The 72,089-nt window shown below is 39.1% G+C and overlaps 2 protein-coding genes across 4 annotated transcripts; one reads left to right on the plus strand and one right to left on the minus strand.

The window, feature by feature from the left end:
• Positions 1–35,789: 35,789 nt before the first annotated feature.
• LOC104233408 (mitochondrial outer membrane import complex protein METAXIN) lies at positions 35,790–48,204 on the plus strand. Of its 3 annotated transcripts, none has more exons than XR_011403715.1 (7): positions 35,796–36,101; positions 38,033–38,367; positions 38,884–38,960; positions 39,049–39,109; positions 39,929–40,088; positions 44,411–44,659; positions 47,638–47,763. XR_011403715.1 is itself a non-coding variant. In XM_009786796.2 (6 exons), exons 1-6 carry the CDS (start codon positions 35,942–35,944, stop codon positions 47,808–47,810), a joined length of 966 nt encoding a protein of 321 aa, XP_009785098.1. In that variant the 5' UTR covers positions 35,790–35,941; the 3' UTR covers positions 47,811–48,204. The 3 variants fall into 3 exon arrangements, 1 of the variants encoding a protein (XP_009785098.1); XR_011403714.1 differs by lacking the exon at positions 44,411–44,659 and adding an exon at positions 42,198–42,411 and having other exon boundaries at positions 47,638–47,726; XM_009786796.2 differs by lacking the exon at positions 44,411–44,659 and having other exon boundaries at positions 35,790–36,101; positions 47,638–48,204.
• A 13,583-nt stretch (positions 48,205–61,787) lies between these two features.
• Positions 61,788–62,510, minus strand: LOC138880941 (uncharacterized). The gene has a single exon (XM_070161127.1). It carries the CDS (start codon positions 62,508–62,510, stop codon positions 61,788–61,790), a length of 723 nt encoding a protein of 240 aa, XP_070017228.1.
• Positions 62,511–72,089: the final 9,579 nt, after the last annotated feature.

Here is a 72,089-nt window from a genome sequence, read left to right on the forward strand (position 1 = left end):
CTCTGGTGAAACAACAAACTTGTTAGCGTTAGAGTTTAACACATATTGAATCAGACCGCGCGTAGTTCTGCCACAAGTGTGGAAAATAAAGACACCATTTTTGGATTTTTCAACCTTTATTAGCAAAATGTTTTATTACAAGGCAAAACATTTTTGAAAGGAAATAGACAGACTTGATACAGACTACAGACTTTATGCCAAAAAGGGAAATACCAACTCCGACGGACAACAGACTCTGAAGACAAGGAAAATACAGACTCAAACTATGAATGTTTCAGAGTTTTGAATTTTGGCGCCCGCGGGGCATCGTTCGGCCTCGCCGCGGGCTTTGGTGCAAGGCCCCTTTGCAGATCTTTCAAATCTTCCATGATCTGGTGGACATAAATCATTATTGAAGCAAAGAAGGTGGTACGGGACATATCCTCACAAGCTAGGCACTTTATGGTGATGTAGTGCCCGATATCGTCGATTCTTCCCTTGATTCTGTCCCTTTCCATAAGCAATCGCTCTATTTGTTGATTCCGCGTCCCCAGCATTTGAGCATTGTAAAGGAGTTGATCCTAAAACTCATTCATCTGTTTCTCCATTCGAGCCATTAGACCATAGTAGCGCTTCCTATCTGCTCTGACATCTCGGGCTTGTCTGAAGATCCGCTCTTTGAGAGTGGATATTGTTTCTCTCAATATAGCGATGTTCCTTTCGTAGTCCCTCTTCATTTGTTGCATATACCGTGCTCGCTCTTCTGCCTTCTTTATTCATTTCACCTGGATTCTCGCTAGACCAGCTTTAGATTTTTCCAGGTCTTCTTGATACTCGAGGACTTCCTTCTTTAGACCGTTTATGAGCCTTTCATCAGCCCGGCTTCTCTTCGGGTTTCTGGTAGCTATTTTCATTTCTTGGATTTGAGCTTTGAGGACCTCGTTTTCCTGAGCTAATTTTCTCTTTTCTCCCTCATCTGCAGCGATATGCAAATCTTTCTCAAATTTCAAATTTATAACTTGCTTCTCCAACTTGCCTATTATAACCCTGTACTCGTGCTCTTTAGCCAACCAATCCCACTGTTCTTGCGACGCCTTGACGAATTCCTGGAGATGGGGTCTTTTAGCCGGCCTTTCATGCTCAAGTTCTCTCATGTACCAAGCAAGGTATCCTGGCGCCACTTCACCTTTGGCCTGATCCTGCACGCAAGTATCTACTTTTAAATATTGGCATTCACTCCAGATCTGACGGACTCTTGCTTCAGGGAACTGTCCGTCAGGGCTAATCTCAATTACTTGAGCACTAAGATCTTCCTCCTGTGGCACTGTTTGGCATCTCCTGAGTTGTCTCAAAACCCGATATGGCGCGTAAGGCTGAATGCTCTTGAGCCCCATCAATAGAAAGTGGGTCCTAGCTGTCGGCATATGGATGACCTCGTCAACGGGCAACCATTCTAGTGTCCACTGTATTTGGCTGGCGGTGAGGGTCCGAAAGAATGATGTCCATGTCGTAACTCCCTCGGGTAGACTGACCCCCTTGATTCTTGTGCAGAACTCTTCTATGCAAGTTTTCTTCGAGGAACCATAACTCAAGAGCTGGGAACGGTGGTAGAGATGCTCAGTCATCCATATTTGTAGCAGCAAGTTACACCCCTCGAAAAAGTTCCTTCTAGCTTTGCAGGTTGTGAGGGCTCGTAAGATATCAGATACTATCATAGGCGTAAGAGTGCTTTCATCTTGAGTGAGCAAGGTACTGACGATCACGGCTATTTTCAGATCAATGTTTCCGTCTTTCCTTGGAAATACCAAAAGGCACAAAAAGGTTATCATAAAAGCCACTCGTCTATGCTCGTCCCATTTCTAATGGTTACTTTTGCTGCATAACTTGTTACCCGGGTTGTTGAATCCTCCGACATGACCGTATCTGTCGTATATGAAGCGCGGATTACAAAAACCTGTGGCCAAATCTGGGTTATAGACCGTCCTGGGTATTTTTAACGAATCTAAAAACTGATGCACAGTGACAGATCTTGGAGCAACCAGGTATTTTTGCCTCAACGGAACTTCAGCATTTCCGATGTACCCAGCTATTTCCTCCAAAGTTGGGGTGAGTTCAAAATCGGAGAAGTGGAAGACATTGTGTGCCGGGTCCCAGCAGGTGACCAAAGCTCTTATGATATCCCCCCGAAGCTGGATTTCCAATAAACCCGTAAGACCTTTTAGATATTTCTTGACCTCATCTTGCCCTTCACCTCCTAAATCATCCCACCATAGCCGCAATTTGAAAGAGATTTTAGTCATTATTGAAAAAGGTTCATTTTTCATCATGCTCATCCTGCACATTTATTAAGGTGATTAAGCAAAAAAATAAAATTTATCTGACTCAACCAATTGGCTATTTTTAATTTTTTACAGATTAAAAGAAAGATCTGGTTCCGAACACGGCCTTTCAGCACTTCGGGAACGAAGATTTTGAGGCTGGGTGAGTCAACCTGTCAAAAATCCATAATAATGACTACAAGTGGCCGTTTATGCAAAGTCAGCCTTCCGCGTCCCTTTTGGGAACATTCGGCTATTTTGACAAAAACGGCGTCACCCGACTTATTTATGACGAAAATTAAAATTTTGACATTTTTTTAAAGGGGAGGTTGGACCCGATGAAGGTTGTCTACGTACCTTGCACCCTGTGAGAATCAAACCGGCGTAGTTTGGGTAGATAAAACAAACTTCTTTTGAAAACAAGACTCTTTTCAATGGCAAATAAAACTATTTTTCATAAACAAAACCTTTTTTTTTTCATTTTCTAAAAAATTCAACAGAGTTTCGACGCTATTTGGACATTGATTTTTTTTCAAAACAGGCGATTAACTACCTCTATCTCTCTTTCCTTAAAGTATTCAAAAGCCGGTCAGCATGCAAGTCCGAAGCAAACAAATGCATAGGTAGCAAGTTGGATGCATCAGGATGGTCTTTTGTCGTTTTGGTACACTTGTCCTAGACAGACCCAACCCCTGTGTTGAGCCTCCAAAGTCAAATGCACATGATGCAAAAAAACGTTCCTACTAGGGATCTGGCATAAAGCTGAGTTATTCTAGGTTCGTAACCTGGGTATTTGTTCTAGACTGTTTACCCGAGCGGACAACTCGAGTCGAGTAGGGGGCTACATACTGGGGACCCGCGAGATCGTCCGGCTTTGTAACTTGTCTGGCCTCTTTCTTATTTTAGGGTATGACACTAATAGAATAGGGAGTCTCAACCAGTAACCACATCCCCGGAGGTGAGAAGAGAAGGGTTTCGTAGCAGTTTATATACAGTTCAGATAATATCAAAGCGATAAAAGCAACATTTTGCACATTTAGGCCAAAACATGTAATAAGATCAAATAATAAATGAAGCCAAATAATAACAATTATTCCAGGCTCGAATTCTTGAACCCTGAACCAGAGATTCTGGGTCTACTCCCCAGCAAAGTCGCCAGAGCTGTCACACATCCTTTTAACCTACACCTCGCAAAGGGGCGTAAAGGGAGTTTCTCCAATTAAAGGACAATCGAAACGAGATTTATTTATTTATTTCAGAGTTGCCACTTGAGAGATTTAGGGTGTCCCAAGTCACCAGTTTAATTCCGAATCGAGGAAAAGAATGGCTCTGTATTACAGTCTGCAAACCAGAAATCCGGATAAGGAATTTTATTAACCCGGGAGAAGGTGTTAGGCATTCCCGAGTTCCGTGGTTCTAGCACGGTCGCTCAACTGTCACATTCGGCTTATTTATCTGATTTTATTATTTTGTTTGTCGGGGCTCGTCTCATTCATTATTATTTTTTTTTAAAAAAAGGAATTTGCAACGTCGTGGAAATGCATCTCGAACCACGTCACATCAATGTACCCGTGGTTATCGACACATTTCGACTCCGTTGAGATTTGGACTTGGGTCACATAAATGTGCACCCGAGTTTAAGAAAGTAAATTATTAAAGGCGCGCCTAAAGCGACTAGCGTATCATTATTTTGGGTAAGGCCGTGAAATTTTGCTAAACGGCCCATCCCGAAGTCTAAGTAATTTTACCAACACGTATAGAGGGCCCCGCAGCTTGTGTATTTTTGTTTGTCGAGGCTCGTCTCATTCATTATTATTTTTTTTTAAAAGGAATTTGCAACGTCGTGGAAATGCATCTCGAACCACGTCACAATCAATGTACCCGTGATTAGCGACACATTTCGACTTCGTTGAGATTTGGATTTGGGTCACATAAATGTGCACCCGGGTTTAAGAAGGTAATGTTATTTAAAGTACGTGCCTAAAGAGACTAACGCGTGGTTATTTTGGGAAATGGCCGTGAAGTTCGCTAAGCAGCCGATCCCGAGTTCTAAGTAATTAATACATGCATTTGTGATGGCCCTGCAATCTGTGCGTTTTATTTGGCGAGGCTCACCTCGTTTATTTTAAAAGGACGATCCTAAAGTGACTACATTTTTTCTATTAAGTTCGTCTCTAAACACAAAGTGAAGGTCCCAACCAATTGTTACTTAACTCTATTGTATGATTTTAAAGGATGGTCTTGTGATCGAGCCCGTTTCCTACGACCAGATTTCATGCATTATTCGGGCCAAGTTCAGCGTTTGACTCACAGAAGTGGATTCGAGTCTTATTTAACATACACAGGCTATTGCCAATTGCTTTACATGATGAAGCCAAACCCAATATTTCAACTTTTGATCAAATGGGCTGCCAACAATCATTATCTACCTACTGTTGACAATATTAAAACCTTCATTGCTAGTGAAACTAACAAGTTCAAACAGGCAGGTTCAATAGAACAAACTCATGTTATCTTCATCTTATTCCACTTATTTAACTAAACAGTTTGACAATAATGGGCATGCTTAACTATTCGGGAAAAGCACAGTTAACTTGGAAGTTTGATTTTTAATTATATGCTACTAAAGTTTGTCCAATACAGTCCTTATCAGATACAAACTCCATAGTCCACATTCTTCATTGAGTTATAAAGATAGACTATACAAATTATCATTTATCTACTAAATTACATATGCACTAAGTACTCCACTACTCGAGCATTTTCTTTTCACTTTTACATCTCACACCTACATCACAGTGTGATTCGAAAGTGTACCTGGTAATAGACAATAGAAGAAGAGGAGAAGGAATAGTCAGCAGCAGCAGATAACACAGCAACAACAAACAACAATCCACAAACAGCCCAGTAACATGTGCAGCAAACCCAGGTGAGCTTGAAACCAGTCAAAATTAGGACACTCAAACTTAAACAGCTCAAAAGACCTCCAAAATGAAATCAGAAAAAAACAAACACTACTGCAACACTACACCCAAACTCATCTCAAACTGTCTCAAAACCTTTGAAATCTCGACAACAACAAAACTCAATCGAAGGTCTACTCAACTTTGACCGAAATTACAAAGCATGAAAACAAGGTAACAGTGTTTCTTTTATGGAACAGTAGAACCCAAGTGTGTATGCCTATATTCTCAGCCTGTTTGCAGCCTCAAAGACACTCTTAACAATGCTCTTACCCTGCCCTCCGAAAAAATCCCCTTTTAACTCTGTCCATACCCCTATTTATACCAAAACCACAGCCCTTATCTGCCGTGAAACACTAAAACTAATCAGAAACATCCTTCCCACACTCCCTGAACCCCCACTACCATATATGTCTTGTTCTTTTGTTTTAATCAAACGTTATGGGTGAAATAACTTGTTTAATCAACTTCCCATGCCATTAAGCCTTGTTCCCCACTATTACTAAACAATTCATTAGTTTAAATGGTACTTTAGTACCCTACTGTCAGACCATTCAACTTAAACCATTTTCAAACCTTTTAAATCCCAAAATACCCTCCTAAAGTCCCTGAAATTACTGTCCTACCCAATCTCTTTTACCTCATCAGCTATAACCAATCCTTAATCAGATAACTAAACTGATTCTTAATTAAACAGCAAACTACATCAGCTATAACCAATTTAATTCAATTCACCTAACAGTTCGAACTTAGAACTCATATTAGAGACTGATGCAAAGCTGCTAAGATGCACATGTATATGGGAATAATTGACTGCATTCACAATTCTAAATCAAACTTAGGGAAAATGAACGATCACTGTAAACGTACTGAATCGATAAACAAACTGAACTCATATGCAAAATGATGGACAACAAAGAAGAGGGAACCAAACATCACATAAAATGAAGCAATTCGAACCAATAATAACAGCATACTCACAGTTCTAAATTAGCCTTAAACACAAAATGTAGGGGCCCTGAGGATATACTGAATGGAACCCTGAGGCTGAGAACAAAACAAACGACACCAAACAACTTGATGAGAACTACTAAACTATATACATGAATGGGTCAATCGACGAGACCATTCAATTGATTCAACATATGTCAATGGACCAAGATAAGAAAAACTGGACCAGAAAAAAGGTCCGGAAGAGGAGGAGGATTAGTTGACCTAAATGACGAACTAATCAGTCAAAAATAAGACAACAACAAAAGAAAAAGGCAAACAAAAAGAAATACCTCGAAACTTCAGACCAAACCCAATCCGTTTCAGTCTGAACTTCGTCTTGAATCTTTTGAAGTCAAAACAGACCTTAATCGAGTGTTCTCGACTGAGATTTGGTCCAATTTTTCACTCCTTTCTTTTTTTTTTCCTTTCATTTTCTTTTAATTCCTAAAAAACAAAATTCCTAAATTAAATTGTAAAACCAAGATTATTTTAAAAAGATATTAATTAACCCTTAACAATAATTAACACACAAGATCAAATATTGATTAAAATAAAATCACACAATTAAACAATAAAAATGACAAAGCTACCAAAATTCATATTTTTGTGATTTTCATTCTTTTAAAATAGGACATGGTTTAATTAATTTAAAAATGCACAATTAAATCCTAAATATGCATGCAACATGTATTTTGGTATTTTTCAATTAATTAAAACAAGATAAACATTCACAGACAAAAATAATTATCCAAAATGTCACGCAAAATTCTCAAAATTGTACCCAAAGGCAATTTGTTTTCGATTTTATTTTGGAGTAATTTTCGTAAAGCAAAAATCACATGCTCACAGCTGCCCCTTTTTGTCCGAAAACACAGAGAGTTTTCGTGCAAAGATAAAGTGAGCGGATACGAGCGATTTTTGCCCGTTGGAATACTCCGTGTGAAGCATTTTTGAAAAGATTTAACCGAACCTTTGCTTCAAAGGTTTCCTACATATCCCTGGCTAAAAGGGAATCAGGTTAATGTAGTTCGGGAAGTTTTTGTAGCTGGGACTACCATGTGACTGCATTTTTGCTGTTACTGCTGCTGCATGCTGTTGCTACTGCTTTTCGATCTCCTTATTACACCGTGCCAAAAGAAAACAAGAAGCTATACTTAAACTAGGATTACAAAATCTTATCTATCTCCGACTTGTTCTTATAGTCTTCTTTCTGATTTCTGCGATGGGATTCATGCTGGGGGTATTTTGTTGTAACCCTCCGCATTACTGACCTCTGATTTGATCTTGAAATATATTCCTTTGTTCTGCAGGCGGGCTCCCGACTTTAACAACTTAAAAAGTAACGCCTCCATTCTACGGGTGGCCTCAAAAGTAACGCCTCCGTTCTACGGGTGGGCTCCCGACTTCATCAACTTAAAATTTAACAACCTCCATTCTACAGGCGGGCTCCTGACTTCTTCGACTTAAAATTATAACAACCTCCATTCTACAGGCGGGCTCCTGACTTAATCAACTTAAAATTTAACAACCTCCATTCTACAGGCGGGCTCCTGACTTCATCAACTTAACATTTAACAACCTCCATTCTACAGGCGGGCTCCTGACTTCTTCGACTTAAAATTATGACAACCTCCGTTCTACAGGCGGGCTCCTAACTTCATCAACTTAAAATTTAACAACCTCCATTCTACAGGCGGGCTCCTGACTTCTTCAGCAATTACTTCCATCAAACTGGTGTTTTCACTTCTCTGAAACCTGTCGGGGATAACACTGGTAGGGAATTATCTTCCTTCTTTAAGACTAGTTACTTTCCTCCTTTTAACAATGGTGGGGATGATACTGATTCAAATACCACTACCCTTAAAACTTGGGTTATCTTGCTTCTTCCAATATTGCTTTCTTCAAAACTTGTATTGCCTTCTCCCGTAAACTATTGGGGATTCCACTTCCTTCAAAACTTGTGTTATCTTCCATCTTCCCCAAGTGGGTATCTGATTTTAAGAAACTTTTCGCAATGAGAGAAAATTTTCTGCCCCAGTTTGATAATCTTCTTTGTGGCCATGTCTTCCCGCTTTCAATAACATTTCATTTCCCCTGCTTCAAATCAAAGAAAAATTTGTTAGTTTAAAACGTGGTGAGTGGTCGTGTCACTCCTGCTGGGGATGGTTTTTCACTTTTTCCTTTCCCTGCTTTGCGTTTTATTACAAAACTTGTTGGGGATGATATTATTTGTTGGGGATGATATTCCTGCTAGCGATCATATTACTGCTGGAGATGGTTTTCCCCCTCTTCTTTCCCTGCTCCGTGTTGTCCGACCCTCTTGTAACTTGGTCGATAATCTGCCAGGGATGCTCTTGTTTCTTGACGATTCTTTATTCACCAATTGTTGCTCCCCACTTTTCTCCATACTCTCCCCGAAATCCTAGACCAATCCATCATTTGGTCTTGCAACGAACGTCTTTCTCATTCCATTGCATTATCTTTGGCCTGTCCTATCCACATTGTGTTTTTGCACCATCTTGGCAACTGGTAATAAGCTCTAAAAATTCTTTTCAAAAACAAACTGCTGGGGAGATAAAGTCTTTAAAAATAAAAAAAATAACAAATGAAGAATTCAAGAAAATAAGAGAAGAATAGTTTTCTGAAAATGTTGGGGAGAAGAAAAATAGTTTTCTGAATGGTACAACCGATACCAATTATCACGTCGTGCATTTCGGATTAACCAACCCAGTCTATTTATATCAATCAATCTTTCTGATGGCCTTACTTTGTTGGGGATATGTAAGCGCCCAATTCTTTTGTCGACTCAACATCTTTGCACTGCTTGATGCCTCGACGGATCCTTTCCGTCAATCTTATCTTGTTTGCCTCTTTTGACCCCTTGTCGCCTCATAGTGCCCTTCGAGAGGTTTTCACTAATAAGACTCTCTCATTTCCCTCAACTCTCGTCGCCTTATGGTGCCTGTGAAGGTTTTCACCGATAAACTCTCTCGTTTTATATCTCTCAACTACCGTCGCCTTATGGTGCCTGAGGAGGTTTTCACCGATAAGACTCTCTCATTTTATTTTATTTTTTCAGCTGGGGATTGGAGTGTTACCGATATGACTCTCTCTGTTGGGGATTCTTTCGGCTATCAATTCATTTCCAGCTTATGATCCTCTTCTCTGCTAGGGATCAGAGTGTTATTCCCGACTTCCATTTGCATGACTTGGCACTTCTCGGATACTGATCGGGAGGTCTTTTTGGACATCAATATGGGTTTTTGTGTATGGCTAAAAGAAAAAGGGTATCAAAAGGTTCAAAATAATTTTGATGGGTAAAACATTACAACTCTTGGAATCAAACTTCCTTCCCAAAATTACAAACACAACTTCTGCCCCAGTTTCTTGCTTGGGGATTTTTATTTTTGTTACACTATGACCGAGCCGTAAGGCGCCTATGTATCCTTTTTGAGGAATCAGGTCAAATGTAGTTCCCAATTCCTTTGTTTTTCTTGTGACTTTTCTTTTGTCTTTATTATCATTATTTTTCTCTTCTCTTTTTCTTTCATTTTCATCATCTTAATCCAAAAGAGGGATATGAAAGAATAAATAAGACTCAAAAGGGGAAGCAAATGTTGAAGTGTTTGGATGGAAGAATAAATTGCCTCCGTCATTTCATTCTCCGATACCATGCCAAATGAAAACAAACATCAATTACAATTAAAGGAAATCATACATAATATCTCTTAACTGCGTCAGAATTGATAGCCATGTCGACGCATTTCCCTTCGATATCTGTTAAACATAAAGCGTCATTGGACAACACTCTGGTTACAATGAATGGCCCTTGCCAATTTGGGGCGAACTTGCCTTTTGCCTTAACCTGATGTGGGAGGATGCGTTTCAACACTTGAAGGCCCACGTCAAACTTTCAGGGACGCACCTTTTTGTTGTATGCTCTTGCTATTCTCTTTTGATATAACTGGCCATGACACACAGCTGCCAATCTCTTTTCATCAATCAAGTTCAACTACTCCAAACGGGTTTTGACCCACTCGTCATCATCAATCTCAGCCTCAGCGACAATCCGAAGGGATGGAATTTCAACTTCTGCCGGTATCACTGCTTCAGTTCTGTATACCAACAAATAAGGAGTTGCACCTACTGAAGTACGAAGAGTAGTGCGATAACCCAACAATGTCAATGGTAACTTCTCATGCCATTGTCTAGACCCTTTTACCATCTTCCTCAGTATCTTCTTTATGTTCTTGTTGGCCGCCTCGACCGCTCCATTCGCCTTGGGACGATATAGTGTTGAATTATGGTGTGTAATCTTGAACTGTTGACATACTTCTTTCATCAAACCACTGTTAAGATTAGCCCCATTGTCCGTGATGATCACTTTTGGGATCCCAAATCTACAGATGATATGGGAATGAACAAAATCTACCACTGCCTTCTTGGTTACCGACTTGAAAGTTTTAGCTTCAACCCACTTAGTGAAATAATCGATGGTCACCAGAATGAACCTATGACCGTTGGTAGCTTCCGGCTCAATAGGTCCAATGACATCCATGCCCCAGGCAATAAATGGCCATGGTACTGACATTGTATGCAATTCTGTCGGCGGAGAATGAATCAGATCTCCGTGTATCTGACACTGATGGCATTTCCGCACGAAACTGATACAATCACTCTCAATAGTGAACCAATAGTACCCTACTCGAAGAATCTTCTTCGCCAATACATATCCGCTCATATGTGGCCCACAAACTCCAGCATGTACCTCTGCCATAACTGTCGTGGCTTGACTAGCATCTATACATCTCAACAATCCCAAATCTGGTGGTCTTTTGTACAACACTCCTCCACTGAGGAAAAATCCATTTGCCAGTCGCCGAATGGCTCTCTTTGGTCTTCGGTGGCCTGCTCCGGGTATATCCCCATCCTGAGGTATTCCTTGACATCATAGAACCATGGTTCGCCATCCAGTTCTTCCTCTAACATGTTGCAATAAGCATGCTGATCATGAACCTGAATATGCAACGGGTCAACATGAATTTTGTTTGGGTGGTGCAACATTGATGCTAAGGTGGCCAAAGCATCGGCAATCTCATTATGAACTCTTGGGATGTGTCTAAACTCCACTGATCGAAATCGCTTGCTCAGATCGTGCAAACATTGTCGATATGGTATGAGCTTCAAATCCCTTGTTTCCCATTCACCCTGAATCTGGTGCACCAGGAGGTCCGAGTCTCCCAAGACCAAGACGTCCTGGACATCCATGTCTGCGGCTAGCCGTAGACCCAAAATGCATGCCTCATACTCAGCCATGTTGTAGGTACAATAGAAATGCAGCTGAGCCGTAACAGGATATTGATGTCATGTTTCAGAAAAAAGTATCGCTCCTATTCCAACTCCCTTCGCATTTGCGGCTCCATCGAAAAAAGCTTCCATCCTGGTTCCTTGGTCATTTCCAACTCATCTATATGCATCACTTCTTCATCAGGAAAATACGTCCTCAAGGGCTCGTATTCTTCATCAACAGGATTCTCAGCCAAGTGATCAGCCAATGCTTGGGCCTTCATGGTCGTCCTCGTCACATAGACGATGTCAAATTCTGTGAGTAATAACTACCATTTCGCCAATCTCCCTGTGGGCATAGGCTTCTGGAAAATATACTTCAGTGGATCCAAGCGTGAAATGAGATAAGTAGTATATGATGACAGATAATGCTTCAATTTTTGGGCCACCCAAGTTAGGGCGCAACATGTCTTTTCGAGTTGAGTGTACTTAACCTCATAGACTGTAAACTTCTTGCTGAGATAATAGATGGCTTGATCCTTCCTTCCTGTAATGTTGTGTTGCCCCAGTACGCAGCCAAACGAATTCTCCAGGACCGTTAGATAAAGAATTAACAGTCTTCCCGGCTCAGGTGGAACCAACACAGGTGGATTTGACAAATATCCTTTGATTTGGTCAAATGTTTCCTGACATTCTACCGTCCATTCTACCGCAGCATCTTTCTTCAGTAGCCAAAAAATGGGTTCACAAATTGCTGTGAGTTGAGCAATAAACCTACTAATATAATTCAACCTTTCCAACAGACTCATTACTTCTGTCTTGTTCTTCGGCGGTGGCAAATCTTGGATGAATTTGATCTTTGATGGGTCCAACTCAATGCCTCGCCGACTAACGATGAATCCCAATAGCTTTCCAGATGTCATGAAACACAGTAGTCATTGCTCTCATGTACGTTGCCCCAACATTCTTCAAACCAAATGTCATTACCCGGTAGCAATAAGTCCCCCATGGCGTAATGAAAGCCGTATTTTCCGCATCTTCTTCATCCATCTGAATCTGATGATACCCAGCATAGCATTCCACAAAAGACCCGATCTCACATCCGGCACAATTATCGATCAAGATATGGATGTTGGGTAATGGAAAGTTATCCTTTGGGCTTGCCCTGTTCAGATTGCGGTAATCGACACACACCCTGATCTTCCCATCTTTCTTCGGCACTGGCACCACATTAGCCAACCAATCAGGATATCGAGTGACTCGAATAACCTTTGCTTGCAGCTGCTTGGTTACTTCCTCTTTAATATTCACACTCATGTCTGTTTTGAACTTCCTCATTTTCTGCTTGACGGGAGGGCATGCCGGGTTAATGGGCAATTTGTGAACCACTAAATCCGTGCTTAACCCCGGCATGCCATCATACGACCATGCAAAAACGTCTTTGAACTCAATAAGTGCTTTGATTAGTTCTTCCCTGATATTCGGTGCAATGTGGATGCTTATTTTAGTTTCCCTGATATCATCTACATCCCCTAAATTGATGGCTTATGTGTCATTTAAGTTGGGCTTGGATTTCTCTTCAAACTGGCTTAACTCTCTGTTTATCTCTTTGAAGGCTTCATCTTCATCGTATTCCGATTCGTCATCGTAATCGACCTCTTGTACAATTAGTTCGGAATCAGATTGTTTTTTAGACTAGGTTGAAGATCTGTTGTGCATGCCATGTCATTAGAACCAATATCAAGAGAACTGTTCAGAAAGAGAAAAGAATGAAACAAAATTAAAACAAAATAAGAAGAGAAAAGCTTTCACTTTATTAAAATACGGGATAATAGAGTTTCACACTTTGCTGAATACAAAACAAAACTGGATTACAACCCTGGAATAATCCAAAAAAAAAACAAGAAAGAAAAATCAGAGCCCACTACCAAGACTCCCTCCGGGTAGGAAGTGGAGTAGCCATCCAATTGTTGATATTTGCCCTAGGCCCCACAAATTGTACATCTAACCTACTGGACCCTTCTCCAGCTTCTATCATGTTTACATCGGCAAACAGCCTTTCAAAGTCCTCATTCAAATCTCCATCTGGCCCAATCAGTGGTCCGAGAACTTTCGGGACCGACAACTTTATGATACCTGCTCTGACAAATGATCTGGATAGGCGCAAGATTGGCTTGGGAAGGACCCAGACTCTTTTCTTCAACTTGCGGGCCCGTCTCACATCTGCCGCTGTAGGCTTGAACCCCAACCCAAAGGTATCCAGATTTTTGGGCAAAGAAACCGGCTGAACAATACCCTGAAGATCAGCCCCTAAACCTTTGCCTGACACAAACCCGTTCTTCAACATCTCTGAGGCTACCATGACAGTTGCAGCTGCTATTTTGGGAAGTGGGATGCTTTCACCTTCGGGAACTTTGCCCACTAAAATCGTATCGAAAACTTGGTAAACCCACAGTCCCTTATCATCATCAGTCTCTATGAAGGGTACGATGGCATCACTTGCGGCGCTTGTATTGTCTTCCCCATGTACTACGATCTCTTGCCTATCCCACTCGAATTTGACCATCTGATGTAATGTAGAAGGCACTGCTTTGGCGGCGTGGATCTAGGGTCGCCCCAATAGAAGATTATATGACACTGCCACGTCTAACACTTGAAACTCCATGGTGAACTCGACTGGACCAATTGTTAATTCAAGTATGATGTCACCCACTGTGTCTGTACCACCACCATCAAACCCTCGAACATAGATGCTGTTTTTGTGAATCCTGTCACCATCGACCTTCAGTTTGTTCAATGTGGTCAAAGGACAGATATTGGCATTGGACCCATTATCAATCAGTACTCGAGTGACTACCGAGTCTTCGCACTTCACGGTCAAATAAAGGGCTCTATTATGTTCTGTACCCTCCGCGGGCAACTCGTCATCTGAAAAAGTGACCCTGTTGACCTTGAAAATCTTGTTTGCTATTTTCTCCAGATAGTTCACAGACATCTTATCCGGAACATGGGCTTCGTTCAGAATTTTCATCAGTACCCGGCGGTGCTCGTCTGAATGGATCAACAATGATAACAATGAGATCTGTGTCGGGGTCTTCCTCAACTGCTCCACAATGGAGTAATCTTGCGCCTTCATTTTCTTTAAAAGTTCTTCCGCCTCTTCCTCGGTAACTGGATTCTTTATCGCTACTGGATTGGCCCTTCTTAACTTTGTGGGAGCAAAACACCTTCCCAAACAAGTTAACCCTTGTGCCTCACATATTTCCTCTACAACTTCCTTCCCCTTATGCATTACCATTACTTGATTGTAGCTCCATGGCACAACTTTCTCGCTGATTATCGGCAACTGCATTACTGGCCTGATAACAACTGGTCATATGCATGCCCCCTTCACGGCTACTGGCTTGCTTGATATCCCTTGCACCGTTACTTTGACCGGCTCTGGATTCTTGGCAACATCAGACGAACTCTTTCCCATCACCACCACTAGCTTGCCTTCTACCCTTTCCGACTGTACTACCTTTTTTCCACTGATCGACTTTTCTTTCGGACTGGCACGGATCATCATTACCGTTTGTGAGGGCTTCTTGAGCTTCCCTCATTCGTGCACTAGTTCAATCATGTGAGCTTCATGGTGTGCCGGCAATGGGTTCTCATTGATGTTAGGTGCCACTGGCTCCTGGACCTCGATCCTACTTGTGTCAATGAGATCTTGTACGGCAGTCTTCAACTTCCAACACTTCTTAGTATCATGCCCGGGAGCCCCCGAACAATATTCACAGCTTACCGTGTGGTCCAGATTTTTGGGAAGGGGATTTGGAAATTTGGGCTCCACAGGACTCAATAGGCCTAACTTCCTCAATTTGTGGAACAGAGCAGTATAGGTTTCTCCCAGCGGAGTGAATGTTCTCTGCCTCTGCACCTTTTCATTCCTGAAAGTCTGATTCCCACGGAAACCTGGTCCCGAAGGATTCCTGTAGGCCCTTGGTGATGGATATGGGTTTTGTGGAGGTGGATATGTGTTTTGTGGAGGTAGATATATGTTTTGTGGAGGTGGATATGTATTCTGGGGAGCCAGCGCACGCCATTGCGGGCGAGCCGGAGGCTGGGTGTAAGTTTGGGTGTGATGGACAAAGAAATGTGGCTCTTGTGGTGGGTGGTAGGGTTGTGGAGGGCCGTATGGAATGTGTGGGTAATTTGAGTGATGGGGTCTAGGTTGGTAGTGAGGGGTGGGACCTCTGGATCTGGACCAAGTACCTGCCTCGACTGTTGCGATATCTTCCCTTTTCTTCTTTCCGAGCGCACCTCCCGTGCCGCTCTAGATGGCCTGAGTGGTTGCTTTAATCGCCGAATAGCTCAGGATTTTGTTGGACTTAAGTCCCTCTTCAATCATACCGCCCATTTTTACTACTTTGTTGAAAGATTTGCCAACTGACGTCACCAGGTGACCGAAGTAAGTTGGTTCCAGAGTCTGCAGAAAGTAGTCTAGCATTTCCCCCTCTCTCATCGGAGGATCAACTCTTGTCGCATGCTCTCTCCAGCGGAACCCAAATTCTCTGAAGCTTTCCCCGGGCTTCTTCTCAAGTTTTAGCAATGTGAGACGATCAGGGACGATCTCAAGGTTGTACTGGAAGTTGCCTGCAAAGGCTCGTGCCAGATCGTCCCAGGTGTACCACCTGCTAGGATCCTGTCTTGTGTACCATTCCAGTGCAGACCCGCTTAAACTTTGACCAAAATGAGCCATCAACAGCTCGTCTTTCCCCCAGCCCTTCTCATCTTACTGCAAAAACCTCGCAGATGTGCCATTGGATCACCGTGCCCCTCGTATAGATCAAACTTTGGCATCTTGAACCCTGCCGGCAATTGAATGTCGGGGAATGGGCACAGATCTTTGTATGCCACACTGACTTGGTTGCCTAACCCATGGATATTCCTGAAGGACTGCTCCAGGCTTTTAAACTTTCAAAGCACTTCGTCTTGCTCTGGGCTCTTAGCCGGCTTTTCAGTCTCTACCGGGATCTCGAAGTGAGTATTATAAGTATGAGGCTCGGGTGCTTTGATGGTTGGTTTAGGGGGGTAATATTGGTTATCGTGAGCCTGAAACAACGGTTCGCTGGATGATCTTTGCAGCGTGGCTGGTGGGGGTGCCACGAAAACAGGAACATTTGGTGTAGGAGGGTTCTGATTGGGTTGTGAAGCTTGGGGATCATAGGCATTTCTTCCCTGATAGTATTGGTGACTGAGGAAGCTTGTCGAAGGGCCGGGGGGGAGGGTATCCCAGCATGTGTCCTGGTGGGAGAGTGGGAGTAACGGGAGGGTCAGGCACTTTTCGTACCCTAGCTAAGGCCAGCTGCATTTCTTTCATCTCCTGCCTCATCTTATCCATTTCCTCCTTCAGCATTTGATTCTCCGTCCTTTCATCCTCGACACTTTGGTCTGAACTAGTCATGCTTTTTAGTATGGGCCCTTTGGATCTTGTTTGGTAATGGTAATCTGCCAGAACGTTCTAACAAACTAACTGGTTCGAAATCTCTGGTGAAACAACAAACTTGTTAGCGTTAGAGTTTAACACATATCTTAATTTCACGTTGGGGGATGCAATGTTCCTAGGCAGTTTAACCATTTCTAACATGTCTTTGCTTCGACCGCATGCGTCATTCCTGCTTACTTTGTTCGTGCCTCGTTTAAGTGTTTCTGAAACTTTCTTTATCTCTCTTTTTATTTCTTTCTTTTCCTTTCTTTTATTCACTTTGCCCTTTTCTCTTTTCCTTTTTAGTGGTGGTCGAATCTTATGTGGATTGCCTACATATCATATCCCCGCATGAATCAGACCGTGCGTAGTTCTGCCACAAGTGCGGAAAATAAAGACACCATTTTTGGATTTTTCAACCTTTATTAGCAAAATGTTTTATTACAAGGCAAAACATTTTTGAAAGGAAATTGACAGATTTGATACAGACTACAGACTTTATTCCAAAAAGGGAAATACCAACTCCGACGGACAACAGACTCTGAAGACAAGGAAAATACAGACTCAAACTATGAATATTTCAGAGTTTTGAATTTTGGCGCCCGCGGGGCGTCGTTCGGCCTCGCCGCGGGCTTTGGTGTAAGGCCCCTTTGTAGATCTTTCAAATCTTCCATGATCTGGTGGACATAAATCATTATTGAAGCAAAGAAGGTGGTACGGGGCATATCCTCACAAGCTATGTACTTTATGGTGATGTAGTGCCCGATATCGTCGATTCTTCCCTTCATTCTGTCCCTTTCCATAAGCAATCGCTCTATTTGTTGATTCTGCGTCCCCAGCATTTAAGCGTTGTAAAGGAGTTGATCCTGAAACTCATTCATCTGTTTCTTCATTCGGGCCATTAGATCATAGTAGTGCTTCCTATCTGCTCTGGAATCTCGAGCTTGTCTGAAGATCCGCTCTTTGAGAGTGGATATTGTTTCTCTCGATATAGCGATGTTCCTTTCATAGTCCCTCTTCATTTGTTGCATAGACCGTGCTCGCTCTTCTGCCTTCTTTATTCATTTCACCTAGATTCTCGCTAGACCAGCTTTCATAGTCCCTCTTGATTCTTGTGCAGAACTCTTCTATGCAAGTTTTCTTCGAGGAACCATAACTCAAGAGCTGGGAACGGTGGTAGAGATGCTCAGTCATCCATATTTGTAGCAGCAAGTTACACCCCTCGAAAAAGTTCCCTTTGGCTTTGCAGGCTGTGAGGGCTCGGAAGATATCAAATACTATCATAGGCGCAAAAGTGCTTTCATCTTGAGTGAGCAAGGTACTAACGACCCCGGCTATTTTCAGATCAATGTTTCCGTCTTTCCTTGGAAATACCAAAAGGCTCAAAAAGGTTATCATAAAAGCCACTCGTCTATGCTCGTCCCATTTCTGACGGTTATTGCTGCATAACTTGTTACCCGGGTTGTTGAATCCTCCGACATGACCGTATCTGTCGTATATGAAGCGCGGATTACAAAAACCTACGGCCAAATCTGGGTTATAGACCGTCCTGGGTATTTTTAACGAATCTAAAAACCGATGCACAGTGACAGATCTTGGAGCAACCAGGTATTTTTGCCTCAACGGAACTTCAGCATTTCCGATGTACCCGGCTATTTCCTCCAAAGTCGGGGTGAGTTCAAAATCGGAGAAGTGGAAGACATTGTGTGCCGGGTCCCAGTAGGTGACCAAAGCTCTTATGATATCCCCCCGAGGCTGGATTTCCAATAAACCCGTAAGACCTTTTAGATATTTCTTGACCTCATCTTTCCCTTCACCACCTAAATCATCCCATCATAGCCGCAAATTGAAAGAGATTTTAGTCATTATTGAAAAAGGTTCATTTTGCATCATGCTCATCCTGCACATTTATTAAGGTGATTAAGCAAAAAAATAAAATTTATCTGACTCAACCAATTGGCTATTTTTAATTTTTTACAGAATAAAAGAAAGATCTGGTTCCGAACACGGCCTTTCAGCACTTCGGGAACGAAGATTTTGAGGCTGGGTGAGTCAACCGGTCAAAAATCCAAAAAAATGACTACAAGTGGCCGTTTATGCAAAGTCAGCCTTCCGGCGTCCCTTTTGAGAACATTCGGCTATTTTGACAAAAACGGCGTCACCTGACTTATTTATGACGAAAATTAAAATTTTAACATTTTTGTAAAGGGGAGGTTGGACCCAATGAAGGTTGCCTACGTACCCCGCACCTTGTGAGAATCAAACCGGCATAGTTCGGGTAGATAAAACAAACTTCTTTTGAAAACAAGACTCTTTTCAATGGCAAATAAAACCATTTTTCATAAACAAAACCTTTTTTTTTCATTTTCTCAAAAATTCGACAGAGTTTCGACGCTATTTAGACATTGATTTTTTTTCAAAACATGCGATTAACTACCTCTATCTCTCTTTCCTCAAAGTATTCTAAAGCCGGTCAGCATGCAAGTCCGAAGCAAACAAATGCACAGGTAGCAAGTTGGATGCATCAGGATGGTCTTTTGTCGTTTTGGTACACCTGTCCTAGACAGACCCAACCCCTGTGTTGAGCCTCCAAAGTCAAATGCACATGATGCAAACAAACGTTCCTACTAGGGATCCGGCATGAAGCTGAGTTATTCTAGGTTCGTAACCTGGGTATTTGTTCTAGACTGTGTACCCGAGCGGACAACTCGAGTCGAGGAGGGGGCTACGTACCGGGGACCCGCGAGATTGTCCGGCTTTGTAACTTGTCCAGCCTCTTTCTTATTTCAGGGTATGACACTAACAGAATAGGGAGTCTCAACCAGTAAGCACATCCCCGGAGGTGAGAAGATAAGGGTTTCGTAGCAGTTTATATACAGTTCAGATAATATCAAAGCGATAAAAGCAACATTTTGCACATTTAGGCCAAAACATGTAATAAGATCAAATAATAAATGAAGCCAAATAATAACAATTATTCCAGGCTCGAATTCTTGAACCCTGATCCAGAGATTCTGGGTCCACTCCCTAGCAGAGTCGCTAGAGCTGTCACACCTCTTTTTTACCTACACCCGCAAAGGGGCGTAAAGGGAGTTTCTCCAATTAAAGGACAATCGAAACATGATTTGTTTATTTATTTCAGAGTCGCCACTTGAGAGATTTAGGGTGTCCCAAGTCACCAGTTTAATCCCGAATCGAGGAAAAGAATGGTTCTGTATTATAGTCCGCGAACCAGAAATCCGGATAAGGAATTCTGTTAACCCGGGAGAAGGTGTTAGGCATTCCAGAGTTTCGTGGTTCTAGCACGGTCGCTCAACTGTCACATTTGGCTTATTTATCTGATTTTAACAATTATGAGCTTATATGCAAGTTTTAACTCTTTACCAATTTTATTATTATTATTATTATTATTATTATTATTATTATTATTATTATTATTATTATTATTATTTTAACAAAGAATTGCAACGTTGTGAGAACGTATCTCGAACCACGTCACATCAATGTACCCGTGGTTATCGATACATTTCGACTCCGTTGACATTTGGACTTGGGTCACATAAATGTGCACCCGAGTTTAAGAAAATAAATTATTAAAGGCGCGCCTAAAGCGACTAGCGTATCATTATTTTGGGTAAGGCCGTGAAATTTTGCTAAACGGCCCATCCCGAAGTCTAAGTAATTTTACCAACACGTATAGAGGGCCCCGCAGCTTGTGTATTTTTGTTTGTCGGGGCTCGTCTCATTCATTATTATTTTTAAAAAAAAAGGAATTTGCAACGTCGTGGAAATACATCTTGAACCACGTCATAATCAATGTACCCGTGATTAGCGACACATTTCGACTTCGTTGAGATTTGGATTTGGGTCACATAAATGTGCACCCGGGTTTAAGAAGGTAATGTTATTTAAAGTATGCGCCTAAAGAGACTAACGCGTGGTTATTTTGGGAAATGGCCGTGAAGTTCGCTAAGCGGCCGATCCCGAGTTCTAAGTAATTAATACATGCATTTGTGAGGTCCCTGCAATCTGTGCATTTTATTTGGCGAGGCTCACCTCATTTATTTTAAAAGGACGATCCTAAAGTGACTACATTTTTTCTATTAAGTTCGTCTCTAAACACAAAGTGAAGGTCCCAACCAATTGTTACTTAACTCTATTGTATGATTTTTAAGGATGGTCTTGTGATTGAGCCCGTTTCCTACAACCAGATTTCATGCGTTATTCGGGCCAAGTTCAGCGTTCGACTCACAGAAGCAGATTCGAGTCTGATTTAACATACACAGGCTATTGCCAATTTCTTTACATGATGAATCCAAACCCAATATTTCAACTTTTGAGCAAATGGGCTGCCAACAATCATTATCTACCTACTGTTAACAATATTAAAACCTTCATAGCTAGTGAAACTAACAAGTTCAAACAGGCAGGTTCAATAGAACAAACTCATGCTATCTTCATCTTATTCCACTTATTTAACTAAACAGTTTGACAATAATGGGCATGCTTAACTATTCGGGAAAAGCACAGTTAACTTGGAAGTTTGATTTTTAATTATATGCTACTAAAGTTGGTATTAAACTACTAAATTTACAACTAAGAAAGGCAAATTAATGGTCCAATACAGTCCTTATCAGATACAAACTCCACAGTCCACATTCTTCATTGAGTTATAAAGATAGACTATACAACTTATCATTTATCTACTAAATTACAGATTCACTAAGTACTCCAATACTCGAGCATTTTCTTTTCACTTTTACATCTCACAACTACATCACAGTGTGATTCGAAAGTGTACCTGGTAATAGACAATAGAAGAAGAGGAGAAGGAATAGTCAGCAGCAACAGATAACACAGCAACAATAAACAGCAATCCATAAACAGCCTAGTAACATGTACAGCAAACCCAGGTGAGCTTGAAACCAGTCAAAACTAAGACACTCAAACTTAAACAGCTCAAACGACCTCCAAAATGAAATCAGAAAAAAACAAACACTACTGCAACACTACACCCAAACTCATCTCAAACTGTCTCAAAACCTTTGAATCTCGACAGCAACAAAACTCAATCGAAGGTCTACTCAACTTTGACCGAAATTACTAAGCATGAAAACAAGGTAACAGTGTTTCTTTTATGGAACAGTAGAACCCAAGTGTGTATGCCTATATTCTCAGCCTGTTTGCAGCCTCAAAGACACTCTTAACAATGCTCTTACCATGCCCTCCGAAAAAATCCCCTTTTAACTCTGTCCAGACCCCTATTTATACCAAAACCATAGCCCTTATCTGCCTTGAAACACTTAAACTAATCAGAAAACATCCTACACACACTCCTTGAACCCCCACTACCATATATGTCTTGTTCTTTTGTTTTAATCAAAGGTTATGGGTGAATTAACTTGTTTAATCAACTTCACATGCCATTAAGCCTTGTTCCCCACTATTACTAAACAATTCATTAGTTTAAATGGTGCTTTAGTACCCTACTATCAGACCATTCAACTTAAACCATTTTCAAACCTTTTAAATCCCAAAATATCCTCCTAAAGTCCCTGAAATTACTGTCCTACCCAATCCCTTTTACCTCATCAGCTATAACCAATCCTTAATCAGATAACTAAACTGATTCTTAATTAAACATCAAACTACAGCAGCTATAACCAATTTAATTCAATTCACCTAACAGTTCGAACCTAGAACTCAGATTAGATCAAATAGCAGACTAATGCAAAGCTGCTAAGATGCACATGTATATGGGAATAATTGACTGCATTCACAATTCTAAATCAAAGTTAGGCAAAATGAACGATCACTGTAAATGTACTGAATCGACAAACAAACTGAACTCATATGCAAAATGATGGACAACAAAGAAGAGGGAACCAAACATCACATAAAATGAAGCAATTCGAACCAATAATAACAGCACACTCACAGTTCTAAATTAGCCTTAAACACAAAATGTAGGGGCCCTGAGGATATACTGAATGGAACCCTGAGGCTGAGAACCAAACAAACACACCAAATAACTTGACGAGAACTACTAAACTATATACATGAATGGGTCAATCGACGAGACCATTCAATTGATTCAACATATGCTAATCGACCAAGATGAGAAAAACTGGACCAGAAAAAAGGTCCGGAAGAGGAGGAGGATTAGTTGACCTAAATGACGAACTAATCAGTCAGAAATAACACAACAACAAAAGAAAAAGGCAAACAAAAAGAAATACCTCGAAACTTCAGACCAAACCCAATCCGTTTCAGTCTGAACTTCGTCTTGAAACTTTTGAAGTCAAACCGGACCTTAATCGAGTGTTCTCGACTGAGAACAATCGACTAAAGTCGGTTAAGACCTCAAACCTTTAACCTCGTACACAGTCTGAAGCTGGTTCCTCTAGGGTTTGCCTTCGATTTGAAATTTGAAGCAGGTGGCCATGATTCGAGGGTGATGGTTAGAGGGGTTAGGTTGGGGAGGTCAAGGGGAAGCTGTGGTGTAATTTTGGTGGTCATTGGACGGATTAGGGTTTGGTTCGATTCTTCGTTCTAAGATTCAAATCGTTGGGTACTGATTCGAGGAAAGCTGATATGGGATTTGGAAAGAGGACGTTGTGGGAGGCTATGGTGTAATGGCTGTTTGGACCACCGGAACCGCCGTGAGGCGATTTCCGGTGGACGGATGGCAGTGGTTGAAGGCGGCAGGTGTTGGGGCCTGTCTCTAGGTTAGAGACGAAGGCGAAGGGGGGTATGGCTAAGGGGCGGGGTATGGTTTAGAAATATATAGTGGGGTGGGGATTTGATCTTGGTCGTTGGATCAAGCACGATCAACGGCCTGGATCAATTCACTTAAAGGAAACGGTGACGTTTGGTCATGCATCGAGAGTGGGTCGACCCGGGTTGAAATGGACCGGGTTATGGGGGAAGGCTGGGACCGTTGGATCACTGGGAACGAACGGCTCGGATCAACTCGCCTAAAACGACGTCGTTTCAATTAATGCTGGGTTGAATTGAGCCGTCTAATGGAAACAAATCAACGGCTTAGATCTGAGGCACCGAAACGGCGTCATTTGGACTGTCTGAGAGACCAGGCTTATTGGATTGGATCGTTTGATATGATTTGGCCCTGATTTTGCATTGAAATTAGCCCAGTTCCGATTTGGTCCAATTTTTCACTCATTTCTTTTTTTTCCTTTCATTTTCTTTTAATTCCTAAAAACCAAAATTCCTAAATTAAATTGTAAAACCAAGATTATTTTAAAAAGATATTAATTAACCCTTAACAATAATTAACACACAAGATCAAATATTGATTAAAATAAAATCACACAATTAAACAATAAAAATGACAAAGCTACCAAAATTCATATTTTTGTGATTTTCATTCTTTTAAAATAGGACATGGTTTAATTAATTCAAAAATGCACAATTAAATCCTAAATATGCATGCAACATGTATTTTGGTATTTTTCAATTAATTAAAACAAGATAAACATTCACATACAAAAATAATTATCCAAAATGTCACGCAAAATTCTCAAAATTGTACCCAAAGGCAATTTGTTTTCGATTTCATTTTGGAGTAATTTTCGTAAAGCAAAAATCACGTGCTCATAGCTATTAACCCACAACATGGTGTTTTGCGAGGTAACTTGCTCAATAATTTAATTTAGAGCATAATTTTCAGATTTTCTATTGAAGATAGTTTATCTTGATAAGTTGGTTTACATCATAACTGATTTAGTAAAATAATTTATTGAGTGTGTCCACTTAATATCTAAACTATTGCTTATGAGAATAAAATTATTTATCAGTTTGATATGGGTTATATACGAAAGTATGTTACATTCTCCCCTCACAAGTGGTTCAGGGTCAGGAACCAAATAATTCCATCTTGTTATTATTGATGTGTGGTGTACATTTTGATTAACACCATAATGCACAAAGGTGGATTCTTAAAGTTGAGGAAACATATTAGTTTTTCTAACATGAGGGGGAGACATGATAAACAGTTGAGAAAAAGTTACGTGGAATGAATTATCATTTGTATATCTGTTGATACCCAATTTTTCCCTATGTATTTCTTTTACATGCAAATACTTTCAAATATCATATACATACATATATAAGTATGCCCAAGTATTTTAGTATTTTTCCAATTTTTTAAAAGATTTTTAAATTGATTTATTGCTCAATAATTATTCCCAAAATTATCACTTTGGTGAATAACTTATTTTATTCTCATATTTATACCAAAATATAGGTAGGTTACTTTTCATATATTTTTACAAATTAATTTGGTATTTTAAAAGCTAAATTGCATATAATTGCAATTTTAGCCTGCTTTAAGATTTAATAGCATTTTATAATTATTAATTAATATTTATATACTATTAGCGGATCCAGTGCTTTTAATTTGCTTTCAAAATTATTTTTTACTATTTTTATAAAATAAAAAGGGAAAACTGGCTATTTAAATTTTGGCCTCAGTTCGTTTCAATTGTAGCCCCATTACATTTCGATTTTAGCCTAAAATTGACCCAATTTCAAACTCAAATTCGGACCAGCCCAATTACCACTCTAACCCGACCCAGCACCTATTCAACCGACCCAGCCTATAACCCCTTTTAATCCCGGTCGTTGGTCATTTAGATCAACGACCACCGTTGCTTCTTACCTTTTTTAATCCAAACGACCCTAAACCCTACCTCATTCTTTCAGAGACGCCGTCTTTGAATCCCTTCTTTCTCTCAACTCTCTCTCAACTCACCTCAAACCCTAGCCGCCACCTCTCACTGAAACCCTAATCCATGGCTTCCCAGGCTCATCGGAGGCATATACCAGCCTCTCATGGCTTCCACGTGCTCATTTCTGAGGTCCTATGACCAGATCTTGAAAGGTTTCGACCAAGCCTTTGCTTGATGACTGTTCTCCAGTCGTCTTCAACCTTTGTCCGGCCATCCATGGCTATCCGAGTTCGACATTCGACTCTCCTGCTTAGATCGATGGTTTTCAAAGCCTTCCTCATCACCTGGGTTTCTTACGAAACCCTAATCTCTAAGGTTCCTTCGATTTTATTTCAGATCTGCTCCGGATCTATATGTGTTTTGAACTTGCTAAGCATTTTTTCTCGAAGTTTCTTTAATTTTGCTTTCAAAACTCTTTATTCTTCAACTAGGGTTTCATGTTAAGTTATTTCGAATCTCTTCTCTGATTCTCGACATGTTTTGCTGTGTTTTGCTTGTGTTGTTTTTCTATTTGAGTTAGCATGTTGAAAACCCTAATTTTTGGAATTTTGTTTGAGTTTCTTAGTCTGTTTGTTTGTATTAGTTTGATTTACCTTGTTTACACCTGATTAGCGTTGAAAACCCTAATTTTTGGGGTTTATTTGAGATTCTGAATTCGCTTGTTTGTTTCACTTGTTTATCACCTCTATACTCGACTAATTTTCGAAAACCCTAGTTCTTTGGGGCCTATCCGAGTCTCTTGAGTTTATTCATGCAGTTCGTCTGTCTGAAGTTGCTCAGCCTGATTCTTTTTGTTTCAGCATCTCTCTTCCTTATGTGATTCCTTTTTGTTCTGAGTTCCGACTATCTGTCAAACTCGACTGTGTTTTCAGAAAGGTTTTTACTTGATTCTTCGCATGCTTCTGATCTTTTCCTCTACTACTAAATCACTGAAACCTGACCTACGTGACTATCATGCTATGAATGCTTGCTCTATGCTATTACTGTATGTTGTTCCTTCTCGCCATAGCTTGGCCTCACATGCTTATTACTTGTGCACTTCATTTATGTACTAAGTCCCTTCTGTGATTGATTTTCAAACTCGTGATTGATTTTCAAAACTTTTTCTTATGAAATTCTGATTTTTTACTCGCCCTTTAAGGGTTAATTGATTCTCTCTCTTTGTTTGGCCTTACCAGATCCTTTCCAAAATAAGTACATTCCTGTATTTAGACTTAATCCCTTACTATATGGTTTTATTGCTCCTTTTATGGTAACAATCATTCTGCTTACAAATTGATCTTCTTTCCTTATATTAATCATGTTAGTGTCCGTTTGAGCAGTAATCCCTTGATTAAAGGGGAATACCTGTGTTAATTGATTCTGACTGTGTTTATTTCCATGTTTGTGTTGAAACCCTTTTTGTTACCTTATTCTCTACTCGTTTTCAAAACTATAAATACTGTACCTTTTCTCTTTCAAAAAACAAGTTCGAACACAGCATAAGTCACCACTTCTTCTCTCAAATACACTTAGGTTTTTAAAAAAAAAAGCATTCGAGTTTTCTCTGAACTCATAAGCTCTCTTCTCTGATTGTGTTTTGGCTGCAAGTATCCTGCTTTTCTTTGTGCTTACTTTCCTACAACTGGTATGTCTCTTCTTGTTTAAATTCTGCCCCCTCTCTTATGTGTTTATGCTTCAGTCTTTTCTTTGTTTATTTTACTGCTTTCTGCAAACTTGTTATTTCTGCTCCTATATGAATCCCCATCCCTGAACCCTTTGTCTGCTGAGCTATGGTTCAGAAAACATGACAACCCTTGACATTGTTGTTCATGTATATGGACTGGACTCCATGAGTCCTAAACTTTTTCAATTCCCATTCCTTTTCCCCCTTATATGTATTCTAAGCTTGAGACCTTGGTCTGGCAGTGTCCTAATCACTGCCCAGACCATAGTCTGACCTTCAATAGGTCTGTGCTCTTATTTGTTGGCTGAACAGGCTTGGTCAAGGGTGTGCCAGCCTACCTCGTGGCTAGGCATGACCACCAGCCTGCCATGGCATTCCCCAACCCCCTCTCTTGCACTTACACTCATTCTTAGAACCTAAATTCTGCCCCTCTATTGTGAGCCTTGCTTTAGGATTCATGAGCTCCCTCTGAACTTGGACACCTGAGGGCTGGCTCTTCCACACTGCACTGTAACTCTTTCTAATTAACATCTTGGGTGTAAGCACTGCGGGGAGTTCTTGAAACTCATTGGATCTCTGAAACACCCTAGATAAGAGAAGGCTTTGGAAATCTGGATCTCGGAAGTGGTTCAATCTCATATTGTTATATACTAAGTCTGAATTAGGCTACTCGGATGTAGCTGTAATTTTTGATGTATTTTTAATTTATATCTTATTTTTTACTGGTCTGTAATAATTTGTATAAACACACAGGATTTTAGTGATAAGGGGAGGGGGTTACTTTTAATGCATAAAAGGGTAGAAATCATGTCTATAGGTTTAATTTCTACACTGCGCAATTTCACACGTAGAGACCATACCTATAGGATTTAACTTCTAAACTTTCTGCAACTATGCATATAGATACCGTGCTCATAGGGGTTTACATTTATGCACATAATGATACCGTTAGGCAAACTGTAGGCTTAATTATAAAGTTGCATATAGATACCATATTTGTAAGACTCCTGTTAAAAAAGTGTTAAAATCAGTTAACGTATAGAAAGCATGTCTATAGGAACTTCGAGTCGGAATTGTCTCATTTGTTCAAAATAGCACAAACCATTTAAATTAATATATTCTTTGGTAAAACTGGCGGTCTTCTGTGATTTTCTAAACCTCGTAAGTTAACAAACATTTTCTAAACCAAACTGGCATTTTCTGAAACTCACTTTTTTCTGATGAGGTTCGTGAAACTCTTTTTTTTTCCAACTAGTCTGCATGTCTTCTGAAGCTCCTTTCTTTTCTTTTAAATCTTTTTCAAAATAGTACATTCTTTTTCTGAAACTCGTTTCACTCTGATAAAAAAACAGGTAACTCTTCATAACCAGTTCGCTTTTCGAAATCGTTAGTTCTATCCAACACATAGCTGAAAGTAGACTAGTCCTTAAGAACTGCATTCGAGCGAGCCTAATGCGGACTTCCTGTCTAAAAGTATGTGTTGAACCAGTCCGCTTATCGCTTTAATTTTAAAGACCAAACCAGTACATGCAAGACATGCTAAACTCTATGGCTTATCTAACTTAAGGAGGTTTACTTGAGCCTTACTTGCTTATCTGCTTCCCCTTTTACTTGCATTATGTGTTTTGATTGACGCATAGTGTTTTATCCTTTGAAAGCTCTCAAAAGGCCCCAAATCCCTTTCCCTTTAGGATTAGTAGTCCCAAATGCCTCCGGGACTGATAGGATTGGGACGGGTACTAGCATGCAATAAGTAACGAAACTTTTTGCGCTTTAATACCTTAACGGGGTGGGATGGGTAGAATATGGATATGATGATCGGTGCGCTAATATCACGTGCGACCCCTCTTCTGAGGAGTGATTGCTGGATATTGCATTGATGTGATCCATATTATTTGTAAACCTAGGACCCTTCTCCCCTTTACTTGTTAATTTTTATGTTTTCTTTTAAATTAATTTTCCAAACTCTCTACTCCTTCAACTCTTAAACTTGTTTGCAAAACTATGTGAAAAATCCCTTTCTTTTCTACTTGTCTGCTTAAAGTCACAATTGTAACATGGCCGGGACCACACTAGTGGATCTTGAGGGGTGCCTAACACCTTCCCTCGAGATAATTTCTAGCCCTTACCCGAACTCTGGTTTTCCCAACTCAAACCTTTCTTAAAGTGTCCTAATGCACTATAATCATTAGGTGGCAACTCTTCAAAATTCCAAAACCCAATTCTCGAAAGGGAATAGAGTTGTCCTCCCAATGTCGTATACCCGATTTCAATCGGTAGAAAAAGGGGGCATCGACAATATCTAGATCCTCGAATACGATAATATGAACTTGAAGTTCATAAAAAGATAATTCATGTGCAATATATTGCAAAGCATGCCGGACGCATTTGCTGACCTAAAGAAAGTAGTTGTATTCTCACTGAAAATGCTCCTACAAGAATATATCCTAGAAGGACAAAGTCTGTGGTACGCTTAAGGTGTATAGACAAATCAGTTTCAAATAAACTTCTTGATAAAGAAGATGAGTAAATGATCAAAATGATCATAATAAAGGAGGCAAGTGATTTAGAAGATCACATGACATAATACTTCATAAAATCTCAAGAGAGGTTCAGGTACCTGAATATATGAATGAAGAGATCTCTATGTTATGTCTTTATGAAAAAATGTTGGAATCGATATAAAATATTCGTCGACAACATCTATGATAGCGCTAAATATAGATGAGGATCTTATGTCTGTCGCCTACAGACACAAAAATATTGGTCAAATGGAAGAGACACAATTCGAATAGAATTGGTTTCATATGAAAGACATATAATTTTGTCTATGTTGTTCAAATACTTGAAAGTATAAAGTCAATGATATGTGCAATCAGTTTTCGATATCTTATTTGTCTAGCATGACATGAAAACTTGATATGCATCTAATTAAAGTCTATTATATGACTTATATGACTTAACTTATATGACAATCCTTGAAGGATTTAAATCACTTGAAGCATATACAATTCTTGGTCTTGAAGTACCATATCCTAAGTGCTATTTGCGCACATATGTATCTTGCTATAACTATAAGAATGATAATGTGATAGCGAGAATTTTTAAGGTGCAACATATTCATTGGAGTTAATATGGTTGATTTATTCACCGAATCTCTGCCGATATCAACCTTCAAGAAGCTAGTGCACAAGATTGGAATGCGAATGCTCAAGGATGTGAATTGATGCTCTCATCAGGGAGAGTTAATACGCGTTGTATTCTTTTTCTCTTACAAGGTTTTGTCCCACTGGGTTTTTCTTGCAAGGTTTTTAACGAGGCAACCAAAAGGCGTATTGTTAGATATGTGTACTCTTTTTCCTTCACTAGAATTTTTTCCCACTGGGTTTTATTTTAGTTAAGGTTTTAACGAGGCACAAGGGAGAGTATTATAAATAGAATTTTATTTATGGCGAATGTCTATATTTAGAGATATCTCAGAGTTTATTACTTGGTGACTAAGTCACTCTTTCCCTATAAATAGAGGGTTCTATTCCATTATAATTCATCCCAAAATCAATAAGAATTCTCTCTCTCTACTTTTCTCTCCAATACTCCTCTTCTTCTTTTATTATTTCATAACAATATATATGTTGTGTTCAATCAAAAGATTCTTGTGTTATGACAATTTATACTATACTATAAAAGTACAAAGACCCTTAGTGAAATGTCGTTCGCCTTTTTACCCTTTAAAAATATAATTTACATGGGATAGAATTAAAAAATTTCCTTATATTTTAAGAGTTCTAAATCGAAAAAGTTTTTCCTAATATAATTCAGTGTTTGATATCTTTCTAAATCGAATTTTTTTTCCTAATATAATTCAGTGTTTGATATCTTCTCCTAATAAGAATATAATATATAAAGACATAAAAAATACAAAAAAGTAGGAGGAAAGTTTTTCGTCGGTTTCCAACAAGGAAACTTCACGTTTTTGTTTGATATTTTTGTTCTTTGTCCTTGTTTAATGATAAAAATCAATTTTTCCTTTATTTTCCTTTCATATGATTTGTTTGTTGTTTTTAAAATTTAAATCATAAATATTTTTTTTGGATGATCTTACTTTTATGGCCAAACTCAATATGAAATCATATCATGCAATCCAAAAAGGATTAGATTTTTTTTGTAATCTATCAGGGCAATGTATTAACACTTCTAAATCCAAAATTGTCTTTTTTAACAATTGTCCCCAAACTCTCATTAAGGAGGTTACCAATAGTTTGGGTATTAAAAAAAGGTGACTCCTTTGGCACATATCTAGGTTTTTCTATATTAAACAAACATCCTAGGCTAAAGGACTACCAATTCATGATTGACAAGATGAGAGCCAAACTAACAGCTTGGAAAATGAAATTCATCAATATAGCTGGACGGACAACCCTTTCTCTCTCTTGTCTAAACTCAATCCCAAACCATTATATGCAATACACCTTACTCCCTACAAACATTCTTAACAAAATTGACAAAGTACAAAGGGATTTCATATGGGGAACTACCAACGAGAGGAAAAGAATTCACCTCATCAAATAGTCTACCATTTGTCAACCTAAAAGCAAGGGAGGCCTTGGCCTCCACAATGCAAAGGACAAGAATCTATGCACTCTTGCTAGCTTAATACGGAGAATCCTTACTATAGCTACTACTCCTTGGGCAAACCTAATCATTAGTAATTATGCTAATAATTATGCCATAACCAAAAGTTCTTTCATTTGGAAAAACATTCAAAAGGGGTGAGATTTATGTTCCAAAAGTATTATTTGGTTACCCCCACCATCAATCAAACATGAACATTTGGAAAACCTATCGGATTCCGAATTTAGGAAGTCTTATAGAAGGCCACTTATTAAAAACGGATTACTCACTAAAAATAAATGACATCTTTGATGGTAAAAAGTAGAATTTTAGTAATATATCCTTCAATTTTCCCAATGAAATCAAGGATAACATCTCCAAGGTTAAAATCCGTCTCAAAAGACCAAATTGTGACATTCCAATATGGTCTTTCACTACAAAAGGCTTCTTTACAAGCAAAACTTGCTACACTATCATGGAGTTGAATACAAACATGCAAATTAATTTTAAATGGATTTGGGATCTAACATGCCCAAATAAAATTAAGTTCTTTATATGGCAATGCCTTCATAACAAGATTCCCTGTAGGAAATATCTTGCTAAAATCGGTTTAAATATTGACCCAAACTGCCCTATATGTAAATGTCATATAGAAGAGTCCATAATGCACATTTTCTTTACCTGCCAAACCATTAATAATTTTTGGGACAGTATTGGATGGCAAAACTACTATAAGGAGCATGGTGATCATTGGTTAATCCAACTAAAAAATTTTGACTACTCGATGAAAAATAAGTTTATAAATTGGAATCTTTTTTTCCCATTTGCTATCTGGCACATTTGGTTAAATAGGAATAACAACAACCAAAACAATACAGAAAACCCTATCAATATCAACCATATCATTGTTAGGGCTACTGAATTTCGTCACCTAACCGAAAAGAGTATTCTGACTTCTCCAAAAATTAACATCAATATTAAATGGCATAGACCCCCAAAGGGATGATTCAAACTAAACATAAATACAATCTTCAACAAAAACTGCAAAAATGTGGACTGGGTGGTGTAATCAGAAATGCCAATGGGCATTGGATAGTTGGCTTTGCAAAATCAGCTCATGCACATGGCTCGCTACATGCTGAAATCAAAGCATTGCTAGCAGGACTTAGAACAACTCATACTTGGGGAATGTTCCCTCTCCAAATCGAAACAAACTCGACGGAGGTAATCCTGTCAATCCAACAAGGTAATAGACTCTATGCTAACATTGTCAACAAATACAGGTTGTTAATGCACCAACAGAAGGAAGTAACCATCCAGCACGAGTTCAGGCAAGGGAATAAGGTAGCTCATCAAATGGCAAAGAAGGAAATTGTTGATCTAATGAAGAAGAAAGTTTTTGTGGAACCACCACATGATGTAAAATGTCTAGTAGAAAGTGATTTACTAGAACAATATGTTTTTGAAAAATTCCTATCTTGTGATGCTTGTAAAAATTTAGCAAGCCTAGGTAATCAAAGTGTCCTATGCGACACTAACTATGAAAGTCATGTACTGCATGTTCCTTAATTTTTAATATATATATTTTCTGTTTGCTAAAAAAAAAGAACGACATTGGGTTTTGAAATAGTAATTATTGTTGGAAAAAATAGTAATCATTAATTTGTGATAAGAAATTAATTACAGTAATTTAATTTGCAGGAACACCTAAATTACCTCAATTCATATTCTTGTTAAATAGATGGAAAGGATTTTTATTTTTTGGTAAAAAAGAAACTAATATTATTACTAATAAAGTTTGTTACATAACTCAACTTTACAAAACATGAATTAATCACTAAATTCATCTTTTAGCTAATAGAAATTTTTAATAGTATGTCACCAATTCTGTCACAAAATAGGATTAGCAATGAATATTTATTATTTATCTACATAATTTATTTATCACTAATTTTTCTTCTTTTTATAGTTAGCTTGTCTAGAATACATGGAAATCAGATGACTATTTTGATACAAAATTAATATAAAAGAACAGGATATATGATAGAACACTAAACTTTCAAAATCATCTTGGTTGTTTTCATGCTTAGATAGGCCATCTGATGCTTTTTTGTCTAAGCAGGTTCAATATTTGTTCTATTTAAGAGCTTATATTTTAAAAATCTTATTTTCAAGGGCTTATATTTTTTATAGTTTTATATACATCGACAGAAGATGCCACACATCGTATTGGGGCGGGACGGATGAAATGGACACTGGCTTCCTGTGTTTTGTGTGACAAGAAGGTGCCACCGAAACTTAAAGGTAAATTCTACAGAGTGGTAGTCAGACCAACGATATTGCATGGGGCTGGGTTTTGGCCAGTCAAGATCGCTCATGTCCAGAAGATGAAAGTAGCTGAGATGAGGATGTTGAGATAGATGTGCGGCAATCCAAATTAGATAAGATCAGAAATGAGGTTATTCGCGACAAGGTGGGTGTGGCCCCTATTGAGGATAAGATGTGGGAAGCGCGATTTAGGTGGTTTGGTTATGTGAGGATGAGGAGCACAGACGCCTCGGTAAGGAGAGGTTGACATTGGAGGACCTACGGAGAGGTAGAGGTAGGCCAAAGAAGAGGTGAGGAGAGGTGATTAGGCAAGACATGGCGCAACTTCAGTTGACCGAGGACAAGACCCTTGATAGAAAGGTATGGAGGTCGAGGGGCAGGGTAGTAGAGTAGATAGTCTAGAGTGTTCGTAATAGTAGTATTGGCACGCAGTCTCACTTTCTGTTGGTAGTAAGTTTTTATGAATAACCGTTGTTTCTTCATTGTTGATCACCTTACTATTTGGTTATTTTTATTCTGCTTTGATATGGCTTCTTGGTACTGTCCCTTCTTGTCCATATTTTCATTAATGCGGTGCTTATGCTTTTCTAAGCCGAGGTCTATTAGAAACAGCCTCTCTATCCTCCAAGGTAGGGCTAAGTTCTGCGTACACACTACCGTCCCTAGACTCCACGGTGTAAGATATAACTAGGTATGTTGTTGTTGTTGTATATACAACGACAGAAGGTACAAGCGCATCGCGCGCATCCATAAATTAGTTTGTAGAAAACGTAGGGACCAAGCCAATAGTAACTTGCATAAAATTACTAAAATTCTAATTTTCTTAATTAAGGAATCCAGTGCGTTTGGTAAGAAAAAACAGTTTAAGAAAATAATTTTTTGAGAATTTTCTGAGAAATACTCTTTAATATTTAATTAACAGCTTGTTTGGATGATTGTTACATATCGTTTTATAATGTATTGTATTGTACCATATCGTTTGATGAATACAATGTATGAATAGATTATATCGTTTGCTATTGTTTCATGATATCACACACCGACAATATGAAGAATAAACTTGCAATATGATAAAGAAAATTATGATACAGGGTAAATTTATTATATAAAAAAGTAGGGTAAATGATAAAATAAAATTATTTAATAATAATGAAGGGTGAGATGAGAGAAAAAGACAAGATAAGGACGCAACCACACCAAATCAGTTGTTACATAAAGTAACACATTTTATCGTTACATAATAACGGATTTAACGATACGATACAATATAATATTTTAATAACAACCAAAACAAACATACAATACAATACAATACAATACAATACAATAGGTAACAATCCTCCAAACAAGCGGTAAAGAGTGCTTTTTCCAAAAACATTTTGTGACGTAAATTATAAAGCAGATACATTTATGATCGCAAAAAATGCTACATAGGCCATCTATTCCCGAAAGTTTCCATTTCAGTCCCTAATTTCCCAAAACGCCGCCCTGAATTTTCCCCAGAAGTTAAAGCCCTACCCAACTAGGGTTTTACTCTCACCAATTTCAATTTCAATTTCAATTTTCATAACTTGATAATGGAAGAAGCAAAGGAGAGAGAAAAGCTGACACTGGTGACCCGAAAATCCAGTTTCGGACTACCCACTTCTTGCCCCAATTGTTTGCCCGTTTATCTTTACCTCAAATTCTCCAAAACCCCATTTGATTTGGCTTTCAATCTCATTAACCCCGATTCTGGTACATCCTTTTTCCCTTTCTTCTTAATTATTAAAGTTTTATTTTAATATGTTTTTATTTTGGCTATTATGTTAGTTTTTGGTACTACCTGGTACCTTAATCCCATTTTCAGTGATGCACTTTGACAGTTGAAGGAAGAAAAAAAGGACTTTAGTACTTGTGGTATAAAATAAGATATATATATATATATATATATATATATATATATTTGTATGACTATAAATCATCTTATGTGAAGTTTAAAATTAAATTACTTCTAAATATAGAAAGGTATAATATGTGATTTCTTCCCATCGAGTTACCCTAGTGGAAGGTGTAGGTACCCTGTGGAATTAGTGATCCGGACACTACCATCGTTAAAAGAAATAGAAATATAGAGTAAAAAGAAAGGTGCATCGCCTAAATTGGGACACAGGGAGTAAGAATTACTAACGCTAAGAAATTTTGAATATTATTTTGTAATTTGTCAAATTTTTATTGTCATTTTCTTGCACTAGATGGTCATGTGGCTACATTAGGATGCACAATAAGCAATGTAACTTGTAGTGCCAAATTCTGATTTGATGGGATTTAGATAATTAAGTAGAGTAGATCAAATTCATGGACAATTTGGCAGTAAGGTCAGCATAAGGTTGAGTTAGAGCTGCTAAATGTTCAGATCTGTGTTGTGTTTTTTTTGGTTCCTAGATGGTAAATTTACTGTGGTCTAGCTGCTCAACTCTCCATTTGAGTTGATTACTAGCTTGGAATAGGAGATCTCATGTCTCAAATGATTCAAATACTCTCTGATATTAGAAAAAAACTTACACATACCATTTGATGAGAATCTTGACTTAGAGAAGCTCCATGACTATCACAACTGTGGATGATTTTATATTTCTACAAAAAAGACAATTATGGATTCATTGGAATTCTCACATTTATTTGGAAGAAGATACTTGTTTCAGATGGTAAAGCCCCCACGCGGCATATTTTTTTTGAAATGAGGTCCTTAGTGACGCGACATAAAAACTCCTTATTCTTATTTAGTATTTCGAATTAATTCTTATTTCTATTTATTTTATTTTTTGTTGAATTTTATTTTACATAATAAACCTAAGCTAAAACCAAAATGAACTAAATGAAGCGAAGTTTATTGTTTTAACAAAACGGCTCTCCGGGGTCGTATTGATTGGTTGAAAGGCCTGAAAGAGAACGTTGTTTTCTTTTTTTTTGGTGGTGGTGGTGGTGGTGGGGTCCGTTGTAACAGATTCAAGGGATTACTGCACCCTTAAAAACAACATAACAACATTCCTTTGGAAACGAAAAAAAAAGAATCTATTCGAGGGGAAATGATAGATATTTTGTTCCACCATAGAAATTATTTGATTCTTGTCTTTCGAAAAATTTCAACAATATACCCAAACATTTGGCTGGCTTGCGAGGCAAAATGAACATTTCATCCCTTTGTGCTTGTGATGAAGGGTTAGAGACATTTACCAATACCTGAAACAGGGAAGCAGAGGACTGGTAGGACTGAGTCCTTGAATTTTTCCCGATAAGTAGGCTGAGGCCACCACAGAAGATACAATGATGCGATTTGATGATTGTTTCAATATAAAAGAGCGCAGTCTTGGGTGATCAAAATAATTTGTAGCAGCTGTATGGTAAAGCTTGTTGATAAGTTTTGTTAGTAGAACTCTATCACCACAATATTTCGGTTATATACATACATATACATATAGTGTGTGTGTGTATATTACTGTCTTTAGAACAGGAATTCTTAAATTTCTCTCATCAAGAGTAACTCAAATGGGAATATTTTGTGTAGTTCTTTTACTGTTTTCTCAGGTTTCTTGATATTTTGAATCATTCACATGCCATATTTTTTCTTTTGGAACGTTGAGCATTCCTATAAGCTGATCGCACAATATTTACTCTATTTTCTCCAGACCAAATACCTTATGTTGAATCTGGTACATACGTAGCCTACAACAATGAGAAGGGTGGAGTTATCCGCAGTTTAATCGAAGACAGTTTCGTTGATTTGGACTCCCAAGTCCGTGGTATACCTGAATGGGTATCAGCAAAGGCTATGGTTGATTCATGGCTTGCAGATGCCATTTTGTATGAACTATGGGTGGGTTCTGATGGAAGTTCTGCACACAAGATTTATTACTCAGATCTCCCATGGCCACTTGGAAAAATTTTGTACTTAAAGCAAGTTCATGTTGCAAAACAAATTCTTGGTATTACAAAAGATAATGCTGGAAGAAGAGAGGAAGAGGTAATATGTTTCTACTGGTATCTGGCTTTTCTCTTCCACTATTTTTTTTTTACTCGCACTGTTAGACCAAATCCCTGGAATGGATTGTCTATGTTTGTAATTGTTCTTATGTTTTGAGTTGGGTTAGACAGAGAAGGAGAAGGTGTAGTGCCCATTGAACTTTACACCTCTAGCTATAAATTAACGGTGACCTACCATTTAATCCTCGAAGAAAGGGATCAGATCTATGGATTTTTCTGCAATAGGAAACTATTAAGTCTCATAGAACTCCTGAGTAATGGAATGAAATAGGCCCAAATGGAGCGTGATGGAGAGAATTCATATAGCCCAAGCAAACTAGTTTGAAGTTGAAGTAGTAGTGTTGTTGTAGACAACTATGCAGTCTCTCGGTCGCTATGGTGAGGAGTCCAGCCAGTTTGATGAGATTCCGTTTTTGCTTAGTTTGTGATCTTTCTTGCAACTTTAATTTCACATATTGTTCAATATGGTGGTTGATTGAAAACTTTTGCTGGACAGATTTACAGGAATGCTAATGATGCCTTTAGTGCTTTATCAACTAGATTAGGGGAGCAAGCCTATTTCTTTGATAACAGGTTAGTCATTCAACAATAGTTCAGTTAACTAAGCAAATGAATCATTTTCTTTGCGTCACTATTACTGATCTTTGCAGTTATCTAACAGGTCAACAAGTTTGGATGCAGTTTTCCTCGGGCATGCACTTTTTACACTGTATGCATTACCAGTGAGTATGCTATGGCTTTATTTAACTGATTTAATTCAATGGCTTGTACTGTAATATATGGTAAATTTGGGAAGTAATGGTTTAGTTAATAATATTTATAACCACTACGTGGAGATGACTATTGGTTTTCTTTCACGGGAGATATCAAGTCAAACAGTCTATCATTTCAAACTCATCTTTGTGCCTGTGTCTACAGTATTGTGTAAGAAGGGAACAAGGCATAGAGATAAGGAAGGATGAGCAATCATGGGAACAATATTTCCTGTTTGATAAAACTGCTTTATTAAAAGAATGGTGTTGTTTTTGGCTGCTTTCCCAGTTTGCTTTGGTTGAGAGCTGCTTTGTTTGGAACAAACATGAAATATGTAAAAATTAGCTGCCTAGGCAAAAATATAAAAAGTTGGAGATGTTTAAACAAACATTTGGAATGTGCTAAAAGTTGGGGAGCGAGTTATAGACATATCATCGTCAATTAATGCAAAATAGGTAGGGTTAAGTTAGTCTAATTTCCTGGATATGGGAGAATCCCCACTCGAATTTCCTCGATCTGGGAGAGTTATCACTAAAAGGAGAGGTAAAATAATTTGGGTAAGTTCGTTAATTATTTGAGATAGAGGTAGTATATCGTTCGAGACTGGCAGCAGACATGTCTGTATCTCATCTCTTTTGAAAAGCACAGCAGCTTCTTTTTTAATAATTTTTTTTCTTTTTACACTTTTTACACCACCCTATTAATTTATAAGAGCAGTACAGAACATGCGAAATTTCACTTGTGGCACTTTCACTAATTACCTTTTAATTGTTGATATCTGCTGATAGGAAAATTCAGTGCTCCGAAGCAAGCTCTTGGAACATGATAATCTTGTAAGATACACTGAGAAGCATAAACTTGAATTGGTAGATTCTAGTGCATCATCATCTTCTGGCACACAATCCCCGAGTGATCCTTCATCAGTGCCAAGGCGTCCTTCACAATGGAGTGAGTCTAACTTTCTGATAGTAACCCATTATTCTGCTTTATATAAATTTTGGTTGGTTGTTTCATCTTGTTTTCGTAAGAAGTGCGCTAAAAAGTATGTTTTACCTAGAATGAGGGGCATAGTATATTAGTCAATTTCTTTTTATTTAGCTGTTGCTGGTTTTCTCTTTTTTTTTTTTTTGGAATTCTTTGTGATAGCCTGTTAGTTACATCTTTAATTTATATCCCCCTTTCTAAGTTTCTATTAGCGTAAAAAAGAATTCAACTCTCGAAGGCCTATGTTTCACTTTTTATTGTTTGTCAAACTCCTCACCTTACCTTGCATGTTAAAACCATGGTCGTTTTCATTTAGGGGAGTTGTTTGATTTGATGGATAAGCACATCAATACTTGTGGTGCAATACATGGTTTCTTCGATTAGTAGTGTAACTATGAACAAAATGGAACTTTGGCCGAAAAAAAGCACCAAATGCTAGCCCATGAGATGAGAATTGTTCAAGATCGTATAAGGAGGCAACAATCCATTCCCTCAACCAATGTGGGACACTTAACATCCCACCATGGTGAAGAATGGGCATTTGGAGCGTAGACAACATAACCCGAGAGCCCCATATTGAGAACCAAGAGTAGGATTAGTTTGTGCGTTATTATAGATCACAAACAATCTCCACATTAATTTCACCATGTAAACAATCTCTGTTATAATCTTTGCAACAACTAAATGTAAACTAAATGACCTGTATATTTGTAGTAACTTGTGGAAAAACATTTGTGTATCATTTAAAGTTAAACTTTTAAAAATGCATCATATCATATAGGTTATTGATATTGCTTTACAGAAGATGTTGCTAGTTTTCCTCGATATTTTGGTGAATCATAATTTTATTCCTCAACCTTCTTGCTTTCTTGGTTTGGCAAAATACATAAGTTACCCCCTAAACTATGGACCAAATCCCCGTTATACACTTTCTGACCACGAAAATTGTTTTACACACTCAACCTTTTTAGAGTGTCTCTAGTACACACCTGTTTAGCCACGTGGCACGCGCGTGTTTTACACTTAGAAGAAGCGAGTGAATAATAAAAAAAGTTTGTTTCTAAAGCCTTTTTTGGAGCCCACGTGCATAGCCTTTTCATTTTCTCTTTTTTTTTTTTTAAAATTACCTTGTTGCGGGCGAAGGGACATAGTATCCTACTAAGTCCACTGATCGGTGGATCTCCTGTTGGCGAAATCTCCATCCTTTTTTGGCTTCTCTTCAGATCTTTCGCCTTTGTTTCCACTTTCTTGCTTTATCAAACAGTTTCCAACTTAGGATTCTTCATCTTCTTCTTCTTCTACACACAATATTTAATCAGCTGCTTCTTCCTAATTCTCTACATCCGTATAATTTTTTTAGCTTTTAGCTTCATCCATGGCAGAAGCACCATTTAAAGTGTTAGTTTTTAGATGGTAGTTTTGGTGTTCTTAGTCATGGGTTTTTCTTTTTGCAGCCGAATAGTTACACCTAAATCCACCCTCTGTCTCCAGACCCAAAAAATGGTCAACATCAGTGACTATTTTCTAGAAAATTATTAATTGGGTGGTTTGCTGGTCGGAGAAGATGTTGGCGAATCGGGCAGCCATAAAATCTTTTCTGGTTGGAGTTTTAGGTCTTGCTTTTTTGTGTTAGATCTGAATTTAAAGTAAAAAACTTGGGACTAATAGCCCGTTTGGCCAAGCTGCAAAAATAAGCTTATTTTGAGAAGTGCTTTTTTTCAAAAGTACTTTTGGTGAGAAGCAATTTGTGTTGGCTAATTAGTTGGAAAAGCACTTCTGAGCAGCAATTAGTGTTTGACCAAACTTTAAAAAACTGCTTCTAAGTGTATTTTTCTCAAAAGTGCTTCTCAAAAAAGTGCTTTTTGAAGAGAAGCTACTTTTTTCTGCTTCTCCAAAACTGCTTCTGCTTCTCCTCAAAAACACTTTTTTTCCTTCCAAAAGCTTGGCCAAACACCTAAGTTTTGGCCAAAAGTGCTTCTGGCAAAAAAAAAAAGCACTTTTGGCAAAAAAGAAGCTTGGCCAAACATGCTATAAATCTATTTAGGCTCCTAATTTTTGGTTTGAAATTGGAAGGTTGTGGTTCTAGTATAGTCGGCGGCAATGGAGATGCGAGGGAGGACAAAAAGAGGAGAGAGAAAGGCTAAGGGTACAACAACAACAACAACAACAACGACCCAGTATAATCCCACAAGTGGGGTCTGGGGAGGGTAATATGTACGCAGACCTTACCCCTACCCCGAAGGGTAGAGAGGCTGTTTCCAGGAGACCCTCGGCTCAAAAGGCTCAGGTATAGTACAACTAGAAAGGCTAAGGGTAATTGTAAGTATTTTATTTTTTAATAAAAAATAAGGACACATGTAATGCTTCTATTGGTGCCAGGCATCACACATGTTTTGACAAATGGTCAAGAAAAAAGTGGTGTGTCTTTGATACACTCTCGAAAGGTTGAGTGTGTAATATGATTTTTGTGATCAGAAAGTGTGTAACAGGGATTTGGTCCATAGTTCAGGGGTTAACTTATATATTTTGCCTATTGGTTTTGATAACACCGCACTTCTTTCAGTTTGTCGGAGAACACAATAAATATTATGTTGTGTATTTGGAAATCAAAGATTTTTTTTCTCGCTTAGATAGATTTCAAAAAGTATAGCAGAAGTATTTTAACTTCGTCCTAATACATCCATAGTCCGAATACATCTATAGATGCCTAAACTTGGCACAATATTTCATTCGGATAACTAATCTTTAGCTGTTACTTATTGAACACTTCGACTTGTTGGATTTTTGTATATTAAATCCCAAGTGCTAGCATGGAGGATTGTGCATTTCGCACCTTAATTTTTGCCCGTAAAATGACTTCAGACCCATAAACGGAATTTTTTTGAGTTTCTTCTTAACTTCCTCGTCGACTCAACTTCCAATTTCTCCTCTGATACCACACCTCCCAAAAAAATGGAGAGAAAAAATGTAGTGCGTACAGAAGACTGGGGTTTTGATTTTTGGAAAATGGAGAAAAGCAATGGTTATTCTCGACACTAAAGATGAGGTGATGTGTGGATTATAGGCCGAGAAAAGTTGCTCGCCTATGCTGAGTTTGCTACGAAGGAAGAGGGAAAGTGACAACAATTCGATTGCGCATGGTAAGCTGTTGATCTCAAGATAAGGGAATTTGAGACTATTGGAAGATCTTAATTCGGTAGATGGACGGTTTTGATTCGGGTGGCAGAGAATGTTAGTAAAATTTTGATAGCAAGACAAATAAGAGATTCTCAACCTCAATAAGAGAAGTGTATGAAAAGATGATTCTATTTTACAACTTGACTTGAACTGTATTGCTAGAGTGAGTTTTTGTAGGTGATGGATCATGTATCTAACTTAACGTACATGCATCTTCATTTAATTTTGGACTCCTCCTATTCCCAAAGTGCATGAATGAACTCAAAATAAATTTCATACATAAATAAATTTTGATATTTCAACACCCTCCTTAACCTTGTATCATCAGACCAAGAGACATCCGTAACTTTTGAAAAATATCAACCTTCGACAACTTGGTGGTAATATCTGCAACTTGTTCTTGTGATTCGACGAACTCAAGCTCCATCTCCTTTTTTGATATGTAGTCCCTATTAAAAGGATATTTCATATCAATGTGCCTACTTCTTTCATCAAAGAGTTCTTGGCTTGTTCAATAACTGCCTTGTTTTCAAAACAAGTTTTTGTTGCATCTTGTGGTTGGTGAAGTTCTTCCTAGTTCCAACAAGCTCCTTAGCAAGTTAAAGTAAAAACACAAAAAAAGCTGCTACATACTTGCTTCACTTGTTGACAAAGGTATAATTGCTTGTTGGTATTCCATGTAAATGCGAAATTTCCAAGAGAAAAACAAACCCGATAGTGCTTTTTTGGTCATAAACGTCACTAGTCCAGTCATTATAACAACAATCACCAAGCTTTAATTCCTTGGACGATGAGTAGAAGTTTATATAGTCAAGCGTACCTTTGATGTACCAAAGTTTTCTTTTAGCTACTTTCATTAAGAGGTAGTATGAGCTTTCACAAAATGCATCACAAGTCCAAAACCAAATGAATATCCGATTTTGTACAAGTCAAATACCTCAAGCTTCCAACAAAGATCTTGAAGAATGTTAGATTGATCTTGTCTCCATCTCAATTTATCTCCACAATCAATAGGGGTGGTTACGCGCTTGTAATTCTCTATCTTGAATTTCTTTGAGAATCTCTTTTCCATACTCTTCTTTGAGAAATAAAAATGCCTTCATATGCAGCAAACTCGACATAGGCAAGCCACTTCTCACCGGTCCCTTTGCAAGCCTGTAAACTCTCGTGGAATGTGGAATTAAATTGTCCAAGCATGGGGATGGAGACAAAGACATTCTTCAAGAGCCTTTGTTAGAAGCTTGAGCTATTTGACTTGTACAAGATCGGATATTCCTTATGGTGTCGGACTTGTGAGTCGTTTTATAGAAGCTCTTACTACCTCTCAGGTAGCTAAAGAATACTTCGGTACATCAAAGGTACTCTTGACTTTAGAATCTTTAGTGCTTGTTGGCTATTGTGATATTGATTGGGCTAGTGATGTTGATGATCTAAAAGTAATACCATGTTTATTTTTTTTTCCTTGAAAATTTCGCATTTACATGAAATTCCAAGAAGCAAGTGACTGTGACTTTGTTAACCCGTGAAACGTAGTATGTACCGGCTTCTTTTTGTGTTTGTATGCAATTTGGCTAAGGAGACGACGAAATTTGTGTTGATAACAAATTTCTATTGCATTGGCCAAGAACCCGAAATTTCTTTAAAGGAGTAAGTACATTGATGTAAAATATTATTTCATTAGGGATTATATATTCAAGAAGGAGATGGAGTTTGAATTCGTGAATTCACAAAACCAAGTTATGGATAATTTCACAAAGTCGTTTAAGATTGATATTTTTCGAAGTTGTGTATAGGTGTGATGAATCAAGTTTAAGGGGGTATTGAAATATTGATATTTATTGATATATGACTTAAGTTTTTAGTTCATGGACTAGTTATTAATTAAATATTTTGGGAGATGCATGTAATAGTGGATTACTCTAGTCTCCAGAACTAATTGGTGAGTTCAGTGATGTAATTTGGGAATAAGAGATGTGTACGATTAAATGAAGATTCATGGACATTAGGCTAGATACATGATCAAGATTTCATATATTTCAATGTATTATAGCATTAATCAAGTTGTAAACTAGAATCGTCATTTTCTCCACTTCTTTTCTAGCAAGTTTGAGTGTGTCTTAGTTGTCTTTCCCTCCAAATTTTTCTTACAAGCGGTTTAGAAGAATAAGGATAGCCTGATGCACCAAGCTTCCGCTATGCGCGGGGTTTTGAGGAGGGTGGACCATATTGAGTCTTATGTACGCAATGTTACCTTGTATTTCTGTAAGACACTATTTTCGCGACTTGAACACGTGACCTGTTCGTCACATGAAAGCAACTTTTATCGTTGTGTCAAGGCTCCCTTTGCTGAGAAGAAGAAGAAAGAGGGGAAAAAAAATGAAATAGCCATGTGTCCTTTTTTCTTTCTAATGAAACATGCCTTTGATTCATTTGATTTTTTTTCTACGTCACTAGCATTTAAACTTCGTGCATTTGGTTGTTCTTTTGATTGACGGTTAGTTAAGGATCAATTAGTTACAAGTCCGAGAAGTTGAAGTGTTTAATAGGTCACACTGCTTAAGATTAGGTGTCAGAATGAAATGTTGTTTCAAGTTTAAATGCCTATCAATGTATTAGCCTTTTATCTTACTAGTGCTCAAAGGGTTGAGATAGCTTTTCTAATAACTTATTTAACTTAGGGGTCAGTTTGTTTGTCGACAAAGTTATGTTGGGATTATAATGGCGGTGTTATAATATTGTGATTAATAGTTCCTAGATTATTTAATGCTATTGCTTTGTTTGGTTCATTGAATTAAAATTGGGCTATAAAATGTATAATTCAAAGCATATGTTTGGTTTGAAACTAGATAATTTTTTGGCAAAATACATAAAGAGACACTTAAAGTTTGCCCCAGATGTCTATCTCACACTCCAGCTTACCAGGTGACCATATAGACACTTTATATTGGTTTTAGTGTGTTAAGTAAACACGCGTGTCTGGAATGTATAATGGGTGAGACACAATCGCTCCTACGTGGTTAAGTGAACCACTCAGAATTTAACACGTAGACTACGCGTGGTTAAACAAAAAAAGTGATAAATTAAAGCGAAAAAGAAAAAGAAAATCCAAAAGTAGACCCCACCCAATTATTGACATGTGTAAATTTAAAATAAAAATTGTCACCTATAATTATATTTTAAAAATAAAAATAATTACAATAAAAAAGAAAAAAACTTTCTTCCTTCTAGTTTCCTCTTCCCTGTTCCTTCCCATCATCCCCCCCCCCACCACCACACACACACCTGCAACTCATTCGTCTACTTTCCCATTTAGTCTTTTTCTTCTTATTCTTAATCATATCAGTACTCCATTCCCAGGTTCTTCTTCATCCTCTCCTCTCTCCTTTTTTTTTTTCTTATTTTTTTCTGGCTAGGTAAATTGCCGGAGAAATTTTCCGATCAGCACTGTCGTTCCGGTCAAGCCTACTCTTGTTTCTTCCCCCCATGAAAACACTTTTCTGGTGTGGAGAAGACGACATCACTAGTTCTATAAGAGTGATTCAGCCAATTGAATAGTGATTTTTTTTGACTTTAGTAGTATAATTTAAGAATTAACAACCTGGGTACTGTTACACTATTACATTTAAAGGTTTTAATGGTGCTTTAACAATGGTATTCAAAATTGAGAAGGCAAAAATTTCATCGTGAAAATAAAGTGATTCTCTATCTGAGAATGCAACAATATGAAATTAGCTGAAGTGTAGGTTCAAAACTCAAAACAACTTCCAACTTCTAGCTTCTGTGTTTCTCTGCAGCATTCTTTTAATCATATATCCATTTTGTGGAAAGAAAAAAACGTACCGATGACAATGCAAAAAGAGCTTTTTGAGGGGTAATCTTGTCTTTTGGAAAGCTTTATCCAGGTATAAATAATCCTGGTATTATTATGCCACATTGGATGTGGGTAAATAATACCAAGATTTTGGAAATTTATACCGGTATCAGCTAATACCAATAACCAAACATTTGGTAAATTTTATCCCAAATTTTATACTAGACTGGAATCCTAATCCCGGTAACTAAACGGCACCTTAGTGTCGTTAAGTAACTTCTCCACTTGGTTTGTATGCCAATCAGTGACTGAAGATATCTTTGTACTTGTGCCCTTCATAATTCATATAATTTTAGATGTGCCCTTTTTGGTGAAGTATAATCATAAATGTCATTGATGAAACATTTGCCAAAGTTTTGATATTACATCTGGAGAACTACATGTCAATTCAACTTTATCATCAGTTGATATTGCATGATCTGCTTATAAGCTGATGGTTTTGTTTCTTCTCTTTCATTCATTTAGGTTCGAAACCCAAAAGCAAATCTAAGAGGGAAAAAACTGAGGAAGAGAAGAAGTTTCGTAGAAGAGCTAAATATTTTTTGGTCACTCAACTGGTTGCAGTTTTAGTTTTCCTCTCTCTCCTTGGAGGATCCGGTGATGCTGAAGTGGAGCTTGATGAAGACGACTATGAATGAGCAGTGGGCGCCTTGATTTTCATTTTTGAGTCCACTTAAGAGTAGTTTAGGCTCTTGATGCACGTTGAGCAACTTCCCTCATGTTATAGTCCGGAAAATTTTGGGAATTCTTCTCGGTGTATAAATCCATGATTTGTGGAATCACTGGAATAAATCTGAGCCTTTTCCTTTCATAAATCCTAGTCTGTCTTGCCCTCTTAAGAAAAATGGGGCAAGGGACAATTAGAAGAGATAATCACAGTTCGGGTGTGTTTGGTATGAACGAAAACATTTTCGGAAAATGTTTTCCAATTTTTCCATGTTTGGTTGTCATTTCAACAAAATGAGTATTTTCTTTTCATGATGTAGAAAAAGTATTTTCTTTTATTTCAATAAAATGATTACTTTATTTTCATGTTGTAGAAATAGTACTTTCTTTTTCAACAAAAAAAAAGAGTATTTTTTTTATAGTTATGGAGAATAGATTTCTAACGTTGTTTTGCTTAAAAAAGTAAAGCAACACATTAGTTCCTTTGGGTTTGTGTGGATTTTTAAAAGAATAATTAAATTGTTGAAGAAAATAGAGTTGTTGGGTTTTTGGGGAGGGAGAGCAAGGAAACATAGGGACTTGAGAAAAGAGGGTGAGGAGAGTAGCATAAAAAAATATTTTCTACTCTTTAACTAAACACTAGAAAATATTTTCCGTTAAAAGTTTTCCATTCACCAATCAAACAAAAGAAAATAAGTGATAAAATCACTCATTTTCCGTGAAAATATTACAATGTGCTATGATTTTTTTCAGACATAAGTTTGATGGATATCGGAAAAAGGTTGAAGCATTCTTGCTTTTAAGGTGGTCTCTTTAGCAGAGCTGTTAGATAGTATCATAGGTGCAATATTTTGCTTCTCAAGTTTCTCCAAGAAGGTTTCTGCAAAACAGTTGTTGCAACTGTTGTTGAAGAAGTGTTTAAGGTGTTTTTCGGAGAATAGTTCTATGGATAATTTGAACCAGTAATGGCTGGTCGACTCAATTCTTAGTAACCAAAAGAAGTTTCTTGAAATTATTTGGATGATGTTACTTAAGGTTGTTCGCGTGTTGCCACGGCATTAATACGGCCTTGAAAGGGATGAGACACATTAAGTTTCCTCATTGCACAAGGAGTTGGTTTAAGTTTTAACCTTCAAGAGAATTTCAACCATAACTAGTTCTTATATTAAATCATAGTTCTTAACATTTGCTTATCTGTAGCTTGTATATTTTTTAGTATTTGTGAACGGCCAAAAGTCATATTTGTCATCTCTGTTTGGAATAAACTATCTCGGAACTTAGAGAATATTACATTTCCCTATCTCCACATGATAGACAAAATTAACTTATGTAATTAAGCCTATCAACCAACAACAACATACCCAGTCTGATTTCACAAGTGAGGTCTGAAAAGGGTAAAATGTACACAAATCTTACCTCTACCTTGTGTGAGGTAAAGAGACTGTTTATAGTAGACTCTCGGCTTAAAAAAAAACGTTTTTGAAATAGGTTTGAAAAATACGAGGGTGAAAAGATAAGATGAAACCTCAAGCCGATAAGTCATCATGTTCGATAATTTCGAAAGAAGAGCCGAGGGCTGATCTACGACCACCTTCTCACTCACGACACACATGCTATATGGAAAATATTTAAGAAAAAGAAGGTAATGATAACAAAATAGTAAAGATACCACAAGTAAAGAAGCAACACTAGTAATACAAATGAAGAATAAGATGATCATAACAATAATAATAGTAGTATAATAATAATAATAATAATAATAATAATAAAGAAATTTTACCTCCTATAGCAAAGGTATATACCTTATTTATTATAAACCAAAATCATTTTAAAATATTATTTTGTATAGCTACCTTTTATATTTTATAGTAAGATAAGTATTTATGGTATATACTACCATTGAGGCATGAAATAAGCTATTTATGTTTTTTCTCTCTCTTAGACAACTGGACATACCTATTTTTAAGGTGATTGCCGTTACTGTATTCATGAATACATGGCGCAAATACATTTGAATACATGAGCGTACAACTGAACTGCCCTGATTTTAGGCGCTTTTTACGGCTGTATTCATGAATACATCAATGCGAATACATGCGTGTACAACTGGACTGCCCTGATTTTAGGCGCTTTTTGCTACTGTATTCATGAATACATTGCGCGAATACATGTGAATACATGCGCGTACAGTTGGACTGCCCAGATTTTAGGCGCTTTTTACTGCTGTATTCATGAATACATGGCGCGAATATATGTGAATACATGTGGGTACAGCTGGACTGCCCTGATTTTTAGGCGCTTAATACAGCAGAGCGAATACATCGAATACACTACCGTAACAACTGAATAGTAGCTATAAGAAGTAATTATGTATATGGTAGTTGTAGGAAGTTAATAGCCACTAAACAATAGTTGTTTCTGAAAATTCATCTAATAATAATAATAATGAGAAGAGGGAGCGCATAAAGTGCTCTAACCTAGAACCATATTATCCCACAGAAAAGAGCGAAATCGCTCGACTCAAGTTTCCAAGCCCTAACTCCCCAATTTAGGCTTCAAGTTCCCCAAATTTCATGTTTAATTAGGTAGAAATCACAATAGGATTGAGTATTAAGTCCAAGATTCTTACCTCCAATAACTTCTCTTTGATTCCCTCTTCAATCTCTCTCAAAAAGCTCCAAAACCGAGTCAAAAATGGTGGACTTAGGCCAAAACTCGCGAAAATGGACTTTTAAATATTCTGCCCAGCGATTAGAAGTCCTTCTTCGCGAACGCGGTCAAAGCCTCGCGTTGGCGAAGCACAAAATGCCATTGACCATAATTTCCCTTACGCGAACGTGACCACACCATCGCGAACGCGATGCCTCAGCATCTCAAACCATCGCGAACGCGTCCGACTTCTCGCGAACGCGATGCTTCCTATTCCGACCCTTCGCGAACGAGGGACCTCCCTTGCGAACGCGAAGGACAAATCTCCAGCCTCCCTTCCTGACCCTTCGCAAACGCGAGGGTCCACTCGCGAACGTGAAGCACAAATTGTCTACAACAGCTGAAGCCAAAATCTGCAACTTCTCAACTATGCATTTGGTCCGTTTAACCACCCGAAACTCACCCGAGGCCCCCGGGACCTCAACCAACCATGCCAACATATCTAATAACATCATTCAAACTTGTCCCAACCTTTGTAACGCTCAAAACAACATCAAAATACCAAATTCGTATTGGATTCAAGCCTAAGAATTCCAAAACCTTCTAAATTTTGCTTTCGATCAAAATGTCTATCAAGCCATGCCCGAACGACCTAAAATTTTGCACACATATCTCAAATGACACAACGGACCTACTGCAACTCCCGAAATTCCATTCCGACCCCTATATCAAAATCTCACCTATCAACCGAAAAATGCCAAAATTTCAATTTCGCCAATTCAAGCCTAAATCTACTCCGAACCTCCAAAACACATTCCGATCATGCTCCTAAGTCCAAAATCACCTCCCGTAGCTATCCGAACCATCGGAACTCACATCCAAGCCCTCTAACATATAAGACAATGTCTGGTTGACTTTTTCAACTTAAGCTTACTCAAAAGAGGCTAAGTGTCTCAAACCTTTCCAAAACCTCTCCGAACCCAAGCCAATCAACCCAATAACATATAATACCACTGAACAAAGCAATAAGAAGAAGAAATGGGGAAAACAGAGTGGTAATTCATGAAATGGCCGACCAAGTCGTTACAGTCCAAGATGTTCTGTAGGAAATATAACTGAATTTGGAATTGAGACAGAAAATAGAAAAATATCCTCATAGAACCTTACATTCCTAGAGACAAAAATCCTTTTTGTTGTGAGATCCAAATGTTTCTAACCTTTCTTTCCAAAAGGATAACCTAAAAATACACATTTAATTGATCTAGAATCATGTTTTAATCTATGTGTGGATGATATTGTTGCATAACAAAGGCAACCAAAACATTTTAAATGCTCATAGGAAGGTTTCTTTCAGAAGAGAATTTCATATGGATTTTGTGGTTTAAAATATTTGAAGGAAACCTATTTATAAGGTAAGTTGCAGTTAAAAGACAATCCCTCAGTAATTGATAGGAACATTGGATTGAAAAAGTAGTGCCATGCATGTCTTTAACAAATATTTGTGTTTGCGTTCTACCACACCATTTCGTTGTGGCGTAGCTGCACAAGATGTTTGGTGGAGAATGCCACGTGTGTAGAAAATTCTATAGTAGAAATGCTAGAACCGAGTTCTAGGACATTATCTGATCTAATGACCTTGACTTTGGTCCCAAACTACCTGTGAACCACAACTAGAAAAGATTTTAAAATTGAAAAAGCATTGCTCTTGGTTTTGAGAATATAAGTCCAAGTTCCTCTACTATAATCATCAACTATAGTTAAAAAATATTTGCATCCTTCATGAGTTGAATATTTATAGGGTCCACAAGTACCAATGTGGATCAATTGAAACATAGACTTAGAAGAAATTTCATTGGATTTGAATGGTAGCTTAGATTGGCTAGCTTGACAACAAATATCACATGGAACTTGAAATTTAGACAGAGATTGAAACTGAAATTTTGAAACATTTTCCATATTGGATAAAGGCATATGCCCCAAATGTTTTATGCCATAAGCTTACATCATTTGGTAGATTAACAGAAAAAGAAACTGAATGAGAAACTATCCTATCACCTAACTTATTTCAATTTGAAGGAAGCTGATTAACAGGCTGTGTCCCAGACTTTGATTGAAAATTAACTAAAGAGGTAGGGTTAAACAAATAAAGTCCATTCCTGATTTCACCAACTACCCCTGGCCTATTCATTGAAGGGCCTTGCAAAGTCACATCAACAAAAGAAAAAAATAGATTGGAAGATAGTTGTTTAGTGAGTTTGTGGACGGATAAAAGATTCAGCCTAAAATCTAGAACAAATAACATATTTGTTACGGTAAGACCACGAAGAATATGAACATGTCCCACTTGACTGACTTTTACCCTATGTGAGTTTGGAAGATTAATATAAAGGTCCATAGGCAGAGTTTGAATGTCAAAAGGCACTGAATAATTATGTGTCATAGGTTCAATTCCCCCTGAATCTATAATCCAAGATTGGGGGTAAAAATAAGAAAGGCATAAGAGACAATTAAAATCAGTTGCGGTTATGGTTTTAGTTATATCAGCACAGTTGGCAGAAACAATTGCCTCAGAAATCTGATCTCTCTGTTGTCCAGTTTTGACATGTTGAAGTACCTGACAGAGGTGGGTGAACTCCTCTTGTGTGATTGCCTTCCCTGTTGTGCTGTTTTCCCGTCCATTCATTGATTGCATGACATTCTCTTCTGTCATGGCTGCAATACTGTAAATACTCCCTTGGAATATTTTGGACTTAGTAAGCTTAAAATTTGGTGGGAAACCAACTATCCTGTAATATTTTTCAACTGAGTGTCCTGGTTTTTTGCAATAGCTACAGATCTGGTTAATTTTTCTTCCTTCAAAGCTTCCTTTGAATTTCCCTGTTCTTAGGTTGGTGAAGGTTTGGTTTGAAACCATGAAGGCAGACTCTAGTGAATGATTTCCAGTGCGAATCTCTTTTGTTCCTCATCTTGGATCAAGAGGGAGTAAGCTTGATTGACTGTGGGGAAATGGTTTAACATAAGAATGTTACTTTTGACTGGGGCATAAGCATCATTAAGCCCCATCAAAAACTGAATTTATCTCCCATCTTGTAGAGATTTCACTGTCTTTTCTTTTCCTCTACAAGAACACTTGCAAGTACAGTTGACTCATATGTTCAAGGTATCCAACTCATCCTAGATCTTCTTTACTTTGGTCTAATAACCTGCTATATCTGAGTTTCCTTGAACTAAATCACTCAGTTATTTTTGCACCTGATAAAGTTGGGCTCCATTGTATTGTCCAATCCTGTCCTCAAGCTCATTCAAAATGTCTCTAGCGGACTTTGAATAAATAACACTTTCTGCAATTTCCTTTGAAAGAGAGTTCAAGAGTCAAGATATTACCAGATCATTGCACCTATTCCAAGCCTTGGGGTGCTTTGAATTCATGTCTGGTTCTGGGTGGCTCCCATCTATAAAACCCGATTTGTTCTTTGCCAAAAGCGCGATAACGATTGCTCTCCTCCATCTAGCATAGCTCTTTCTATCAAATACAGAGTTGACAAGAACCATGCTTGGTAAATTTGGTGGGTGTATGTAGAATGTATGAGAGGCATCAATGATAATATTTGATGCATTATTGATGATAGTGGTTGCAGATTCAAACCCTACGCTGTCTTCTTCAGAAGAGGATGAAAGTGCCATTGATGAGAGGAAAATAGAAGAATGACTGAAAAAGTGACTGAAAAGAGGAACGTGAAAATATCAAAGAGCTGAAAGAAGAATGCAAATCAGTGCAGCCTATTTGGCTCTGATACCATGTTAGATTTTAGGAGAAATTTTTTTCTTTTTCATTGATTGTCATCTCTGTACAATGTTGTGTTATATACAAGTATTTTTTGAATAAGGAAAATAAAAAATACAGCTATGTCTCTACACATGTCTAATTTCTATGGGCTTAGTACTAATTGATTTATACTATGTATAGATAGGATATATACAAAATTATTTAACGATTAGATTGAAATATTCTGAAAGACGTGAATTGTTTTCAGCTGTATCCACAATGCCAAGCAAAATGGACTAGACTAAAACATGTGGCTTGGGCTCATTCTTACATAAACATTGGGCCATTATAGCATATTCATTTTGGACATGTGATCTTGACCCGACTTTGTAACCCAATTGAGATTTATTCTCATTTGTACTTGTATTTGACTTCTTCAGATTACCTGGTACTTTTTTTCATCTGTGTTCTGTGTTCTTTGTGAGTATCAGCTTGTTTGCTCTCTTGTTAGGGTTCTCAATCTCAACATTAATTGCTTGGCTATGTAATGAATCTGAGTCAATTGATTTTAACATTTTTCCCAAAATAAACTGTTGATTTGCTCATATTCAAAATATCACCATTTTATTTTATTAAGGAGTGTTTTTTCGTGTCTTGAGATACCTTATATTCCGTTTCTCTACACATGATCTCCTGATGAGAGGGAGAATAGTTAAATAAGGGAGTTTTACAATGTGAATGAGTCTATCTTCCTCTTCTAACGAGGAATTTTTTTTCAAAAGTCCTTTAATAATGGACAGAGAGCGGAAAAACCGAAATAAAAAAATACAACCTTTAAAGCAATTTGTTTGATATGCACACATATATAAATATATACATATATGTATACTATATTAAAAACACGAAGTCCCTTAACGAAATGTCGTTCATCTTTTTTACCCTTTACCTTTTAAAAATAGATTTCACACTTATGTCCGTACATAAAGATGTCTAGATGCTTAATTTAATTTTTGAACATCTTTTTGTAACTTTTCTGAATTTCTTCAATGTTTCATACACACGTTGTTAGTATATATATATATATACGGCAAGGGTTAAACTACATTGAAAAATCACAGATGAGAGAGAAAAGGACCATTTCTTCATCGCAGTCCATGGTGCATAATTGCTGCTACCAAAACTCTCCTTTCAAAAAATTCATAACAAGTAAAAGACTAAAATGCATAGTGTTTATCTCGAAAAATAGGGGTAACAATTAAATATAATTTGTGGTCAAGGATTAAGCTACACTGAAAACCCACAGATGAGAGAGAAGAGGACCATTTCTTCATTGCAAATGGTGCATAATTGCTGCTACCAAAAATCCCCTTTCAAAAACTTCATAACAAGTAAAAGACCAAATGCATAGTGTTTACCTCGAAAAATGGGGTCACAATTAAATGTAATTTGTGGTTTTAAAGATATGTGATTTATTCTAATACTAGTGAATATGCAAGCAATATTAAATTTAAATAAAAAGAATTGATAAACCAAACCAGTGTTGCTATAACAATGAGGACCTCGAGCTTGACTTTCTTGGAGGCCTCGAGGTCATCTAAGAACAATGAAGTGTGAATAATAAAGTAAAAACAATAAAGCTTAAGAATACTTGTTGAGCACGTTAAATAAGAAAAGCAGAGTAGAATATTATATTGCAGTGAATAATGTGAGATGATGATTACAAAATGATTGGGGTCCCTTTATATAGGAGTAGAAAACCCCAATACAATACTTTCCTAATTGTAGTAAAGAATTCTATTGGTACAGGTGTACAATAACCTAGTACGGACCTGTACCATTTCGTACAAATCTTATCCTTTAATTTATGCCCTGACCTACGTGTTCTTGAGAAATTTCCGCTCTTTCATAAGTGGCTACGAGATTGTACTGCCCTCGATGTAGGTCGCACAAGGTCTTCGAAATGCTTCCTCGAGGTGGGTGTCCTCCAACCGGGTCTGACCTCTACCTCGAGTCGCCCAGACTCGGACTCATAACCCAATTTAAGGTTTCAAAATCAGGCTTCTTGATTTTGACCGTATACAGATAGTCCCCGCGTTTCTTAGAGTGAAATGATATGAAACGATTTGGATTCCCAAAGCCCTTAGTGATGATTTCATCCTCGTGATGCCCGATTTCGAAGTGACCGAAACGTCCCATCGGCCCACTTCCCTAAAAACATTGAGTGCACGCTAGCATTGGTCGACCATTAATGCAACCAAATCGTCACTGCCCCTCTATAAATATGAGGCGTTTTCTCTAAGTAAAGAACTTTACCCTTTCTTCAATACTTTCCCATCTTCATCTCTTTCTTCAATCACTCGCTTCCTCCGCCTCTTTAAGCACCGAAAAACACCAAGCTCTTGCCGGAAACACCACATCCTTGTGCAACCACATTCTTTAACTAACAACCATGGCCAAAACTTCCAAGACGGTCCCCAAAAAGGATAACGCATCACCTTCCTCCGCCTCCCGGCCGGCCAAACCGGTGGTGCCGCCAACACTAGAGGAAATCACCCCTGGTAATTGCATCATCAAGAAGGACTTTGGTATCGAGAATACTCCCGATGTCAAAGGCTGATGCGAGCACGTATCTCGATACATCAGCCTGATAATGGAGCTGCTCACCAAGGAGGTAAATAAGGATTGTCGGTGGGGAGACGAGGTTGAGGTTCAGATCCCGAGACCTGATGAAAGCATAACTACCCACAAGGAAGGGTTTTTGAGTGTTTATACTTACCCTTTCACACTGGGTCCCCTCGATCCGATAGTGATCGACTTCTGCAAGACGTACGAAGTCACCCTTGGTCAAATCCAACCTTCCTTTTGGTGTATCGTGATCATGTTGCGGTACTTTTCTGAAAAGGCCGAGGGTTTGGAGTTCACCCTTAGCCACCTGGTTTGGCTGTATCGGCCCCAGTTATTTTGAGGGCTCATCAAGCTGCAACGCCGAACAATGAAGTCCTTCTTTGCCAGCACTGACAAACCCAAAGACCGGAGTTGGATGAGTCGGTTTGTTAGAGTAAGAACTTCGAACATCATCCCCGAGGAAAAAATACCGTTCCCAGAGAAGTGGAACTTTAACCGTAAGTGAAGTTCATATTTCTTGTATACATTCATATTTTTTCATGTTCCATAACACCCTTATCTTTCTTCTGGCAGCGAAAGCTTGGGCGCCTCTAGCGGTACCCGACCTCGAGGATTGGGTCAGAAAGTTAGCTGCCACTTCTTCTTACGACAAGAGCAAGTGCGCGAATTAGCAAAGGGCCAGTAGGAGGCCAAGAACCACGATAAGTGCCTTTCTATAGTCTCAACATTTTCCATACATTTGGCGGTATTTTTACTTACCCAAGCTTGCCTATGCAGGCCTTGGAGATGCTTTTAAAATGAGACCGGCCCCACTGGAGGAAACAACCAAGCCTTTAAATTCGAAGCCTGAGAAGGACAATAAAAGGAAAAGGGTCTCGAAACTCGAAGACCCCCAAGACAAGAAAACCTCCACTCGAAGGCTGTGGAAAAGGTTTGCTCAAACGAGCACAAACTCGGCCTATGACTCCCCGGATGGTGAGGAAAATGATGATGAGGAAAATGATGATGAAGAGTCAACGCTGGTGACTCGGACCAGGAAGTCAGTTGAGGCCGCCGAGCCTTCCTAACTAGAAAACCCATCCCGTGGTGAGGATGCCGGAAGGGAAGAAATGGGCAAGGCCCCTATGTCCCCAGAGGTTGAGATTGTCCTTCCAAATTCAGCTACTATACTAGAGGGGGTAAAAATTGAGTCCCCCAATGCTAATGAACGCCCCAAGTGAAGAGCTCGGGCCGCGATAACATGTCATTCCATTTCTTTGCCGACTTATTCCGAGGGGGCAATTGAAGAATCCAATGCCTTGCCTAAGCCCGATCTAAGAAAAGTCATCGAGGATGATCCTTTCCAGGGTTGCTACACTGGGATTGAGGATGCCAATAACCTAACTAATGCATCTGCTGCCTTTGAAGAGGCTCAACATCTCCTTTCACGGGTAAGTACTTACCTTAATTTTTTCTTTCTTTTCTTTCGACTGATATGTCTCCATTTCATGTGTAGGCCATTGTAAAGTTTAGAGCTGAACTGAGCCAATGTGAGGCCAAGCTTAAGGATCTCCGAGCCGCATTGGCCAGAGCTCAAGAAAGCGAGTCCGAGCTATATAAGCAGGTAATTGTGATTTTAAAAGAGTTCAGCCTTCTTGGACCTGCTTCAGAGGCTAATACTTCGGTATCTCAGTTGCAGCAAAAGCTGAATATGATTGGGTAGCTTCGGGGTGAGATAGATCAAGTTCGGGCTGATTGTCATCAGTGGAAGAAGAACATTGATTAACTCGCTGCCGACAAGTAAGCTATTGCGGCCCAACTGGCCTCGGCTAAAGCTCAGCTCCGAGGCATTGAAGCGAAGGGTCCGGCTCAGGCCAGGAAAATAGAGGAGTTGGAGGCCGAGCTAGCTAAATCTTGAGACGAAGTTGAGCAGGCTAAGGCTAAAGTTGTACAGGCTGCGGCCGAAGCTGGGAAGACGAAGGCTGCGGCTGATAAGTCCATTGCTATCTACATGAGGGAAGCCGCTGCCGTCCAAGCTGAGTTGAGGGAGGCCTCTGACCGGGAGAGATAGAGTAAAGAATTGGCTAAGTGCCAAGCCCGGAGGGAGACTCTCGAAGAAATCCATGCCTGAGTGTTCAACCTCGTCGGGGAGATAGCCGAAGTAAAGGCGCGGGAAACTGATGCTAGATTTCTTGTCTCCTCTGATGACGAGGATGTGGTGAGTGGCTCCAGGGACGAGGAAGGTGAAGAAGATGTTCTCTAAGGGGAAGTGGCTCCTGAAGATAAAGCCACTGAAGATGAAGACAACACTCCCGAGGATGTGGCCCTGAAATAGATTAGGTTCTTTTTTTTGCAAGGGCCCTTTGTTGTAATATGTTTTATAATTTTCCTTAATGAATCATGAAGTATCTTTTTGCTCTCTCCTTGATTTGTGTTGACTTTTATTTTGTCCTTGTTTATGAAAGATTCTGATGATTCAAATACTAAGCTCGAGTATCGGTCTAGACTCATAGTAAACCCTTAGATTTTTATTGCTCAAGATCATACCCCTTAAGGTTTTAGATGATCCTCGAGTTAAGCTTAAAATTACTTTGATGCGAGCTCGGAATGATGGGGCCTTTGGGTCCGACATAAATGAGGTCAGAGTCTCGGGCTCCCATAAGCTTTTGGCCCTATATCATTTTTAAGCTGGCCCTTAGGCTCTTGTATATCGGCCCTTAGGATCTTTTAAAATTGGCCCTTAGGCTCTTTAAATTAGGCCGTTTTGGCCTCTAAAATGACTATATAATATTTCCCTCATTTCGGCTAAAAGACTTAGTGAAATTTTGGTTATGCCTTAGCATGTGTTTTTGTACCCGTTGGGTTTTCTAAAAGCTCGACACATCGGAACCTTATTATTCATTTCGTTTGTGTAGACATAATCGAATAACTCTTAAGGTTTTTCTGAAGGCTGGTATTATCGATGCCTTTGGATTATTCGAGGTATAACTTATCAAAGCCCTTAGATTTTTTGGGGGCCGAATCTATCGAGGCCCCTTAGATTTTGCTTTTGCCGGGGATAGCCTGACTTAATCGGTTTTTCAATGTTTGAAGGCCTTTAATTTTATAGCGGAAGTCGGACATCTCCGAATCACATTATTTTGGCCGTAGCCTTTATGTGACCGTAATTTTTAGTACGGCTGTAGCCTTCGGGTTTTTCACTTGAACTTGTTTCCCGATAACTTTCCGAACTTGTTCGAAAAGTTAGTCCCCGAGTATATTGGCCTTGGCCTTTGTTCTGAAGGGCTACCTCTTTGAGGTCTTATGAATCTGAATTTTTAGTGGCTTGAATGTATTGACTGTCACTGATAGTCCTCGAGTATTTCGAGGTGCTTTGGCCCTTGAGTCGCTTCCCATAGGATTGTAAGTGTAGAGCTCGTATGAGATACAAAGTGTTTTTTGATATAACCAGAATGCTTGTTTAAATAGTTGATACATGCATATATGTTTTGCCGTCAGAGCTCGACTATTATATATGGACACGGTTCATTTGACCATTTGGCCCATTACACAGTTCTCCTATCAAGGCCCTCTTAGGAGTGAAGTATCTTTCTCAAAAATATAACCTCCGAGGGTGATGCCCCCCAGTATTCGAGGTTGATTGAAAAGAAGCCTTGAATACTTGTTGAATTTTCCTTACGTAGCATATATGTGTTGCCTCGTTAAAAACCTTGCTGATAAAACCCATTTGGGATAAAACCCAATCTAAGGGAAAAAGAGTGCAACACATGCTTTCAAACCCAAGGTCTTCGAGCTAAAAGATGCCTCGATATCTCCTATCAAACATCTGCAATGAGTTAGTTTTAAATACAAATGGAAAAGGGGAGAAGGTCATACCTCAGCAGTAGTATCGCCTGAGCATCGATACATTCCAATTTTTTGGTAGTTGCTCGCCTTCTATTGTGCTAAGTTTGTAGGATCCTTTCCCTACGACTCTGAGGACATGGAAAGGTCCTTCCCAATTGGGACCTAGCTTCCCTTCGTTTAGGTCTCGAGTGTTGAGAGTGACTTTCCTTAGGACTAAGTCCCCGACTCCAAAATGTCGAAGGTTCGTCTTTATGTTGTAATACCTTTTGATCCTTTGGTTTTGCCCTTCCATTTGAATCAATGTGGCCTCACGTTTTTCATAAAGTAGTTTGAGAGAAGTATTCATAGCTTCGTGATTTGAGGCCTCGATGGCATGCTGAAACCTGATGCTAGGTTCCCCGACTTCTATTGGGATCAATGCTTCGAATCCGTATACCAAAGTAAACGAGGTCTCCCCCGTGCTCGACTTCGAAGTTGTTCGATATGCCGATAGCACTTCGGGTAGCACTTCTCTCCATTTCCCCTTAGCATCATCTAACCTTTCCTTTAAGTTTCGAATGATGGTTTTATTTGTGGACTCAACCTGACCATTTGCACTCGGGTGGTAAGGTGCTGATAGAATCCTTTTGATTTTATGGCCCTCGAGGAATTTTGTTACCTTGCTGCCGATGAACTGCTTTCTATTGTCACATGCTATTTCGGCGGGTATCCAGAACTGACATATGATGTGATCCCATATGAAGTCGATGACTTCTTTTTCTTGTATTTTCTCAAAGGCCTGCACTAGTACCCATTTTGAGAAGTAGCCAGTCATAAACAAAATAAATCTAGCTTTACCTAGAGCCGTTGGTAGGGGGCCAACGATGTCCATCTCCTATTTCATGAATGTCCACGGGGATATTACTAAATGGAGTTGTTCACCGGGTTTATGGATCATCGATGCAATTTTTTGGCATTTGTCACACTTTCGAACGAACTCCTTGGTATCCTTTTCCATGGTATCCCAATTGTACCCCGCTCTGATCACCTTGCGAATCAGAGAGTCTGCACCAGAATGCTTCCCACAAGTACCCTCATGGATTTCTTATAGTACGTAATCGGTATCCCCAGGTCCCAAACACACTGCCAGTGGTCCATCGAAGGTTCTTCTGTACAATGTTCCTTTTTCATCGAGTGAGAATCGAGCTGCTTTGGTTTGAAGTGTTTTTGACTCCTTTGGGTCCGCGGGGAGCTTCCCAATCTTCAGGTAGTCGATGTACTTATTCCTCCAAACCCACGTTAAACTTGTTGAGTTAATCTCCACCGACATTGATAGTTGGATGACAGTCCCCGGGAAGATATCATTTTCTTCAATCGATGACCCCAAGTTTGCAAGTGCATCGGCCTCGCTATTCCGCTCTTGAGGTACACGATCCAACATCCACTCCTTGAAGCGGTGCAATATCATTTGAAGCTTGTCCAAGTACCTCTGCATTCGGTCGTCTCGAACCTCGAAGCTCCCGTTTACTTGATTTACTACCAAAAGAGAGTCACATTTTGTCTCGATGACCTCTGCTCCAAGGCCCTTGGCTAGTTCGAGACCTGCAATCATTGCCTCATACTCGCGCTCATTGTTAGTCAACTTAGAAGTTTTGATAGATTGCCTAATGACACTGCCTGTAGGCAGTTTTAAAACAATGCTGAGCCCGGACCCTTTCACATTCGAGGCACCGTCTGTGAAGAGGGTCCATACCCCCGACAACATACCCGCTTTAAACAAGAGTTCCTTTTCTTCTTCGGGCACGAGGGCAGACACGAAATTGGCCATATAGTCCACCAAAATTTGGGACTTGATAGCCGTTCGAGGTTGATATTTGATATCATATCCTCCAAGTTTGATGGCTTATTTGGACAACCTTCCCGATAATTCGTGTTTATGCAAGACATTTCGAAGTTGGTACGTGGTCAGCACACATATACGATGGCATTGAAAATATGGTTTTAGTTTTCTAGATGCGCTTATTAATGCAAGAGCTAACTTTTCCAAATGGGGGTACCTGGGTTCAACATCTCCTAGGGTCAGACTCACATAATAGATAGGGAATTGCGTACCTTGCTCTTCCTAAACCAACACACCACTTACTGCCACCTCGGACACGGCTAGATACAAGTAGAGCATTTCATCTTCCTTTGGAGTATGGAGCAGGGGTGGGCTTGAGAGGTACTGTTTTAATTCTTGTAAGGCTTGTTGGCATTCCGGGGTCCATACGTAGTTGTTCTTCTTTTTGAGTAGGGAAAAGAAATGATGGATTCGATCTGATGACCTCGAGATGAATCAGCCCAGGGAAGCTATCCTACCGGTCAGCCGTTGTACGACTTTCACATTGTTCACCACGGTAATCTCTTCTATGGATTTGATTTTATCGGGGTTGATCTCTATCCCCTTGTTCGACACCATGAAGCCAAAGAACTTTCCCGAGCCGACTCCGAAAGCGCACTTCTCAGGATTGAGCTTCATGTTATACTTTCTTAAAATATCGAATGTCACCTGCAAGTGAGTCAAATGGTCCTCTGCACGCAGGGACTTAACTAGCATGTTATCAATATAAACTTCCATAGATTTGCCTATTTGGTGTTCGAACATTTTATTAACTAGGTGCTGATAGGTGGATCCTGCGTTCTTTAGCCCTAAGGGCATTACATTATAGCAATATGTACCATACTTCATGATGAACGAAGTTTTTCTGGTCCCCCGTATTCATTTGAATCTGATTGTACCCAGAGTAGGCATCGAGAAAGGTAAGGATCTCGTGGCCAGCCGTAGCATCGATCAATTGATCGATGTTGGGCAGTGGGAAAGAATATTTAGGACATGCTTTGTTCAAATCCTTGTAGTCTACACACATTCTAAGTTTGTTCCCCTTTTTAGGTACTACCACTATGTTAGCTAGCCATTCGGGATATTTTACTTCCCTAATGGATCCTATTTTGAGAAGTTTGGATACCTCTTCTTTGATGAATGCATGCTTTACCTCGGACTGAGGTCTCCTCTTTTGCTTCACCGGTTTAAATCTGGGATCGACACTTAGTCGATGGGTAGTTATCTCCGGTGGGATTCCTATCATGTCTAAGTGGGACCAGGCAAAACAATCAATGTTATCGATAAGAAATTGAATGAGTTTTTTCCTGAGTTCGGGGGTTAACTCCGTTCCTAGGTATACCTTTAGTTCTGGAAGATGCTCGATCAATATGGCATGTTCGAGGTCCTCGACAGAGGACTTCGTCACATCCGATTCTTCGGGAGTAATGAAGGCTCGAGGGGTGAGAAAATCTTCTTCTTCGTCCTCAACAATCTGTTCATTGGACACCTGTCCTTCAGGCTCAACCGAGGGCATGGGCTGTGATTGCTATTTGGCCTCCTACTCGTCCTTCGACTTTTCTGATATGGATAGTGCTGATACCAGTGCCAAGTCGTGCACTGCAAACATCTCCTTAGCTGCAAGCTGATCTCCATTTACTATTTTCACGCCATCCTTTGTTGGGAACTTCATCATCTGATGGAGGTTCGATGGCACCACCCTCATGCTATGGATTCACGGCCTTCCAAGCAAATCATTATACCTCATGTCACCTTCGATGACGTGAAATTTGGTGTCTTGTATGGTTCTGGCCACGTTGACTGGGAGGATGATTTCTCCCTTTGTTGTTTCACTTGCCATGTTAAATTCATTCAAGACTCGAGATGCCAGTATGATTTGATCGAGCTGCCCAAGCTTCTCCACGACCCTTGACCGGATTATATTTGTCGAACTACCTGGATCCACGAGAACATGTTTAACTTGAACTTTATTTAAAAGGATAGAAATTACCAGTGCATCATTATGAGGCTGAGATAAGGCCTCGATGTCTTCCTCACTGAATGTGAGGGTGTCCTCGGGCATGTAATCCCGAGTCTGTTTCTCCCTTATGATGGATACTTTGGTACGCTTGAATATAGGCCCCTGTAGTACGTCAACTCCACCGATGATCATGTGAATGACATGTTGAGGTTCTTCAAGTTCATTCTTCCTGCCTGCATCTCTCTCCCTGAAGTGATTCTTAGCCCGATCACTTAAGAATTATCGAAGGTGGCCCTCATTGAATAACCTAGCCACTTCTTCCCTTAACTGCCTGCAATCTTTGGTCCTGAGCCCATGAGTACCATGATATTTGCACATCAAGTCGGGGTTCCTCTGAGAAGGATCGGTCTGTATAGGTTTGGGCCATCTAGTATCTCTAATTTTGCCAATGGCAGAGATGATCCCCGAGGCATCGATGCTGAAGTTGTACTCCGATAATCTGGGTGCCTCTGCCGGTCCCAAGTGTCTATCAAACCCGATTTTTCTCATGAGTCCCCGGGAACTTTGACCTCGATCTATTATTCAATCATTTAGAGGTATGTTACATTTTGGCATATTCCTTTGATCCTTGATGTATGGCTGATATCTTTCCTTATTCGATCTTTACCCCCTGTCCGCATTTCCTGACTCCCTTGCTAGTAACTTGCTTGGATAAGCTGAGCCAGAGGGGACTCCCAACTGGTCATCCTCGACCCTAATCTTTGATTGGTACCTCTTATGCACATCCTCCCAAGTCATAGAGGGATACTCGACCAAGTTCTGCTTCAGCTACGTCGAAGCTATTGAGCTTCGCTCATTCAGTCCCTGAGTGAAAGCTTGTACGACCTAGTCATCAGAGACTGGCGGTAACTCCATTTGTTCTGATTGGAAATGGGATACAAACTCCCTCAGCATCTCGTTCTCCCTTTGCTTTATCTTGAATATGTCAGACTTCCTTGTTGTAACTTTTATGGCACCAGTATGTACCTTCACAAACGAGTCTGCCAGCATGGCAAACGAATCGATAGAGTTCGGGGTAGTTTATGGTACCAAATCATGGCACCTATAGACAGAGTTTCACCAAACTTTTTTAGCAAAACTGATTCAATTTCATCGTCTTCCAAATCACTCCCTTTTATGCCACAAGTGTGTGTGGTAATGTGCTCATAGGGATTAGTGGTTCCGTTGTATTTCGGGATATCTGGCATCCAAAACTTCTTCAGGATGTGCTTTGGAGCCGGACTCTGGGGGAATGGTTTTTGCACGAACTTCTTCAAGTCCAGTCCTTTTAAAATCAGAGGTGCTCCTGGTATCTGGTCGACCCTCGAGTTGTATGTTTCCACCTTTTTGTCATTTTCTTCAATTCTTTTTCTCCGGTCTCTATCGTTTTGGCGATCTCCTCGAGTATTTTCATAATAGCGGGGTCAGTCCCAGAGCCATTTTCATCGGGCCTCGTTGGTTCTATACGCTGAGTGTTCACTGGTTCGGCTGTGTTGGGGGTTCTATTCTGACTCTAAAGTTAAGCGATGTCGACCTGCTGGGCTTGCAACATTTCAAATATCACCTAGAGGTTGACTCCTCCTTCTCCCATTCCTTGTGTTTCCTGGCCTCCGGCCTGGGCTTCCTTGTGTGCATTCCTTGCGGGGTTTGTGCCTGCGACCGTGTTTAGAGCTTTGTACGAACTGATATCAACTGCCTCCATGTTTGGAACTCCCTCAAGGTTTATGGGTGGTACACCGACCCCTATATCGCTGTTTTCTTCAAGACTTTCGTCCTCGTGAATAAGTGCATTCTGTGTGCTAGACATGATTAAGCCTGAAATCAAAGAATCTTTAATAAGAAAAAGTGTGAAGAATAACGCGTGTTATCAGAAAACTAGCACTAAAATAATCACTATTATCTTTAGCCCAACGGTGGGTGCCAAATTATTTACCTCGAAAAATGAGGGTAATAATTAAATGTAATTTGTGGTTTTAAAGATATGTGATTTATTCTAATACTAGTGAATATAAAAGTAATATTAAGTTTAAATAAGAAGAATTGCTAAACCAAATCAGTGTTGCTATAACAATGAGGACCTTGAGCTTGACTTTCTCGGGGGCCTCGAGGTCAGCTAAGAACAATGAAGTATGAATAATAAAGTAAAAGCAATAAAGCTGAAGAACACTTGTTGACCACGTTAAACAAGAAAAGCATAGTAGAATATTCTATTGCAGTGAATAATGTGAGATGATGCTTACAAAATGATTGGGGTCCCCTTCATATAGGAGGAGAAAACCCCAATATAGTACATTCCTAATTGTAGTAAAGAATTCTATTGGTAAAGGTGTACAATAACCTGGTACGGACCTGTACCATTTCGTACAAATCTTATCCTTTAATTTATGCTCTGACCCACGTGTTCTTGAGAAATTCCTGCTCTTTCTTAAGTGCTCTCGAGATTGTACTGCCCTCGATGTAGGTCGCACCAGGTCTTCGATCTGCTTCCTCGATGTGGGTGTCCTCCAACCAGGACTGACCTCTACCTCGAGTCGACCGGACTCGGACTCATAGCCCAATTTAATACTTCGAAATCGGGCTTCTGGATTTTGACCGTATACACATAGCAAATTTGAGATTCTAACAAAAGTTTCCATCTTCATTCTTTAGCACAGAAACGTAAGTAAACATAGATTATAGCTCGCATCTTTGGAAATTAGATTACATAAACGTCAAACTATATTTCGGTTATTAAAGATTCAACCTTTAATTTTATTTTCCATATCTTTCAAAAGTTTACAAGAGAAGAAACAATACTGTCCACTTTTACGAAAGATAAGGGATATTTTATATTCACTAGTATAAATAAAGGATAAAAATACTCCGATATCCATACTTAAGGGACTATATAAGTTTTTTGTCCTAATAAAATAATAGTTTAAGTTATTCACTAGAATATGGTTCTGCATGCTTTCCTAGATCTTCATCCTCGAGTCAGATAGGCTACTATTAATGCAGTTGCACAGTTCTCAATTGACTTCTCTCCACATTTGCAAGTACAATACCATTACTTAGTATTGCCTGCATTAGCTGCAGCCTGCAGCTACAGATGATTTTCAACATCCTCGAGTGCAGGTCTGACCTATGGTGATATGAACCCTTTATGGTTATTGCGGACTTCCCAAAATACAATTGCAGCTATATAACACATAGATTATTATTTTTGCAGGAAACAACCAGCAAAAGTATATAACTTGCTACACTTTACAATGGGGTTACATATTCCATAAAGTTGATGATCTATAAATTTGTATAGGTTTAATCTGTTTAAACTTAAAACTTTTGTTGTTGCTATCCTTAGAGAGAAATTAATTAACTTTACATATTCTAGTATGTTTTATTGACAAGAGTGTGTGGCATTAATTATGAAGCCTTAATTGCGCAGAAAAAAAGCAATTCGATGCACTAAGCTCCTTCTGTGCGCGAGGTTCAGAAAAGGGCCGGACCACATGGCTGTATTGTATGTAGCCTTAATTACGCACCGCTTCAAATTTAAGCGTATGACTATATTTTGGTGTACATAAAGTCTCACCTTAAATGACTGTAAATATGACACTAGAGAGAAAATGATTACTATACAGGGATATGTTAGGGGAGGTACCTTTAATAGAGTTTGACGAATTCATAGCGTAAAGTTTTGTCAGATGTGTCATTATTGATTTCATTTAGTTCATGATACTTTCTATGGCATTTTCATAAGCACATTGTATACGGTAAAAATCGGATTTGCCAACTTTTGTATAACTAACCGAAATCGGGGTGGAAGATCTAGGCTCAGCCTCGATTATATCGGGCCATGGTACGAATATGGGTTTGTAAGCTCGCGGATCAATGGCCGATCAAGATCGAGACCAGTCGTTGTCGACACAGAAGTAAGAAAAATACCGAGCGTGATCAAAGGAAGCATGCCAGGTCGAATAACAAAAAGCGGAGATATCCGTGATCAGGCAAGGATTGTGGCGGAGATCTCGGTACATATCAAGTCAAGACCGGTTATTTAGCCCATCATGGAATTTACTTCCGTAATTAGAATTATACCATAAATAGGGTTCCTCTATTATATAAAAAGGGCCTCAATCATCTTGTAAGAGGACAGACACATTGATTGATAATCAAGCGATATACTACATCTTTCTCTCTTATATTTTCTTAAGCTTTACTATTCGAGTTCATACTTTTTCAATAGCATATTCAGTTGATTCAAAGGTGATTTAACTTGAGGGCCACAGTTGTTCATCACATTGGTTTGCTTTATTTTACTGTTAATTTCTATTATTAATTCTTACATTCATCAATTTGTGCCAAGTGAAATCACATATCCTTAAAACCACTTATAAGTTTAATTGTTATCCGATTTTAAGGGTAAACAGTTTGGCGCCCACCGTGGGGCTAAGCATAATAGTGATTGCCTGATATTAATTCTCGTAACACACACTACTTTACACTTGTTCTTGTGAGTGTTTTTGATTTCAGGATCAACATGTCTAACTCGCAAGCAGTACCCACTTACGCCGATAACGACCTCGGTTTTCATGGAGAAAACCATAATGTAGCCGCCCCAGGTATTGAAGTGCCTCAGGCTGGCATGAGGGAGTACCAAATCCCGTCGATGTTAGTTCGCATGTCGCCCCAAATGCAAATCTGGGTGTTGATCGTGAAGGTAGCGTACGTAGGGAAGTTTGATCAGGTGGTCGAGGTACGCAAGGCGGAGAAGACGGTGAAGTTATCCTCCAATTGATATTTGAAATGCTACAGGCTCAGCAAGCCACTATAGCGCAACTACAGAATCAACATCGAGCACTAAGTGGGATTGAACCAGAGCCTGAACCAGAAACTGTTCGCAGGGCCGAACCTATACCGGAGAGATCGAACGCCAATGATTCGGGGGCTGACCCTGCTATTATGAAAATGCTCGAGGAGCTCACTAAACAGATTGAATCAGGATAAAAGAAAATCGAGGCAAATGATAAAAAGGTAGAAACATACAACTCCCGGGTTGACAAAATACCGGGGGCACCACTGATTCTAAAGGGTTTGTATTCGAAGAAGTTTGTGCAGAAGCCTTTCCCCCCAAGTACGGCTCCGAAGCCTATCCCGAAAAAATTCCGCATGCCAGAATTTACCAAATACAATGGAACCACCGACCCTAATGAACATGTCACTTCTTATACGTGCGCAAGAAAGGGGAATGACTTAGAAGATGATGAGATTGAATCCGTTCTATTGAAAAAGTTTGGTGAAACTTTATCGAAATGGGCAATGATATGGTACCACAATTTGCCACCCAATTCTATTGACTCTTTTGCCATGCTTGCAGATTCCTTCATGAAGGCACACACCAGAGCAATAAAGGTTGCGACTAGGAAGTTAGACCTCTTTAAAGTAAGACAAAAGGACAATGGAATATTAAGGGAAATCATACCTCGATTCCAGATGGAACGCATGGACCTACCCTCGGTCACAGATGATTGGGCTGTTCAAGCTTTTACTCAAGGTTTGAATGAACAAAGTTCGATAGCATCACAACAACTAAAGTATAATTTAATTGAATATCCAGCTATAACCTGGGCCGATGTACATAATCGATACCAGTCAAAGATCAGGGTCGAGGATGATCAATTGGGAACTCTTTCCGGGTCCATTTATCCTAGCAAGCCCATGGATAGGATCAAAAGGGACATCGATCGAGAACCGAGGTCGAATAGAGATCGATATCAACCATACAACGGAGATCGTAGAGGCAGTGGGTCTGGGCGAAGCTTCACATGAAATGAGAGGAGAAATGATCGATGTCAAAATTCATGGGGGCTTGATGCTGAGGAAGATCACGTTAAATATCCAAAATTCGAATGAAGGTACGACCCCATTCCAATTCTTTCTATTTTTTTGACTAACACTTGCAGGCTATCGACAAGGATCGGCACGAAGCTTTGGATCTTAAAGCACGCATTGCACTCTTTTTCCCTTAGACCGGTTTTTGTCCCAAATGATTTTTCCGGCGAGATTTTTAACGAGGCAACCATTGTTCATGCAAACTTAGAGCAATTCAACAGTATCTGAGGTTCCCTCAATAAGCCTCGAGTACTGGGGGCATTATCCTCGAATGTATACTTTGTTGCAATGAAATTACTAAGTGACAACGGGGTCTCGATAGAAAAATGTTGTAAGGGTCAAACGGTCAAATGAACCGTGCCCATATAGGTTACTCGATCCCTAACATCAAACATGCACACATGTATAATCATCTATTGAGAGGAGTATTTTTCCTTTCCAATATCTCATGCCTTTAGAAAAATTTCCTACTTTATCCTCTTGATCTATTGTGTAAACAGGCTTAAGGGCCAATCATAACAGAAGTTCGAACAACTAACCCCATGCTTGAAGACTGTCGTCCGAAAAACAAATGAAATCGAGCTACTAAAATTTTGAGGCCATAAGACCTTAAAGGCGACCCTCGATTTTACAGACCATGGCCACCCCACTCGGGGAATGACATTTCGGGCAAGCTCAAGGTGAAACGAAAAATAAGCCCAAAGGGCAAGTTCCAAACTAAAGAGGCTACGACAAAATTAACGCATATTGGAGCCGTCTGAAATCCTTAACAAATACAAAGGCCTAAGGGCTACTTCTACTTCGAATTCAAGCAAGTCCTAACTCGATCATAAAAGCCCAAGGGCTATCTTAACCCGAGTTCGAGAAAACTCTCACTCGAGGACTATCTATAAAGTCTAAAGGCTAACTTTACTTTGAGTTCGAGTAAATCCTCACTCGACTATTGTCACGCTCCGAACCTGGGGGGGGAGGGGGAGACCGACACCCGGTGCCTCACCTATCCTTGCGTGCTAACTTGCGACTAAGAGACTCTGAACATATAATGTAATACTTTGGTCATAGGGACACATTGCAAGACAATTTGCGAAGTAAAATATAAAACTAAATGGAAACTAACGCTGACTAAACATCAATATAAAGCTGGGCCGACAAGGCCGTCATAACCACTACAACTGACAAACCAACAAAATATACATCCAAGGCCTATAAACCCAACATACTGCACTAACTGACAAGATATGTCTATAACCCTATACTGATGGATGTATTGTGATCGGAATAGGTCCCCGACCTACCCATAACGTATATACATATATAACAAGATGTACACAAAACTCTAGACCTGGAAACTCAGAAGGACGTAGAGCTTATCGATCAAGCTGAACTCGGGCAACACCTACTGAGGAGGTCTACCTTTCTGTCAGTCTGAATCTACACGCATGAAATGCAGCGTCCCCAGAAAAGGGACGTCAGTACGAAATAATGTACCGAGTATATAAGGAAATAAAATAACCGAAAGCTAAAACTGAACTGATAATATAATAACTGAAGGTAACTGGGAGTCAAAGATTATCTAGAGATATACTTACCTGCTGATACTAACTCAACTCTCAATATAGTAAGTAAAATAAATGTCCGACCATATAAGGCTCAGAACG

Source organism: Nicotiana sylvestris, chromosome 11 (genome assembly GCF_000393655.2).
Source record: "Nicotiana sylvestris chromosome 11, ASM39365v2, whole genome shotgun sequence".
NCBI classification, from domain to species: Eukaryota; Viridiplantae; Streptophyta; class Magnoliopsida; order Solanales; family Solanaceae; genus Nicotiana; species Nicotiana sylvestris.

Excerpts from the sequence above, each read along its gene's own strand:
- LOC104233408 (XM_009786796.2), top strand. The coding sequence starts at position 35,942 with ATGGAAGAAGCAAAGGAGAGAGAAAAGCTGACACTGGTGACCCGAAAA. Across the intron at positions 36,102-38,032 it reads TCTCATTAACCCCGATTCTG|ACCAAATACCTTATGTTGAA; the intron begins GTACATCCTTTT and ends TATTTTCTCCAG. Across the intron at positions 38,961-39,048 it reads GCCTATTTCTTTGATAACAG|GTCAACAAGTTTGGATGCAG; the intron begins GTTAGTCATTCA and ends GTTATCTAACAG.
- LOC138880941 (XM_070161127.1), bottom strand. The coding sequence starts at position 62,510 with ATGGCCAATTTCGTGTCTGCCCTCGTGCCCGAAGAAGAAAAGGAACTC.